This window comes from Chiloscyllium punctatum, chromosome 46, assembly GCF_047496795.1.
Source record: "Chiloscyllium punctatum isolate Juve2018m chromosome 46, sChiPun1.3, whole genome shotgun sequence".
NCBI classification, from domain to species: domain Eukaryota; kingdom Metazoa; phylum Chordata; class Chondrichthyes; order Orectolobiformes; family Hemiscylliidae; genus Chiloscyllium; species Chiloscyllium punctatum.
In genome coordinates this window covers 10968772-11040860 of record NC_092784.1, presented here as the reverse complement: position 1 = coordinate 11040860, position 72089 = coordinate 10968772, and positions in this window count along the sequence as shown.

Here is a 72089-nt window from a genome sequence, read left to right as displayed (position 1 = left end):
GCGATGGAAAAGGACAGTGCTGGTCTACAGTCTTGATCGTATTATCCAGGAACTTTCAAAAGGTGACTGTGGAGTTTATTTACAGGGAAAGGGAAGTCTGCCAATTGAGAATATTTTAAAAGTGAGATAAATTTAGCGATCACCACCAGCATGTGCCTATTTGTGTGCAGGTCAATGCTGACAGCATTCGGAAACACTGGTCTGGTCAAGGAAAAGGGGACACATGTTAGGTATAGCCAGCTGGATCAAGGGAATCCCTGAGGATCACAGGGGCTTGAGGAATACACTTTGGGTAGAAATCAGGAATGTAGAAAGGTACATGAAATAGCCTCAGCAGAGAATCCAAAAGTGATTGTATAAATATATTACAGTAAAAAAGTAACTCGAGACAAAATAGTGTCCCTTAAAGATCAATGAGGCCCTTGGTGTGTGGAACCGTAGGATATGGCTAAGACCTGAAACACATTTTTACTCCAGAACCTACCGTGGACAAAGACCGGGGAACTCAGGGAACAAGAGTAATACGTTATACCATATTTGGAGTTCTCTGCAATTCCAGTATTTCCGCTATAGGAAGGATGTTGTGAAAGTTCAGTGTTCTGAAAAGATTTACAAGATGTTCACAGAGTTTTTGCTGAATAAGCTCGGGTTATTTTCCCTGGACCATCGAAGTCTGAGTGGTGACCTGACAGAGGTTTATATAAACATGCGGGGTATGGATTGGTTAAACATTCAAGTTCTTTTCCCAGGGATTGGAGAGTCCAAAGCTAGAGGGCATAGGTTTAAGTTTAAAACGGAAAAGGTTGAAAAGGGACTGAAGGGACAGCTTTTATATGCACACGGCGATGTGTGTATGGAATGAACTGAGAGAGAAAGTAGCAGATATTGATACTATGACAACATTTCAAAAGGTATCTGGATGGGTATATGAATAATAAGGGTTTAGAGGTACATGGGCCAAATGCTGGTAAATGGGATGGATGTATTTAGATCTTCTGGTCAGCATAGATGGACCGAAGGGTCTGTTTCCATGCTGTTAATCTCTATGACTTGAAAAGAGTGCATGTTATAGATGTGGTGGTGCTGGAGATTTTAAAACACAAAGGTATGGAAAGCCCCAGGACCTGATTAAGTGTATCACAGGACATTGTGGGATGCTAGGGAAGAAATTGCGGAGCCCCACACAAAGATATTTGTACCATTGACAGCCATGTGTGATGTGCTGGAAAAGCTGGAGATTGGCATAATGGGCAGTGAAGGAAGTGTTTTGAGATTACAAAGGGATCTTGTTGAAATGGGTGAATGGGCTGAAAAACTGGAGATGGAAATCAATCTGAATAAATTTGAGGTAATGCATTTGGTGAAACAAACAAAGGTAGAGTTTATACAATTAATGTTACGGCCTCGGATAGTGTTTTAGAGCAAAGGGGCCTCAGGGTTCAGATATATAATTCTTGAAACTTGCATCGCAGGATGGATAAGTCAGTGATTGGCATGCTTGACTATTGCTCAGCACATTGAGTGCAGGATTTGGGACGTCATGTTGAAATTGCGCAGACATTTGTGAGGCTTGTTCTGCAATACTCCATCCAGTTCTCGTCGCATCGTAATGTGGAGTTATTCTTCAGCTGCAGGGGGTTCAGAAGAGATATACCAGGACGTTGCTGGATATGGAAGGCTTGACTTCTGAAAAATGGCTGGATAGCTGAGTCTTTTTTCACTGGAGCCTGGAGGTTGAGACGTAATGTTATAAAAGTTTATTTTTAAAAGTTAGTTATATAGATCGATTTAATGGTAGGATGGGGGAGTCTCAAGAGGAGGGACCACATTTTTAAGGTTAGAAGAGAGAGATGTTAAAATAAAAGACATGGGGGCAAATTGTAACACGACGGTGTTTTGATTGTGGAGTGAACTTCCTGAGGAAGGGTGCATGTGAGTACAGTTACAACGTTTAAAAGACAGAGATACAAAATGAGTCTTTTGCATCAGTTTTTACTGTGTAAAAGGATATGGAAGATATAGTATGTAGGGAAATAGATGGTGACACATTGCAAAATGTTCATATTACAGAGGAGCAAGTGTTGGATGACTTGAAATGCATGAAGATGGGTAAATTCCCAGGACATGATCTGGTGTACCCTCCAACTCTGTGGGAAGCTAGAGAAGTGATTGCTGGGCCTCTTGCTGAGATATTTCTATCATCGATAAGCACAGGTGAGGTGCCGGAAGACTGGAGGTTGGCAAACGTGGTGCCACTGTTTAAGAAGGGTGGTAAGGACAAGCCAGGGAACTATAGGCCAATGAGCCTAACCTCAGTGGTGGGCAAGTTGTTGGATGGAATCCTGAGGGACAGATGTACATTTATTTGGAAAGGCAAGGACTGAATAGGGATAGTCAACATGGCTTTGTGCGTGGGAGATCATGTCTCACAAACGTGATTGAGTTTTTTGAAGAAGTAACAAAGAGGATTGATGAGGGCTGAGCGGCAGATGTGATCTTTTTGGACTTCAGTAAGGCGTTCGACAAGTTTCCCCATGGGAGACTGACTAGCAAAGTTCGATCTCACGGAATACAGGGAGAATTAGCGATTTCGAAACAGAGTGGCTCAAAGGTAGAAGACAGAGGGTGGTGGTGAAGGGTTGCTTATCAGACTGGTGGCCCATGACCAGTAAAGTGTCACAAGGATTGGGCCTAAGAATGGTAAATAGCCAAGGGTAAGTGAGTCCAAAATTCGAGGGTACAAACTGGAGGTGAGAGAGCAAAGATTTAAAAAGGGAGCTGAGGGGCAACATTATCCACAGAGGATGGTGCACAGACAGAACGGACTGCCAGGGGCACATGGGAGAAACAAGAACAATTACATCATGGAAAACACATTTAAGCAGGGACATGGAGAGGAGAAGGTTTGAAGAGCTAAGGGCCAACGCAGGCAAATGAGACTCATTCTGTATGTGAAACATGGGCAGCATTGATGAGTTGAACACTGGTTCTGTTTCTGTGCTGTATCACTCTGCATCCAGCTAAAGAGGATTACAGTACCGAAATAAAGCATGTTGTAGACACTGAAGCAAGTTACAGCGAGAGGGATGTTAGTCAGGAATGCAGTACGTTTCAAATATGTGGAGGGACTATCGGGAAGGGAGGAGGTTGCAGGGACAGGAACTGTTATAGGAGTTAAAAATGACTGAAGACACTGGTGCACAAGCCATGCCATAGGTACAGTGTTGCAGAGTAGTAAGTCTTAGCACAGTGTTGGAGGGAGAACACAGAACAGAAGATCCCCGGCAGCATTCACAATATCTCGTCGGAGGCCTGCTTTCCCCTCTGTTGCCCTGATACTCACGAAGACAGCACATGCTTGGATTGATAACTATGAACTCCCCATGCTGTCTCAGTGCAACGTAAGTTAATATAGACTTGGTGATTGAGCCAGGGGTGTGTCTGTACTGTACTGTGCACCCCCTCCAGCACTGTATCGATGTCATGTCTTGTTAGCGGTGTTAGGAGCCCTCTCATTGCTCTCTTCTCTGTGCACTGAGTGATCTTACCTCACTGAAGGATTTGTAGAAGACTCCACAGCTTCGTGCCCTTTGTCTCTCTGGCTGACAAATCATCTTCAATGAGGTGTTGGACGAGACACCCCGCAATTGGCAAGTCTATTGAGTCAGGAACTTCCTAAGTACCCACACGAGACAGAGAAATAGACAGAATGGAAAATTACACTGATACAGTGAGGGTTATACATGGAGAATGGAAATGAGCCCCACAGATACCTGGAAAATCCCACTCCATTCCTGGCCTATGCTGTTGCATCTCTCCAGACTGGAGAATTCTGTTGGCTCAGGATCAGGAGTAAATGCAAGAGCGGGAGGAGCTGACAGAGGCAGCAATTAGACCCACACAGTGAGGGATACCACATGGAGACAGACTGAGTGATATCACCAGAGTGCTGGAAGACCTCAGGACCACACAGCCATGTTGGAAGAATGGGTTCAGCTTCATGATGCCCTGGTATTAGTTCTCAGGGATGAGCAACCAGTGAGCAGGCGAAGTGATGGTTGAGTGGTATTATTGCCAGAGCATGTATCCAAAAACTCAGCTAATGTTCAAGGGAAGTGAGTTTGATCCCATCATCAAAAAATTTAAAAATAGTAATTAACAATACATAAATAAATATGAAAACATTTCTGATGCACAAAAAACCCAAACACTTGTCCTTTAGGTAAGGATATCTGCTCATCCTCATGTGGTCTGCACGACGTACCCACAGCAAAGTGTTTGCCTCTCAATTACCCTCTAAAATGACCGAGCAAGTTTCTCAGCTCGAAGGCAGCTAGGGCTGGGCAAGAAAGGCTGGTCAGACAGAGACACCCACATCCCATACCTGATTTAAAAAATAATCCATTAGGATGGTCCCACTGGAACCGTACTGGGACCAAGGTCCTGGCCAATCATGTCGATAGGTTTATGGACAGGGCTTGAAACTGACACAGAGGATGCTGGGACAGGGTTCAAGTGAAAGGCGCTTTCCAAATCCAAACGGAAAAGGGGACGTATGGGAGCAGCATGGGAACATGGCTGAAGACAAACAGAAAGGACAGGATGGGACAGAGTTTAACTAAAACTGTACATCAGGGAATCGGTTTGTGACAAGAAATTGTGGGAATGAGTAAATTATTATTTTTTTGGAATGGATAATGCCTCATCAATAAGGTAGATTGATTTGTGACACAGAGATAAAATAGATTTAGACACCAGAGAGACCTGGTTACGGGGCGAAAAAATGTAAGACATAAATATTCAATGGATCACAACCTTCCAGAAACTCAGGCAAAATGGGTAACGCTAACAATAATGGATAACAAAGGCATTACAGAGAAAGCATTTGACATCAGATCATGAAGTAGCGTCAGTCTGAATGTAAATTCTGGCTACTACTTGCCAAGGATACAAGCAGCAGAACAGTTTTAGCCACCGAACTGCATTCCATTGCTTATCCCTGCATTAAACAGGAACTCATTGGAATTTTAAAAATAAATTCTTTGTGATAATTTTGGGAAACTTCAATATTAGCATAATCTGGGACAGTCACACTGATAACAGTGAAATTGGAAGAGGAGTTCAGAGAATTTTTTTCAGTGTTTCTTTGAATAACAAATTGTGCAACTGGCTCGGGACATAACTATCTCAGAGCGATCATTGTGTAATCAAACTGAGTGAATTAATAATATCACCTGGAGATATCCTCTGGGAAATTGTGATAAAGTGCAGTTTAAAGAAATATAAGGTTTAAAGTGAATCACGTTACAACTAGAAACAAAAACAGCTAATTACATGGGTTTGAAATGAGAACTGACCAAGGTAAAGAGGCGAAACACACTGAAATATGTGTCTTTAAATGAACAGTGGTAAACATTTGAATGAATAGTGTAAATCGCTCAACAAAAGAACATTCCATTGAAACAGACAAAACCTCAGCAAGAAATTCCCACCAGTCCCTCACTTATGACAAAATGCAACCATATTCGATTATGAGGCTTATATGATCACCAAAAAGTACTTAAAATCCTGAAGTGAGAGTGTGTTTTAGGACTAAGTGTTAAAGGGATTGCAAAGAGTCTGCCAGCAAGAGGAGAGCAGTGGGAAGGGGAATCATTGTCAGGGTTCGATGACATGATAGGAACAGGGAGAGGTGAAGTGGTGAGAGTGTTACAGAGAGTGGTTAGGGCCTGAACGGTGTTACAAAGCCAGTACGGATTGCTGCAGCTGGAGGGGTTTGCAGAGATAGGGAGGGACATAAGAATTTTTATTAATTCATTCATGGGATGTGGTTGTCACTGCTAATTACCCAGAGGAAGCTTAGAGTCAGCCATATTGCAGTGTGTCCGGAGTCACGTGTAGGCCAGACCAGGTTAGAATGTCAGATGTTCTACACAAAAGGAGGTCAGTGAACCAGATGAGTTCTTCTGACTGATCAACAATGCTTTTCTGGTGGCTTGACCAATGTCTTGTACAGATACAACATGACGTCACAACTCCTACTCTTAATTTTACCATCCCAAACGCCTGCTTCACCAGCCTGTCGACCTATGACACCACTTTCAAGAACTGTGCACCTACATCCCTGGGTCACTGATTGACAACACTACACAGGGCTCGAACATTAACTGTACATGTCCCACCCTGGTTTGTTTCACCAAAATGGCACATTTCACATTTATTTAATTAAACTGCATCTGTTATTCTTCAAAGCCCACTATCCCAGCAGTACTGTTCATCCAGTTGTATCACAGATAACCTTCATCACTGTCCAGTTTACCACCACTTTCAGAGTCACTCAAAAAACTTACTTAACAGGAAACCAACATTCCCATCCAAACCATTTATCCAAATGATAAACAACAGTGGACCCAAAACACCGCTGGTCACATGCCTCCAATAGTATGAAAAACCATATGTCTCCCATAAACCTTGGTCTCCTACCATAAAGCCCAAATTTCTGTCCAGTTGACTAGCTCCTCCTGAATGCCATGTCCTTTTACACTGGCCTGAGCATATTACCCAGTTTATCATATGACACGTAGAACACGGGACAGTACAGAACAAGACCCTTCGGCCATGATGACATGCCAATCTTTTATCCGATCGTAAGATCAAAAACAAAGTGGCAGACAGAGTTTATTTCAGATAAATGCAAATGCTGCATTTTGGGAAAGCAAATCTTAGCAGGACTTATACACAAAATGGTAAGGTCCTACTAGGGAGTGTTGCTGAATAAAGAGACCTTGGAGTGCAGATTCATAGCACCTTGAAAGTGGAGTCCCAGGTCGATAGGATAGCGAAGAAGGCGTTTGGCATGCTTTCGTTTATTGATCAGAGTATTGAGTACAGGAGTTGGGAGGTCATGTTGCGACTGTACAGCACATTGGTTAGGCCACTGTTGGAATACTGCGTGCAGTTTTGGTCTCCTTACTATCGGAAAGATGTTGGGAAATCTGAAAGGGTTCAGAAAGGATTTACAGCAATGGAAACAGATCCTTCAGTCCTACCCGTCCATACCGACCTTATATCCCAACCCAATCGAGTCCCACCTGCCAGCACCCGGCCCATATCCCTCCAAACCCTTCCTATTCATATACCCATTCAATTGCCTCTTAGATGTTGCAAATATACCAGCCAAGGTTGGAGGATTTGAGCTGTTGGTAGAGGCTGAACAGGCTGCGGCTGTTTTCTCTGGAGCGTCTGAGGCTGAGCGGTGACCTCACAGAAGTTTACAAAATTATGAGGGGCATGGATAGGGTAAATAGACAAAGTATTTTCCCGGGGGTTGGGGAGTCCAGAACTAGAGGGCATAAGTTTAGGGTGAGAGGGGAAAGATATAAAAACAATCTAAGGGGCAATTTTTTTCACACAGAGGGTGGTACGTGTATGGTATGAGCTACCAGAGGATGTGGTGGAGGCTGGTATATTTGCAACATTTAAGAGGCATTTGACTGTGTATATGAATAGGAAGGGTTTTGAGGGATATGGGCCGGGTGCTGGCAGGTGGGACCCGATTGGTTTGGGATATAAGTTCGGTTTGGACGGGTAGGACTGAAGGGTCTGTTTCCATTGCTGTACATCTCTATGAATCTAACTTCGATACCCTTCATTTTATTATCATCCATGTGCCTATCCAGAAGTGTATTAAATGCCCCTAATGCATCTAATTTTACTGCCACCGCTGGCAGTGCATTCCACTCAGCCACCATTCTGTATTTAATGAACCTACCTCTGAAACCTCCCCTTAACCATCCGGAAATCACTCAAACATTATACCTCCTTGTAATAGCTATTTATGTCAGGGTAAAAAAATCTTTATCTATTCACTCAACTTTAAGTAAGCTTCCTTCTTCCTCTTGACTAGATGCTAATGTCCATGTGGACAACGTTGACTGCTCTGCCTTCATCTATCTTTGGCCACATCCTCGAAGAGTCAATCCGGTTTTTGAATCATGGTTTTCCACTCACAAAGCCATACTGACCATCTCGAATCAGCCCGTGCCTTTGAAAATATACGTATCTCCTTTCTCTCAGAATCGCCTCCAACAACTTCCCCATCACTGGTCTCATGGGGCTGTAATTTCCTGACATTTCCCTGCAGCCCTTAAGTGATGGAACAGCATTATCCGCCCTCCAGTCTTCCAACAACTCTCTGTGCCCGTTGATAATATAAATATCTCTGTTAGGGACACTGCAATCTCTTCCCTAGCTTCCCACAGTATTCTAGGATTGACCTAATGAGCTACGAAGGATTGATCTACCTTTATTTGTTTTAAGATTCCAGCACTTTCTCTTCTCTGTTGAGGATTCTTTCTTCGACATCACGATTTATTTCCCAAGTTCACGAGCTTCCATGTCTTTCTCCACAGTAAACATTGACAAGACTGTTTTGTCTAATATCTCAGCCATCTCCTCGGGTTCCACACATAGGCGACCTTATTGATAGTTAAGGGGCCCTATTCTCCAACAAGTTACTCCTTAGCACTTACTGAAACTTGCGCATGGGCTTCTGATAATTCAGATACACCATATCCCCTATACCACATCTCCGGAATGACAGTTCCATCATATCTGGTCACTGTCATTCCATCTGCCTTATGGCGAATACAGGTCGTCATTCCTCAGTAGTGCGGAATTGAATGGATAGGTAGAGGTTTCAGAGATAGGGTGTCTTACAGGGGCTGTAGGATGTTCGAGTTAAACAGAGTTACATCTGATCGAGAATGTCAGTGGGACAAAGGAGTTTGGGGATTGGAGGAATTTACAGAGATAGCCGGAGCTGGATTAGATTCTGGAGATAGGGATAGGGATGGATGTAGGGAGAGGCAGGCAGAGTGACAGGCACAGACAGTGGGTGTATCAGGTAGGAGAGTATTGTATATACTGACAGAGGTATGGAAGGTTGTAGTGATGGAAGACATTTACAGATGTAAGGCAGTTTCTAGGTTCTGGAGGCTACATGGATAGGAAGGCAATGCAGAATGCAAAGGTTACTGGGTTGGAGACAGTTGCACAAATGGGGAGGGTTGCACAATCTGAAAGAGGTTACTGTGGTCGGGAGGGGTGTGGGTGGCGGGAACGAGGGTGAAATTTAAAACAATTCAGATCAAAGAATTGGAGAAGGGTAAAGAGATTACAAATTTTTCACAGCGTAGGAAGGGCTATAGGAGATGTAGAAGATTACCTAGGTAGGGACCGATGGAAAGGTTAAAGATAAATGCATTGCCATGGGGAGGGGGTGGTATTGGTAGGAGGAGCTCACAGGGATAGACAGGACTATCGGGTTTATAGGGATAAAGGTATTTATTACCTATTGGGGAAGATTAGGGATCAGGGTGTGAGGCGTTAGAGAACCTGACAGAGACAGAGAGCATTGTGTTGACTAGAGGAGATTCCAAACAGAGGAAGGATTATCGGGACTGGAGGGCATTACAGAGATCACTAATCCAGCATGGGCCAGGATTGATGCTTGGGACCGCCTGTGTTGTCTCAGGGAGGACCAATACAGCAGAGGTGAGAGCAGGACCCTGACAAGATGGTGGGAATAACGCCTAGGATGTTGCTGTTCCTTGCCCAAAACTATATTTGTGTCCCATCTTCCAGGTCCGAATACAGAAGCATATTAGCTCCACCCTGTGCTGTTTACTGTGAGTAACCTTACTGGCTGCAGGATTTACTAAAGGCTCCAGATCTCCCTCTCCATCTTTCTCTGGCTGATCAAGCATCTTCAATGAGCTGATGGATGAGACAGGAGTTAGGAATATCCTGATTACCTGCATGAGACTGAGAAATAGACAGAATGGGAAATTAGACTGATGTGGTGAAGATAACTCATGCAGAGTGGCACAGAGTCCAGCAGAGATCTCGAAAATCCCAGTCTCCATCCCTGGCCTGTGCTGCTGCGTCTCTCTGGAGTGGACAATTCTGTTGACTCAGGAGCTCAGGCCAGCAGTAAGATAAGAAACGCTGACAGATGCAGCAAATAGACCCACGCAGCGAGGGATACGACATGGAGATATAATGAGTGAAATCACCAGAGTGCAGGAAGGTGTCCAAAGACGTGGTTCTGATTCAGTAGGAACTGCTACCCGTATTCAGGGAGGATTCAGCCATTATATTGGGATGGGCTCCACTGGTACGTTGCTGGGACCAATTTCCTTGTCAATCATATGACCAGGATTTTGCAGAGTGCTTTAAACTGGCTTTAAAGAGAGCTAAGGGACAAATATTTCACACAGAGGGTGATACGCGTTTGGAATGAGCTGCCAGAGGACGTGGAGGAGGCTGGTATAATTGCAACTGTTGTAAGGCATCTGAATGGGTATATGAATAAGAAGGGTTTAGAGGGAGATGGGCCAGGTTCTGGTTGGTGCGAATGGATTGGCATGGACAAGTTGGACCGAAGGGTCTGTTTCCATGCTGTACATCTCTATGATTCTCTGACTCTCATTGCCGAAGTTTCAAATCACTGCAGTCAGTCAGTAATTGAGATAGAATTGTATGGTCTTTTGTGGGTTACACATTTCGGGAGGATTGTAGGGACTTGATGATATTGTCTATGCATGTAAGGTTGTCGGGACTGAAGGTGGGAACAGAAATAGAGAGAACCGCAGGGGATTACAGAGATCTGGAGGCTCGTGGTCTCTGGTGGAAGTTCCAAGTGGAGGGATGTTTGTGGAACTGCAAGACCTTGGAGAGATAGGCAGATTTGAATGGGCTGGAGGGTTTTAGAGATGCATGGAGAAATTTAGTGACTGGAGCATACAGGGATGGTGAGGGCTGTAAGAGATGCAATAATTTAGAAGTACTGTAGAAGCTGGAGGTGTTCACATGACAAGGAGGATTGTACGATTGTGGGGAGTTTACAGAAGTCGGGAGGTTGGAGCATTCTCAGTAATTAGTGGTTTGGAGCACTGTCCAGACTGGGGGAGGTTTCAGAATGATGGAGGAGTCGAACAAAAGGAAGCAGTTGCAGAAAAGCGAGGAACATAAACATGTCACTTTGGTGGTGTGCCGCTGAGGGTCATCAGCAGGAGAGTTGTCCTCATTAAAATGTACAGATCTTCATGGAAATGGATAGGGTGGATGCTGAAAGCATGGTTCCTTCCACTTATGGGAGAGAGACAAACAAGCAGACTCTGTTTGACAAAAGTTGAGAAGGGGGAATTGTCTTTTTCTTCCAATGGCCCAAACCTACTTCAGGTTTGTTCCCACACAGCTCAAAGGAATGCAATGCGATAACATTCGTCAGTTAGAATTGCAGGAGATAAAAGACCAGGTTGGAAATGCTGGAGGGAGTGAGAGAGAAGAGAGTTATTCAACAGCTGGAAGGGTTTCCAGGGAGTAGACACTGTCAGGATTAGAGAACATGACACGCTCACTCATGAGAGGGGGATAACGATAAGGCACAAGTTCAAACACAGCAGGAGGAACCCAAGCTCCATGCCTGTCATTTACTCGGGGAGCTGCTCTCACCCAGTCTGGTGCCAAGCCCCACATACAAACAGAGTCCAGATTAGAGTGTAGTCGAGATTAGTCGACATCGGGTAAAACGTCGATTTTCCCGCTCCTCGAATGCTGCCTGACCTGCTGTGCTTTTCCAACACCACTCTAATCGAGACTCTGATCTCAAGCATCTGCAATTCTCACTTTTGCCACATATAATCGGCATGAGGTTTCCCAATTGCTGGTGCTCAGGGCCCAGTGCACTTACCCCTGAACCAGTCGGTGAGGTATTTACACAGTTATACATTCTCCAGAAACCCTGTGTCCTAGCCGACATAAACTAGTAAATTCACACTCTACCAAGCAAAGACAATCTGCACTCAAACTCCCTGGTGATACAACCCTCTGAGTGACAGTCTGCAGAGAACAACAGAATCTACGAATCCTCATTGCATGGGTCAGGGTCAATGACAAAAGTTTCATTCTTTTAAAAATGACAACTCCTCAGTTCCTGCATCTTATAAAACTGCCATTTAAAAATATTAAAGGAAAGAATATTCTAAATAAAGGCTTTGATGAGGTAAGCTCTGGTCAGTCCTGTAGATCTGGATGTTACAAGATGCACGGAGAGTGCTTTCAACCAGAGCAGCGCCAGGTCAGGATCATGCACACAGACCAAATGGGCAAATAGATTCACATCAAACTTCACATCTCCCAGCTTGGCAATCTGAAGCTGTGCTCACCATTCCGGTAAAGATCTATCGAAACAGGACATCAGAGCCTGAAGGCTGGAGGTTGGCTATCGTGTTGTTACTATTTAAGGAAGGCAGTCAGGAAAAGCCAGGAACAATAGACTGGGGAGCCTGACATCGGTTAGGTATGTTGTTGGAGGGAATCGTGAGGGACAGGATGTTCATGTATTTGGAAAGGCAAGGTCTAATCAGAGATAGTCAACATTGCTTTGTGAGTGGGAAATCAAATCTCACAAACTTGATTGAGTTTTTTGAAGAAATAACAAATAAGATTGATGAGGGCAGAGCGGAGGATGTGATCAATATGGACTTCAGTAAGGCGTTAAACAAGATTCCCCATTGGAGACTTATTGCAAGGTTAGATCTCACGGAATATAGGGAGAACTAGTCAATTGGTACAGAACTCGCTCAAAGGTAGAAGACAGAGTGGTGGTGAAGGGTTGGTTTTCAAACTGGAGGCCTGTGACCAGTGGAGTGCCACAAGGATCGGTGCTGGGTCCAATATTTTGCATGGTTTACATAAATGATTTGGATGTGAGCACAAGAGGTATAGTTAGTAAGATTGTAGATGACAACAAAATTGGAGTTGTAGTGGTCAGCGAAAGAGGTTACTGCCGATTACAATGGGTTCTTGATCAGATGGGCCAATGGGCTGAGAAGTGGCAGACGGAGATTAATTCCGATATATGCGAGGTGCTGCATTTTGCGAAAGCAAATCTTTGCTGGACTTATACACTTAATGGTAAGGTTTGACGAAGTGTTGCTGAACATAGAGATATTGGAGTACAGGTTCATAGCTCTTGAAAGCAGAGTCGCAGGTAGGTAGGACAGCGAAGAAGGTAGTTGGTAAGTTTCTTTTATTTGTCAGAGCATTGAGTACAGGAGTTGGGAGGTCATGTTGTTGCTGTACAGGACATTGATTAGGTTACTTTTGGAATACTGTGTGCAATTCTGGTCACCTTCCTATCGGAAGGATGTTGTGAAACTTGAAAGGGTTCAGAACTGATTTACAAAGGATGTTGCCAGGATTGGAGTGTTTGAGCTATAGAGAGAGGTTGAATAGGCTGGGGCTGTTTTCCCTGGTGTATCGAAGTCCGATGGGGTGACCTTATCGAGGTTTATAAAATCATGAGGGGCATGGATAGGATAAATAGACAAAGTCTTCATCTTCGGGAATGGGAGACCAGACCTGGAGGACACAGGTTTATAGCTCTCTCTTCCAACCATAAAAGAGACTTAAGGGGAATGTTTTTCACACAGAGGGTGGTGAGTGTATGCAATGAGCTGGCAGAGGAAGTGGTGGAGGCTGATACAAAAACATCTGGATGGGTATATGAATAGGAAGGATTTGCGAGAATATGGGGCAGATGCTTGTAGATGGGACTAGAGTGGTTTGGGATATCTGGTCGGCATGGACAGGTTGGACAGAAGGATCTGTTTCCATGCTGTACATCTCTTTGACTCTAAGATCGACTGAATGGTCCAATCAAAGATTGGTTCAAACCGTAACATACTTCAAGCTCCACAACCCATTCTTGGTCCCATCCTGCAGGCTCTATGAATCCCGTCTAACCTCCTGCAGGATCCACGTCCGTTCCTACATTAGGACCATCCTCCAGGTTCTGCAGCCCTTCCTACCTCCATAACATGGCCCGGTCTCTACAAATCTTCCTTCCACTGCAATGTTCCCCAGAGAGGCACTGGAGGATGTTGGCATTTACAGAGTTAAAGAGGGATATCAGGACTGGAGGGTTTTGCAGGCGTTACGAATATAGTTACTTGAGGAGGTTTCACAGTTTATGAGTGTTGTAGGGACTGGAGGAAGTTGCAAAACAGGGATGGTTTCAGATTAGAGAATTCTGCAGAAAACACGTCACATGGTTAAAAGCAGGATTCTTAGCAGTATGCACGAACAGAGGTTTCCTGTGACCCTGAAGTTACCACCCAAGGTGAGAGGGTGTTAAGAAAGCGTAAGGTGTGTTGGCTTTCATTAGCAGGTATAGCTGAGACCCTAAACATTTTTTTCCCTCCAGAACTTACTGTGGACAAAGACTGGGGAATTCAGGGAACAAGAGTAATACATTACACCACAATTGGAGTACTCTGCAATTTCCACCACCCTGCTATAGGAAGGATATTGTGAAACTTTAAAAGGCTCAGAAAAGATTCACAAGATTTTGCCAGGGTTGTTGCTGAATAATCTAAGGCTATTTTCCGTGTAGCCTCGGAGACTGAGGGGTAACCTTACAGAAGTTTATATAGACATGAGGTGCATGGATTGGGAAAACATTCAAGTCTTTTCCCAGAGGTTGGGGAGCCCAAAACGAGAGGACATAGTTTTAAGGTTAGAGGGCAAAGGTTTAAAAAGGGACTGAAGGGACAGCTTTTTCACACACATGGTGATGTGTGTATGGAATAAGCTGAGAGAGGAAGTGGTGGAGACTGATACAATTACAATATTTAAAAGGTATCTGGATGGATATATGGATAGTCAGAGTTTAACGGTACATGGGCCAAATGCTGGTAAATAGAAAGTATTTATTTAGATCTTCTAGTCAGCATGAATGAGTTGGACTGAAGGCTCTGTTTCCATGCTGTACACCTCTATTACTTGGAAAGAGTGCATGTTATAGAAGAGGTGGTGCTGGTGGTTTTAAAACACAAAGGAATGGAAAACCCCAGGACCTGATTAAGTGTATCAGGGGACATTGTGGGATGCTAGGGAAGAAATTGTGAAGCTACTAGCAAGGGTATTTGTACCATTGACAGACATGTGTGATGGCCTGGAAGGCAGGACGGTGGCATAGTAGAGAGTGAAGGAGGTTTTCTCAGATTACAAAGGGATCTTGATGAAATGGGTGAATGGGCTGAAAACCTGCAGATGGAATTCAATCTGACTAAATGCGAGATAATGCATTTGGTAAAACAAACAAGGGTAGAGCTTATACAATTAATGTTAGGGCCTCGGTTAGTGTTTTAGAGCAGAGGGACCTCCGGATTCAGGTACATAACTGTTGGAGCTTGCATCACAGGATGGATAAGACAGTGTTGGCATGCCTGACGATTGCTCAATCCATTGAATATAGGATTTGGGACGTGATTATGATATTGTACGGACATTGGTGAGGACTCTTCTGCAATTCTCCGGCCAGTTATGGTCGCGCAGTTATAGGGAGGATATTATTAACCTGAAGGCTGTTCAGAAGATATTTACCCAGACGTTGCTGGATATGAAAGGCTTGAGTTCTGAAAAATGGCTGGATTTGCAGATTTTGTTTTCACTGGCGCCGGGAGATTAACAGGTGATCTTATAGAAGATTAAGAAAAGAAATTGGGATATAGATAGAGTTAATGACAGTTGCCTTTTCCTTCGGATGAGGGAGTCTCAAGTGGATGGGCCACATTTTTCAGGTGAGAGGAGAGAGATGATTAAAAAATGATATAGGGGCAAATTGTTACACAGAGGGTGATTTGGGTGTGGAATAAACTTCCTGAGGTGGATGTCGGTAAAATTACAACGTTTGAAAAACATTTTGTTAATTACATGGATAGGAAAGGGTTGGTGGGATATAGGCCAGCAACAGGCAGCTGGGAAGAGTTTAGTTTGAGATTATGGTTGGTATCAACTGAAGGGTCGGTTTCCATGCTGCACAGCTCTGATACCAATATGGTTTTGATTCATTATTTAAGAAAGGCTGCAATGGAAAGCCAGGGAACTGAAAACAAATTAGCCCAATGTCAGTGGTGGGTTAGTTGTGGAAGTGATTCTGCCAGACAGGAGTTACATTCATTTGTAAAGGCAAGGATTGATGAAAGATAGTCAGTACGGCTTTGTGTGCACCAAGTCAAGTTTCACTAACTTGATTGCTTTTTTTTGAAATGGTGACCATACATTGTCTACACCAACATCAGCAGGGCCTTTGACAGGGTTTAGCATGATATACTGGTTAGTAAGATTAGATCACATGTGATCAGGTAGAGCTTGTCAACTGGATACAATATTGGCTTGACAGCAGGAGACAGAGGGTGGTGGTAGAGAGATGTTGTTCAGACTGGAGGCCTGTGACCAGCGGTGTGCTATATGGATCGGGGCTGGGTCGACTGATGTGCATCATCTACATAAACGATTTGTTTGAGAATATCGGAGTCATTGTTAGTAATTTTGTGGATGATCAAATTATTGGTGTAGTGGGCAGTCAATTCGGTTATCGAAGGGGATCTCCACCAACTGGGCCAGTAGACCAAGGCGTGAAAGATGGATTTTAATTCAGTTAATGATTTTTGGACTAACACGGAATGAAAGATAGAATTTAAAATCAGGTGTTGGATCTTGTTTCGACAAACCAGGGAGGACTAACATAATTAATGGCAGGGCCCTGGGTAGTGTTGTCAAACAGAGACAGACCAAGGTGTACCGTTACATTGTTCTTTGGAAATGGCATCACAGGTGGACAGGGTGGAAAAAGCAGCATTTGGTACACTTGCCGTCATTGGCCAACACTTTGATACATGAGTTGGAGATATTTATAACATTGTCTTCAATATTTTCCTTGGATATAGGAGGCTTATGTCGGGTGACCTTATAAAGGTTAAACAAAAACTTGCAAGGAGTAAGAATGGTGAATAGCCAATGGTAACTGAGAGCAAAACGAGAGGGTATAAAGGTGAGGTGAGAGAGCAAAGATTTAAAGAGGGAGTAGAGGAGCAACATCCACAGAGGGTGGTGCATAGACTGGACGAACTGCCAGGGACACATGGAGAAACAAGAATAATTACAACATGGAAAAGGAATTTAGGCAGGCACATGGAGAGGAGTAGATTTGAAGGGGTATGGGCCAAACACAGGCAAATGCGACTTGTTCAGTTTTGGAAAAATGGTCAGCATTGGTGAGTTGGAATGAAGGTTCTGTTTTCATGCTGCATGACCCTGTAACCAGTTAAAGAGGAGGAGAACACTGAGATAAGGCATGTTGTAGACACTTAAGCAAGCTATAGCGATAGAGATGGTAGTGTGTAATGTGGTACGTTTCAAATATGTGGAGGGCCTATATGGAAAGAAGGAGGTTACAGAGATAGGAACTGTTATAGGAGTTAAAAATTATTGAAGACACTGATCCACACGACGTACAATAGCTACAGTGCTGGAGAGGGAACACAGAACAGAAAGAACTGAGGCAGCATTCCCACCCTCTCCTGGGAGGCCTGCTTTCCCCTCTGTTGTACTGATGCTCACTAAGACAGCTCAGGCCTTGATTGATAACTGTGAACTTTCTATGCTGTCTCAGTACAACTTAAGTTAAAGTGGACGTGGTGATTGATCCAGAAGTGTATCCGTACTGTGCTCCCCCTCCAGCACTGTACCTATGCCATGTCTTGTTAGCTGATGTTTGGATCCCTCTCAATGCTCTCTGCTCTGTGCATTGTGAGTGATCTTACCTCACTGCAGGATTTATTGAAGGCTCCAGATATCCCTGTCCTTTGTCTCTCTGGCTGACCAACCATTTTCAATGTGGTGATGGATGAGACACCCAGCAGCTGTGAAGTCTATTGAGTTTGGACCCTCCTGAGTACCTACAGGAGACAGACAAATAGAGAGAATGGAAAATTACACTGATGTAGTGAAGGTTACACATGTAGAATGACACTGAGTTCCACAGAGATCTGGAAAATCCCAGCCTCCACCTCTGCCCTGTGCTGTTGAGTCTCTCTGGAGTGGAGAATTCTGTTAGCTCAGGATCTGGTGTAGCTGCAAGAGTGAGAGGCACTGACAGACGCAGCAATTAGATCCACACAGGGAGGGATACCACATGGAGAGTCTGAGTGATATCACCAGAGTGCAGGAAGGTGTCAGGATCAAAGAATTGTGTCAGAAGAATAGGTTTAGCTTCATGATGCACTGATATCAGTGCTCAGGGATGAGCAACGTTTGAGCAGGTGAAGTGATGGCCGAGTGGTATTATTGCTAGAACATGTATCCAAAACCACAGCTAATTTTCAGGGGAGACAGGTTTGAATTCCACCGTCTGAAATGGTGGAATTTGAAATAATTAAATTTAAATATTATAATTAATAGTCCATAAATACGTATGAAACCATTTATGATGTATAAAAACCCAAACACTTGTCCTTTCGAGAAGGACATCTGCCCATCCTCGCGTGGTCTGCACGACATCCCCACATCAAAGTGTTTTCCAAATCCAAATAGAAAAGGTGATGCATCGGAACAGCATGGGGATGTGGCTGAAGACAAGCAGAAAGTAACAGGATGGGATTAGGTTTAACTAAAACTCTACATTTGCGAATTGGTTTGTGATAGGAAATTGTGGGAAAGAATACAGAATTTATTTTTTCCGCATAGACAAAGTCTCTTCAAAAAGGTAGGTGGTTTTATGACACAGAGATGTGGTTACAGGGTGAACAAAAGGTGGAACATACATATTCAATCGTTCACAATCTTGTGGAATCTCAGGCAAAATGGATGACGCTAACAATAATGGGTAACAAAGGCATGAGACAGAAAGCCGGGGGGGTGGTCGAGGGGGTTCTTAAAAATGAACGGGCAAACAATGGTCACAATTTATTCTCAGCAGATAATGTTACGGATAAAGCACAAGATATTTGATAATTATAGTTAGTGTAAGAGGATCCCCAACTAAGCAGTGGGACAATCAGCGCATGGAGCCAGAGGAAGTAGTTGAGGTCTTCAATGAATACTTCCCATTTGTATTCACACATGAGAAACACATTGCAGCCTGGGATTTCAGTTGGGATGGTGAGGTTCCGGAACATATTAAGATCAATGAGAAGGAGGCGTCAAATGCATTCACAGGGAAAAAGGTGGGTTAATTCTCAGTAACAATAAAATATATCCCAGGCTGTTATGGGAGGGAAGGGAAGCAGATTTCTGGATCCCTGGCGGATATATTTAATACTTTGCTGCCCACAGGTAAAGTGTCGCATGACTGGAAGATCGCTAATGTGGTTCCTTTGTTCAAGAGCAGCAGGGATATGCCAGGTAATGACAGAGCAGATAGTCTGACAGCATTGGGAGGGAAATTATTGGGAATAATTCTGAGGGACACGATGAATCAAAATTCGAAAGGACAAGAATACATTAGGGATTGCCTGGATGTATTGGTAGAGGACTGTCCTCTGATATTGATGATGTGGTCTACATGGAGTTCACTGAGGTCTTTGACAAGATCCCACCAGGAAGGCTCGTCCAAAAGGGAAGAGCCCATGGGATCCAAGGCAAGTTGTTAAATTGGATCCACAATTGGTGCAGGGTTGTTTTTGTGATTGAAAGCCTTTTTCCAGCGGGTGTACCACAGGGATCTGTGCAGGAACCATTGCTAGTTATTATGTACATTAATATCTCGCATGTGAAAGCAGAAGGAATACTTAGTAGGTTGGCAGATGAAATGAAAGGTGAGAGTGTTGTCCACAGTGAGGGGGATGGTCTCAGGCTGCAGTCTGATATTGATCAGATGATAGACTGAGCAGAGTAATGGCAGATGGAACTTACTTCTGATTACTATGAGGTAATGCACTGTAGGAAGTTTAATAAGCGAACGATATCCATCATGAATGGTAGGTCCTCCTGGAGTACTGAGGAACACAGGGAACGTAGTGGACAAGTCCCTGAATGTCTGAATGTCTGAAGGTAATAGTACGGGTAGACAGGGTGGGAAGGCACCTGACCTGGGAGCAGGAGAGGGACACATATCCTGGTGGGGAGAGTTGCTGGAACTGCTCGAGAGAATTTAAACTCGTATGGCAGGGGTGTGGGACCCCAAACAGTCATAAGACCAGAAAGAAGTTTGAGGCCGGTACAGATGCTCAAGAGACCAATATGAATAGACAAAGCAGGCAAGAACATAGTAGACAATGAGGGAAAATTGATTAATTAAACTGCATTTATTTCAATGCAAAGGGCCGGACAGATAAGGCAGATGAACCAAGAGTATGGATGGGCACATGGGACTGGGATACCATAGGTATTACAGAAACACAGCTGAGGGAGCAACAGGACCAGCAGCTCAAAGTTCCAGGTCACATATGCTACAGGAAGGATAGAACAGGAGGCAAAACAGGAGGAGAGCTGGTGGTTTTGATTGGGGGAAACATTACAGCAGTACCTAGAGGGGGTATTCATGCAGGATCGCCCAGTTAAGCGATATTAGCGGAACTGAGAAATACAAATTGGTCATCAGTTTGCTACGATTATACTACAGCGATAAGCAATGGGAGATAGAGGAGCAAATATGTCAGGAGATCTCAGATACCTGTTAGAATAATAGGGTTGTAACGGTAGGGATTTTAACCTTTCGAAACCAGGACTGGGACTGCCGCAGTGTTAAGCAGTTGGATGGAAGTGATTTGTTAAGTGTGTTTCGGGGAAATCTCCCAGTCATTATGTAAATGGCCCAACTGGAGAATGGGGCTAAACCTGACATCCCCTTGGGAAACAAGGTGGGGAACAGAACTGTGGTGTTAGTGGGGGAGCACTTTGGAAAGTCACCACAATTGCATTAGATTGACAATAGCGATGGAAATCGACAGGCCAGGTCCACAAGTTCAAGTTATTCAAGGGAGCAAGATAGTATTAGACTGGAATTTTTAAAAGTAGATCTGGGGAGGCTATTTGCAGGTAAAGGGAAGTCAGACAAGTAGGAAGATATTAAAATCAAGATAAAAGGACGGTTCAGCGCCAGCATGTTCCTCTTAGTGTGCAGCTCAATGCTGACTGAATTAGGAAATACTGGCGGAGTTTCGAGGCTGTGGTCAAGAAAAAAAGGAGGCACATGTCAGACACAACTGTCTGACTCAAGTGAATCCCTTCAGGAGCATCAAGGCTGTAGAAATAAACTTAGGATGGAAATCTTGAATGCAAAAAGGGGACACGAGATCGCTTTGGCAAAGAAAGTTAAGGAGAATCCAAGAAGATTCTACAAGTGTATTAAGCGCAAAAGAAGACCTTGGGACATTGATTCTTAATGATCAATGAAGCCAATGATGTGTGAAACTACAAGATCCGAAACAAATATTTCGCTTTGAAATGTACTATGGATAAAGTCTGGGGCACTCGTGGAACTAAACAGTGTTTGGACCGACTACTATTGGAATACAGTGTGCAATTCTGGTCTCAATGTCATCGGGAGGATGTTGTGGAACATGAAAGGGTTCAGAAGAAATTACCAAGGATATTGCCAGGGTTGGAGAATTGCCTCCAGGGAAAAGCTGAATAGGCTCGGGCTGTTTTCACTTGAACATGGGAGGCTGAGGAGTTACCTGATAAAGGTTTGTATAATCATGATGGTCATCGACAGGGTCAATAGACAACGTCTTTTCCCCAGGCTGGGGGATTCCAAACCAACAGGGCATAGCTTGTAAGTGCGAGGGAAACCTTTCAAAGGGATCTAACGGACAACTGGTTCCCGCAGAGTGTATGGAATAAGCTGCCAGAGAAAATAGTGGAGACTTATAGAAATACATTTAAAAGGCATGTGGATGGGTGTATGAATAGTAAAGGTTTCGAGGGATATAGTCAAAATTCTGGCAAATGTGACTAGAAACGTCATGCAGGAGTTGGTCCAAAGGGTCTGTTCTCATGCTGTACATCTCTATGACACAATGTCTTGAAATGAGTCTTCATTATAGAAAAGGAGGTGCTTGAGGTTTTAAAACACAAAGGTAGATACATCCCCAGGACCTGATCAAATAGATCTCAGGACATTGTGGGAAGCCGGTGAAGAAATTGTAGGGCCCCTTGCAGAGATATTTGTACCGTCAAGTGCTGTGTGTGATAGGCTGGTAGACTGGAGGGTGGCATTGTGGACAGTGAAGAAGTTTTCCTAAGATTACAAAAGGATCCTGATGAAATGCGTGAATGGCTGAAAAACTGTAGATGGAGTTCAGTCTGAATAAACGTGCGGTAATGCATTTGGTACAACAAACACGGGCAGTCCTTATACAATTAAAGGGAGGACCTTCTGTAGTGTTGTAGAACAGAGGGACATCATGGTTCAGATACGTTTTTCTTTGAAAATTGCAACATGGACAGACAGGTTGCTTAAAAAACGGTGCTTGCCACACTTCTTTCATTGCTCAGTTCTTTGGATATAGGAGTTGGGAAGTCGCATCGAGATTATACAGGCCATTGGTGAGTCCTCTTCTGGAATATTGTGCCCAGTTCTGGTCGCCCACTTATATGAAGGGTATTATTATGCTGGAGAGGGTTCAGAGGAGATTTACTGGGATGTGGCTGGGTATGACATGTTTTAGTGAAAAGGATAGGTTGGAAAGGTTGGTATTTTTTCATTGAAACCTGAATATTTACAGATGACCTTATAGACGTTTATAAAGTAATGAGGGGGATAGACAGAGTTAAGGGGAGTTGTCTTTTACCATGGACAGGGGAGTTTCAAGACAAGGCACCACATTTTTAAGTTTAGAGGAGAGACAATTAAAAAAAGACATGAGGGGCACATTGTTACACAGAGGGTGGGTTGTGTGTGGAATGAACCTCCCAAGAAAGGGGTGAATTTGGGGACAATTACAATGTTTAAAAGACATTTGGATTAGAATAGTAATAGGAAAGGTTTGAAGGGATATGATCCAGGAACAGTCAGGTGGGGCGAGATCAGTATTAGAGTATGGTTAGCGTTAACCAAACAGTGCGGTGTGAGTCTCTATGATTATATTGTTGTGTCATTAATTAAGAAAGGCTGCAAGAGAAAGCCAGGGAACTACAGACCGATGAGCCAGGCATCAGGGTAAATCAGTTTTTGGAGGTCATTCTGAGAAGTAGGATTTACATGCATTTGGAAAGACAAAGACTGATCACGGACAGCCAGCATGGCTTTGTGCGTGGGGAAACATGTCTCACAAACTTGACTGGAGTTTGTTCAAGATGTTACCAAGAAGATAGACGAAGACAGAGCAAAAGACGTTGTTTCTGGCTTCAGCAAACCCTTGGTCAGGGTGTAGCATGATATATTGGTTCGTAAGGATAGATCACAAGGGATCAGGGAGAGCCCAAAAGAAGGGCTCATGCCTGAAACGTCGATTCTCCTGCTCCTTGAATGCTGCCTGACCTGCTCCGCTTTTCCAGCAACACATTTGTAGATCAGGGAGAGCTAGGCAACTGGATACAAAATGGGATGACAGTGGGAGACAGAGGGTGGTGGGAGAGAGTTGTTGTTCAGACTGGAGGCCTCTGATCAACAGTGTGCTGTAAGGATTGGTGCTGGCGCCACTGTTGTGCATAATTTACATAAACAAGTTGAGTGAAAATATATGAGTCCCTGTTAGTATATTTGTGGATACTAAGGTTAGTGGAAGAGAGGGCAGGGAATATAGGTATCGAAGGGGATGTTAATCAACTTGGCCAGTGGGCCAAGGAATGAAAGATGGAGTTGAATTCTGGGACTCAATTCCTCTGCGAATGAAACCTAACTCACCGTATGCCGCCTTAACGGTACTATCCACCTGGATGGCAACTTTCAGGCATCTACGTACATGGACTCCAACATCCCTCTGCACATCCACACTACCAAGAATCTTTCCATTGACCCAGTACTCTGCCTTCCTGTTCTTCTTCCCAAAGTGCATCACTTCACATTTAGCTGCATTGAACTCCATTTGCCTCCTCTCAGCCCAATTATGCAGTTTATCCAAATCCCTCTGCAACCTGTAACATTCTTCCACATTGTCTACTACTCCACCGACTTTAATCTCGTCTGCAAATTTACTAATCCATTCACCTATGCCTGCGTCTAAGTCATTTATAAAAATGAGAAACAGCAGTGGTCCCAAAACAGATCCTTGTGACACGCTGTGCGTAACCGGACTCCAGGCTGAATATTTTCCATCAACCACCACTCCCTGCTTTCTTTCAGAAGCCAGTTTCTAATCCAAACTGCAAATTCACCCTCAATTCTAAGTTCCTGCATATTGTCAAACAGCCTACCGTGTGGAATTTTATCAAAGGCTTTACTGAAGTCCATGTATACCACGTCAACTGCCCTACCCTCATCTACATGCTTGGTCACCTTCTCAAAAAATTCAATCAGGTTTGTGACACACAACCTGCCCCTGATGAAACCATGTTGACTATGTGAAAACACCTTGGTGTTTGCTATTTGATTATAAATCTTATCTCTTATAATCCTTTCCAAAACCTTTCCTACACAGAAGGAAGGCTCACTGGTCGATAATTGCCTGCGTCATCTCTAGTGCCCTTCTTGATCAAGTGCATAACACTTCCAATCCTCCAGTCCTCTTGTACCAAACCTGTAGACAATGACGACTCAGATATCAAAGTCAAAGGCTCTGCTATCTCCTCCCTACCTTCCCAGAGAATCCCCGGATAAATACCATTCAGCCCACGGGAGTTGTCTACTTGCCTGAACCCTACAGTCAATGTTCTGACCAATGAAGGCAAGTATGCCAAATGCTTCTTCACCACCCTTTTTGTCTACAACTATATACCTGCATACCGAGATGTCGTTTTTTTCAGCAACACTCCCCAGGGCGCTACCATTAACTGTATAAGCTAGTTCTAGATTAGATTACTTACAGTGTGGAAACAGGCCCTTCGGCCCAACAAGTCGACACCACCCTCTAAAGAGCAAACCCACCCAGATCCATTCCCCTACATTTATCCCTTCACGTAACACTACGGGCAATTTAGCATGACCAATTCACCTAACCTGCACATCTTTGGACCGTGGGAGGAAACCGGAGCACCTGGATGAAACCCACGCAGACACGGGGAGAATGTGCAAACTCCACACAGATAGTTGCCTGAGGCGGGAATTGAAACCGGGTCTCTGGCAATGTGATGCAGTAGTGTTCACCACTGTGCCACCGTGCCACCCATAGTGACTGGATGGAGAACTTTAAAAACGAGATTTGATAGAGAACTTTAAAAATGAAGGTGCTGAAACTGCATGGAGGGCGAAATATTCTCACTTGTGAGGTTGACCTGAACAGGAAGTTAACAATAATGAATCAAATTAGAAACACAAAACAAAATATTCTTCCCTGGCAAAGGTGACAACGTGGAACAACGTGACATCTAGCATCAGGAATGCTTAAGTTGAATATCATGAATATGTTTAAGGGGAAATAGGATAAGTACCTCATGGAGAAACATTCAGAAGGATGCACTGATGGGATGAGACAAAGTGAGAGTTTACTCCTATGGAGACTAAATACCTGCACTCACCTGTTGGGCCAAAAGGCCCGTTTCTCTGCTGCAAAGTCTCTGTAAAGGTCCTGGTCTCCTGAAGTTCAGAACCATTTAGTCACAAACTAATTTGGAAAAAAAGGGGTCTCACTAGGGTATAAAAGAGAAATACAAGAGGCATCCCTTCATAAGGTTATACAATTAACATCCATTACTGAAGGTATCTCTGCAGAGAGAGCAGTTTAATCTTTGGCGTCTCAGTAGCAGTGGACTAAAGAGTTTTAATTGCGCTTTGGTTTAACTTGAGCTGGCAACATCAACATCTTTACTGAGTTCAGCTTGGGCCTTCACAATGAATCTGTCATAGGACTGAAAGCAACATGGTGAGAAGATGAAATTAAACTTTGAGGTGTAAAGAAATACACATGCCACTACTTTGCTAACTGCCCAAGACAAACCACAAATTCTTTTCTGAGTGAACAAATCTAATTTTAGTGATCTGCAAAATGTGTTAAACACAAAATTAAGAAAGATTAACAGGGACAACAAAAAGCACAGTTGGTTGAATGTCATCAAAAAGCAAGTTTATTTATTCCGGACTTTCCTCTCAAGCCCTTGCACACACCATTCAATATTACAGCAATCCATATATGCAGCATTTAACAAGAAAGAGGCCCCAAAGCTGATTTATTAAAGAAGAGTGAGACATTGGTCAGGAAGAAGGAACTATGCAGTTCTATGCAGTACTGGGGTTACAGTTTTATGCTACTTCTAATATGGGAGGAATGACATTAATTATTAATACTGCAAAGACAATTACATTTTCTGTGTTAACAAAGTGGCTACATAGTCTCGTGTAAACAACTTTCAGGCTCTGCCACTGATTATAACTTTTGCAGTTTCTCAACTCTGCACGTGATACACAACCGCGGGCAGGAAAAGGAATTAGGATCTGAAAATACAGCCTCTCCCAAGAGGGTGAGTGGGAAACTACACTCGACTATAGTATCAAGGTAACATTGAGAAAGATGATAATTCCAACATCTGAACGATGTTGATTAAATGTATCACTGCAGATGTTCGCGAAATATGATATGCAGAATGAATGAGACAGGCAAACTAAAATGGCAGTTTACACCTTGCTTCTTCTGTTTTAATCCAGACTGATGTCATTTCCACATCAATACACCACCTCACATGTGCCATGACAATCAACGATACCAAAGTGCGCTTGAAAGCAATCAACACCACAGGAAAAGCTTTGCTCTCTCGAAGAGAAACATACAAACAAGAAACAGAGGCTGACATTACATTTTGATTCTGGAATCTTCTCGACTGCCTTTCTCTCTGCTATTTAGGTTTGCGCTCCTTGCCTGAAGCAGCCAGAGCCTATTTTTCCATTAGCTAGGTCGCAGCTTCCTCAGCATCGAGCCGCCGCTTCCAGCCCAGCAGCTCCCCTGCATTCTGCTGCTGATGCATCCATTTCTGCTCCCGTTCAGTGAGCAACCTGATGGACATGCAAGCAGTACGGGGCAGAGAGAAAGTAAGTATTAGCAAGCTGCTGATATTCATTTCTAAAATCGGATACTCACCTCTAGCTCAAAATGGATAATTCTTACATTTTAAATTCAACACTGTTTGTGTTATAGTTTCACAACACGAGTTAAAATCAGGGCATGGACTCCTTCTACACTTCACACATCCTTGAATATTACAGCATTACGAACAGGACTGCATGCAAACAAGCTAAGTACAGTTAATTAATACATTCGGAAGGATTTCCTCCAAGTGTGATGATGCAATATTAGTCAAAACCGTCAACTTCAACCTGCAATGTAGCTCTTAAAAAAACTTCAGGCTGACTCAAAGCTCCCCACCCACTGAAATGTGGTAACCAGGCCTGGCCCAGGAATTGGAACTGGGACATTTGTGGACTGTGATCTCAAAGGAAGCAAGCAAACACAATACTGTCAGATTAGTCCTCAAAGATGAGTAGCAAGTTTGAGACAAGGCAGGTGGTATGCCTTCTTGCATTTAGCTTAATTGATATAGGCTAGTTGATGTAGTGCATCTTATGTATTGTATACAGTGCTGCAAATCTGTGCCTTTGAGGAGGAAGTCAATGGGTGGTGTGTCAACCAAGTGGGCTGCTTTGATCAGGATAATGTCAAGCTTTTTCCTGTTATTGGAGCAGTGCTCATCCAAGCACATTCCATTACACTCCCAAAATGTGCCTCTCAGGCTTTGGACAGTTACTCATTGCAGAATATCCATCCGCTGAGCTGCCAGAGTATTTATGTGGCTCATCCAGTTACAATTACAGTTAAGAATTCCTTCAAGAAAATGGTAGATTAACAACCCAATTACAGAAAGAAATACCAACGGTCAACTTGCAAATATACTGAACCCATTGCAAAAAGGGGGATTTATATTTTTTTTTCCTGTGGGAATCTACGAAGGAGCTGCAGAAAAGCATTAGGGTAACAAACTTCATTTTGAATGCAGTTTAAAAGAAAATATAAGAAAGGGGAAATGAAATACCTCTGAAGCAAGATTAAATTTAAATTAGAAATCAACACAGAATTCCTGCCATTGCTAAAATCATTCAAAATGTTCATGAAATTATACAGCATTCCACTAAATGCAGCACTGAGCCCTAAATTATATTTCTTGTCTGTACTTTCAATTTTAAACAAAGATCTAAAATCTGAAAACACTATTAAACTTAACAAATGTGGCTGCATGGAGTTGGAAGTTCTCATGTCCACTGTGACAGTTACATCCCAATTAAGTTTTCACATTCATCAGAATACCTCAAATGCTCACCAAAGACTCATTGCATTCTTAAAGGGGCATTGCTATCGGAAAATTCAAGCTTGCAAATCGAATTTTAGATTTCTTAAAGCTACATTTATCATACCAGTGGATTGCTAACTCTGACAGACGATTTGCGAAAGTCCAACTCAATGTTAAACAAGTCAATCTTTAATAGTATACTGTTAGCACGTGCAGCTCAAGATTGCTGGCGTAACTTCAACTTCGTGTTTTCACAGTAATGCCCGTTTTAAAGTACGTTCCAGATTAATTATAAAGTCTGCAGTATCTTGCCAACCAGCAGCTTGTTGCATCTACGTGAAGCCTCAACTAAGACAAAGGACTGCACATTTCTCAATACAATTCCTTTCCCTTGACACTCCACCGACCCCCACATCATCTACATGCATGTGATGAAACAGAGCATGCTCGATCAGTGAGAAGCAGAGGTTGCACAGTATCTGCCCAGCTGGTTGTAGATGAACAGCTGGAATTCGGGATGCTGGTTGGGAAAACAGACACTGAGAGATCCCCAGTGATGAGACGTAAAGACAGAAAAGAAGCAGTGGACAAGAGACCAGAGTCTGCAAGAAAATGCGCAAAACGAAAAAAGAAGCAGCTGAATATTATCACAAAATTGCTTTATCTTTTAGATACTCCAGATAACCTCACATTTTAAGCAAAAAATCCTTTTTTTTTCCATGCAACAATTTATATCCAACCTCTCTCCACCTTCCGGCCCAACACTACTCCTTCTGTGAAGGTTCATTAACTTCAAATAGCAAAAGAGCTCAGTCAAGGCAACACCAACTCCATTTCTCTATCTGACGTGGATAATAGGAGAATCTCAAGCACTAAATTCCTAATGGTCCAGCCACAGCTTACACACCCTTCTGAAAAAGGGTGAGCATATCTGCAGCATTGGGATACAGAATGAAGAAACATTCCTCGACGGTACACTCACAACAGACAAACAGCAAAGTAAAATGCTGTTTGTCTGTTGACATTTCTTTCTTGGAACAAGGCAAAAGAAATAGAAAAGGGCAAATTAATTCAATTTTCCAAATTCACAGCACTGTGACGTACGATCCCACTTCACACCTAACCTCAAACACACACTAATCAGTTGTGTGAATAAGGACAGAGTACTTCATCTCCAACAAACCAGCATGTTTGGCAAAGAGGGAAAAGTTTAGTCTTTCATCTGTATTACTGAACTTTCCTTAAATGCCCCTGGGATTCTGATCTTTGCTGATCTGGCTGAAGAGACTTGTCACGTTAGACATAAGACTGTAGTTCACTGACAAACAACAGGATTGCCATCTTTCACTCTTTCAATGTTGGAAATGTGGCATTAAACTCACATAGTAAGGTTTGCATAAACATGACTCTCATTTTACAAAACTAAAACAGGGCGTGATTCAAGTGGGAGTTCATGGAATTAAAGGATACCACAACACTTCCAAGTCTGAAAGGATTAAAAACAACAAAGAGTTTGATATAAACCCCAACACAACTCAATGTCAAATGTTTAAAGGATGCAGTAGATCAGTGTTTCTCAAACCTGTTCCCATCGTGACACCATTTTAAGGCTTGTAAATTGTTAAAACCCAGAGTGTCTGGGTGGAGAAGCGTTTGACCATTGCTACCTTGGAGCTTTTGACACTAAAATTTCGGGTTGTGACCTCAAGTAGGGACTCACTCCACATTTTGTAAAGACCTGCAGAAAATTAAACTGAAACCTTCTAATCCACTTGACACAATGTACTTCCCCACCCCTTCATGTAATAAATTAATCTCAAATTTATGTGGAAGTTTTACAGCAATTCATCTCAAGTGTGGTTTCAATTTAAGTTAACCAATCTGATTTAGGCCTTTGGTTCTTTATCTTTCCAAGTGAAGTACAGATCTTCAAATATCATTTGACTATCATAAATTACCAGTTATCAGGTGAGGAAATATAGGTCTGGTTTCAACACTCCATGAAACTATTTTGCAGTGTGGTGTGCAACAATCAATTCAAAAACCATCACTGAATATTTTGGAAATTGATAATTGGGATTTCTAGTCTTGATTTTATAGTACCATTGCACACAAATCATCCTTTAACATTTATTAGGCCAGATACAAGATGAAAACAGGTGTTTCCGGGTTCTAGGCAGGTTCCAGTTATATGCATGTTATTTCAGCAAGGGCTCAACACTGCAGAAATATCACAATGATCCACTCGTTATCTGAAGGTACTTTATTTGAATTAGTGGCACTGAATTTTGCGAAGTATTGGTTAATTATATACTGTCTTGAATGAAATGAATTCCTGATTTGAGATTAACAGGTGAGAAAAAACTGCTGTGGATCTTCTGGACTTTCCTTCGACAAGGTTGTAAATTTATAAGCTAGTTTTTTGGTGAAGCTCTTCAATGCATCTTTAGATCGTGCATACTGCTGTTACTGAGCATTAGGGGTGGAGAGAGTGAGTGCATGCAGACGTGGTGCCAATCAAATTGCTAGCATGTCCTGGATGGTGTCAAGCTTCTTGTGATGTTGGAACTCCACTATTTCAGCCAAGCGGCGAGCATACCATCGCCATTTTGGCCTATGTCTTGGATATGGTGAACAGACTTTGGGGAGTCAAGAGGTGAGTTGCTCGCCACAATATTCCTAGCCTCTGACCTGCTCTTGTAGCCACACTGTGTTTGTGTGATATGTCCTGTTGAGTTTCTGGTCAACAGTTACCCTCAGGGTTTTAATAGAGGGAAATTCAGAGATGGAAATTTATGACAAGGGAGGTTGTTAGATGGTCTCTTATTGCAGATGGTCTTTAACTGAGGTTGGACAAATATTTCTTGCCACAAGCCTGTATATTGATCCGCCTGTATATTGCTGCATTTAAATGGAGTTTTCTTCAGTATCTGAAGAGCTACAAATAGTGATGAACATTCGGGATGTTCAGCAATGAGTGCACATTCTAACCGTATAATGGAGGGAAAGTCATTCATGAAATGGCTGAAGATGAGTGGAACCAGGAGAGTACCCTGAGGAACTCCTGAAGAGGTGTCCTGCAGCTGAAATGACTGACCTCCTATTACCACACCCATCTTTCTACTTCCCAGGTATGACTCCAGATGAGAATTCGCCCCAATACCCAATGATTCCAGTTTTTCTTAGCATCCATACGCCACGAATGCGGCTCTTAAGTCAAGACCTGTTCCCTAATCTTCCGCTCTGGCATTCAGCTCTTTCGTCCATGTTTGAACCAAGGCTGCAATGAGGTCAAGAGATGAGTGGCCCTGGCATAGCCCAACCTCGGCATCGCTGAGCAGGTTATTGCTGAGCGGGTGCTGGTTGTTAGCACTGTTGATGACCCCTTCCATCACTTTCCTGGTGAGCGACAGTAATAGGGCAGCAAATGGTCAGGTTGTATTTGTTCTGCTTGTGTACAAGACATATGTGGGCAATTTTCTATATTGTTAGGTTGATGCCAGAATGTTGTCAGGCCAATAATCTTTGCAGTATCCAGTGCTTCTAACCGTTCATTGGTATCAAGTGGAAGGAATCAAATTCATTAAAGACTGGTATTTACAATGTTGGGGACCGCTGGAGAATGCCAAGATGGATCATCTACACCCGACTGAAGATTTCTGTAATTAGTTCAGCCTTAACTTTTGCACTAATGTGTTGGGCTCTTCCATTATTGACCATAGGGGTACTTGAGAGTCTTCTCCTCCAGCAAGCTTTTTTTCAGAAAAAAAGATTTTCCACCATCATTCAAGCCTGGATGTGACAGGACTACAGAATGTAGATCTAATTCACTGGTTGTGGGATCGCTTAGCTCTGCCTATCACTTGCTGTTTATGTTGTTTGGTACACAAGTATACTCGTTTGATAGCTTCACCAGGTTGGAACTTCACTTTTAGGTCTGCTTGATGCTGCTTTAGGGATGCCCTCCTGCACTCTCCATTGAACCAGGGCTGATCTCCTGATTTGATGCTAATGGTTGAGTGTGTGATATGCCAAACCATGAGACTATAGATTGAGGAGTACAATTCTGCTGCTGCTGATGGCCCGCAGTGCCTCATGGATGCCCAGTCTCAAGTTCCTAAATTGGTTCCAAAGTTTGTCCCATTTAGTATCGTGACCTTTAAGTGCTATTTTTCCTGTAAGAACTGTTCACCTTAAGGGCTGTTATCAATGATGGTGGAGTAACCCAAATTTCTCAATTAACAAAATCAATTCTACAATTATCTATGAAACTGATAGCTAACTTGTAGCATTTTGTTGTGAAGGCAAGAGTCGACAGTGTAATGCTGGAAAAGCACAGCAGGTAAGGTAGCATCCAAGGAGCAGGAGAATCGTGTTTTGGACATAAGCCCTTCATCAGGAATGAGCCATGTAGGTCGGGCGGCTGAGAGATAAATGGGAGGGATTGGAGTTGGTGTAAGGTAGCTGGGAAAGCGATAGGTGGATAAAAGTTGGGGAGAAGGTGATCAGTCAGAGGGGGTGATGGACAGGTCCGGAGGGTGGTACCGAGTTGGAGATTTGGGACTGGGATAATGTGGTGTATGGGGAAATGAGGAAGCTGTTGAAATCTACATTTAGCCCGTGTGGTGGCAGAGTCCCAAGGCAGAATATGAGGCGTTCCTCCTCCAGGCCTCGGGTCGCAACGGTTTGGAGTTGGATGAGGCGCAGGACCTGCATGTCCTTTCTGGATGGGTTGGGGGTGTTGAAGTGTTCCCCACGGGGCAGTGGGGTTGGTGGGTGCAGGTGTCCCAGAGATGTTCTCTGAAATGATTCGCAAGAAGGTGTCCCGTCTATCTGATATAGAGGAGACCACACCGGGTGCAATGGATGCAATAGATGTCGTTGATCGAGACGCAGGTAAATTTCTGATGGATGTGGAAGGATCCCTTGGGGCCTTGGACGGAGGTGAGCGGAGGTCGTGTGGGCGCAGGTTTTGCACTTCCTGCTGTGGCAACTTGGCACCGCCCTCCGGATTTGTCCATCACTCCCCTCTCTGACTGATCACCTTCTCCCTTACTTTCATCGACCTATTGCTTTCCCAGCTACCTTTCAAGGAACTACGAAGCTGAATCTCAAGGTCTCTTTCTTCGGCAACTCTGACCAGGACCTTACCATTGAGACCTGCCTGATCGCCATACCAAAATGCAGTACCTCACATTTATATCAATTAATTAGATTAGAAGAAAAAATCCAGTAGTTTAGCACATCATCCCCGTCTAATTATGCATTAAATATACTAAACCTGAATCAAAACCTTGCTTAAACCACACTTGGATACTGTGTGCAGGCTGATCACCATACAATAAATAGAAAAAGAGAAACCAAAGTAGATACATAGAAAAGATTGACAAGGTGGATCACAGAAATGTGTGGGTTTTCATGTCAGCAAAGGGTCTAAGGTCTACATCTCTCTTTTCTGAAAGGAGGCCAAAAAGGGACATGCTAGAGAGATTTAACAGACTGGATACAGACAGAATCTTTCTTTTCAAATAGAGGAGCATACCTTGAGGTCACAAAGACATCACCAAGAAATCCAAAACGGAGATATGGAAGTTCTGCAGAAGTGGATTTAAAAAATGAAGCACAAAGACTGGTTTAAGGGGAATGTAGACAAGATAAGAGGGATAGAGTAATAGACGGTTAGAGTAGAGATGAGCTAAGGTGACAGGAGACTCGACTGGAGCAGTAAACCATATGTGAACTGATTGGAACAAATCATAGAATCCTTCGTGTTGGAATAGGTCATTTAGCCCATTGAGTCTACAATAACCCTTCGACCAACATTCCACCCAGACTCACTCCCCTCCGCTTTCCCTGTAAGCCTGCATTTCCCATGGCTAATCCACGTAGCTTGCACACCCCTCGGCACTATGAGCAATTTAGTATGGCGAATCACCTAACCTGCACATTTGTGAGCTACGGCAGGAACCCCACGCAGACACGAGGAGAATATGCAAACTCCACACAGACAGGCGCCTGAAGGTGGAATTGAACCTGGGTTCCTGGCACTGTGAGGCATGGTGCCGGTTCTTGGCACTTTGAGACCATTGAGCATGGTGCCGCGTTAATAAGGCCTATTTGCATCCTCTATTGTTTATACAATCTTCTTCATAGGATTAAAAATAACTTACACAATGATGTAAAGCTGATAATTCCACCAGGAAGTACAAATACTGCATCATTTGCATGGACCTCCAGGTTCCCACCACAACCACTAAAAGGCAAAGCAAGCTTGGCACTAGTGAAGATTTTCACATTGCAATTCAATTCTGAGACAGTTATACCAGGGCAATGGGGGTAAATCAAAAAGATGAGGGTAAGAAAAACACTGCACTACTTGGAGAGCAGTCGCAGTGACGTTTTTCTGCTGTGGTCGACCAGAACAAAGGGTCATAATTTTAAAACCAATGCTAAACCATTCAGGACAGGTCTTTCACACATAGAGTTGTGTAAACCACAATATTTCCACTTCCTTACCCCTCCCTGCTTTGGGCCATTCAAAAAAAGTATGCTAGTCTTTAAATAAATTGAAAAGTTCAAACGTGAGACAGATTTGTTTGTTTTTTTTGGGAATGATTACTCAGGGAAACAGACTAAGGCAGTTAGATGTAGATCAATTATAAAAGCATTATTATTACTGGAAAATAAAGTATTATTGCTAAATGCAAACAGATGAGTGGTTCAACAACCTAGTCCCATTCCGATGTACATGATCAAGTGTAAAGATGTTTGGACCCCTTTGTCGGATATGCTGCTAACAGGAAGGAGCCAGATTACGGGGAGTAAAAGAACAGAAGCACATATACATTCAGATGAAAGTTTAATGTCTTGTGCTGTTATTTCTACAGAATGCCGAATACAATGCGATATCTATGAATACAAAGGATAGTATTCTCAGCAGCAGCAGGTATTCCTGCATATACAGGTTTAGGTTGCAGAGATTTGACCTCTACATAAATAAACACGTACACATATTATCAACTTAATAACAGTATTGAGTCTCAAGTTGATGCTTCTCACAAGCAGACAAACCATTCTTATATATTTTCTGTAAAATACTAAAAGAATTTCTATTTTAATGACAATGTAGACGAGAAAATTTGCTGATAACAAGCATGGATTAACAGAACTTTAACAAAATGCTTATGAAGTGTACGGAAATCAAATTAATATGCACAATGTAAGCTCAATCTTCTTTGAACATTTACCCTACTTACATAGAATATTACAGCATAGTACAGGCTCTTTGGCCCTTGATGTTGCGCCGACCTGTGAAAACAATCTAAAGCCCATCTAACCTACATTATTCCATTATCAACCATATGTTTATCCAATGACCACTTAAATGCCCTTAAAGTTGGTGAGTCCACTACTCTTACAGGCAGTGTATTCCATACCCCTTCAACTCCGAGTAAAGAAACTTCCTCTGACATCTGTCCTACATCTATCAACCCTCAATTTAAAGTTCTGTCTCCTCGTGCCAACCATCTCCATCTGAGGAAGAAGGCTCCCTCTGTCCACCCAATCTAAACCTCCAATTTTCTTATATGTCTCAATTAAGTCAACTCTCAACCTTCTTCTCTCCAATGAAAACAGCCTCAAGTCCCTCAGCCTTTCCTCATAAGACCTTCCCTCCATACCAATTTACATCCTAGTAAATCTCCTCTGCACCATTTCGAAAGCGTTCTCATCCTTTCTATAATGCAGTGACCAGAACTGTACCCAATACTCCAAGTGCGGCCGCACGAGGGTTTTCTACCACTGCGACATTACCCCTTGGCTCCGAAATTCAATCCCTCATACACACCCTGTGCCTTCTTAACAACCCTAGCAACCTAGGTAGCAACTTTAAGAGATGTATGCATATACACACATAGATCTCTTTGCTCATCTACATTGCCAAGGATCTTACCATTAGCCCAGAACTCTTTATTCTTGTTGGTCCTTCCTAAGTGAATTACCTCGCACTTATCTGCATTGAACTCTGTTTGCCACCTCTCAGCCCAGCTCTGCAGCTTATCTATATCTCTCTGTAACCTACAACATCTGTCATCAGTCTCCACGACTCCAACGATTTTAATGTCATCTGCAAATGTACTCACCCTTCGATGCCCTTATTTGCGTCATTTATAAAAATGACACACAGCAGTGGACCCAAACCAGATCCTTGCGGTACATCACTCGTTACTGGACGCCAGCATGAAGATTTACCATCAGCCACCAGCCTCTGTCTACTTTCAGCTAGCTAATTACGGATCCAAACCACTAAATCACCCACAATCCCATGCCTTCGTATTTTGTGGAATAGCCTCCTGTGAGTATGCATATCAAATGCCTTACTGAAATCCACAGACACCACATCAACTGCTTTAACCTCATCCATCTGTTTGGTCACTTTCTCAAAATAACTCAATAAAGTTTGTGAGGCATGACCTAACCTTCCCAAAACTGTGTTGACTATTACTCATAAACCTATTTCCTTCTGGATGATTATAATTCCTATCTGATATAACTTTTTCAAACACTTTTCCCACAGCCGAAGTAAGGCTCACTGGTCTATCATTAGCGATAGTCAACATTCGCTATCGTCAGTTTTTCTGGTACTATTCCTTTTGACAATGACGATATAAAGATCAAAGCCAAAGGCTCAGCAATCTCCTCCCGAGCTTGGCAGAGAATCCCACGCTTAATCCCATCCAGCCCAGGGAACTTATATCTTTACACATTCTCCAGAATTGCTAACACATCCTTATGGACCTCAATCCTGTCTCGTCTAGTAGTGTGCTTTGCAGTATTCTCCTCGAAAACAGTGCCTTTTTCCAGTGTGAATGCTGACAAAACAAAAATATTAATTTAGTGCTTCCCTATCTCATCGGACTCCACTCTCAACTTCCCAAAACTATAGTTGATTGGCCCTAATCTTTATCTAGTCATTCTGATATATCTATAGAAAGCTTTATGGTTTAACTTGATCCTATCTGCCAAAGACTTCTCAACTCTCCTCCTCGCTCTTCTTATCTCTCTCTTTAGTCTTTCCTAGTTAACTTGTAACTCTCAAGATTCCGAAGTGAGCTTCACATCCCTCCCTAACATAAGCCTTTTCTTCCGCTTGACAAGAGAATCAAATTCTGTATTAAATCCCAGCTCCCTACACATGGTATAATGGTGCTCTAATTTGCAGACAAACTTGGGTAAATCTGTCCAAGGCGATCACACATTTTAACCATTGCTGAATTAGCAACTAAACTAGAAAGAGAATGATCAGGGTTTAAGAGTTTGAGAAACAGCAAATTCGTTTTAATTTGTTTATAACGTTAATGCACCTACTTGCTTGTCATACTCAATTTGGAGTAAATTCATTTCAACTAGACATTATTTATGCTCACAAAATTAAAAAAGGGTACTTTAAAAGAAAATCTGGAAATAAAGAGTTCGTGTCACTAGAAGTGTCCACAAAGATGTTAAGCAGCCATAAAAGTCAACTAATTCATGGATGTTTTTTGAAGAAGTAAATCTTCTGCCCACGACTAGTCTGGCATATGTGACTACAGTATCATGGCAGCATGGTTGGCATGTACACCATACATACTAAGCAATGACCATCTCTTGCAATTCTTTTGATATTAAGTGGTTTTATCATCACTGATTCCCACACGATTCACACAATAGATTTAAGCATGACCTGAAACCGAACTGGATCATCTATACAACATTATGTCAACAGGAACAGGTCAGAGGCTGAAAATGTTTCACTAAATAACTCACTTTCTGTCTCCCCAGTACATGCCCAAGAAACATAACACCACATAGGATGCAGCAACCTGCTTGATCAGCACCCATTCACCAAAATATATATTCACTCCCTTCACCAATACACTGGAACTCTATGTGCACTGTATGATGTACAGCAGCAACTCACTAAACACCTTCAACAGCATCTTTAAAACCTGCGACCTCTGCCACCTAAAATGACACAGGCAAGTAGATAACATAGTAATACCATTACCTGTAAATTCACTCCAAGCCACACACTGTCCTCACTTGGGAATTTATCGTTCCTTCACTGCTATAGGATCACAATTCCAAGTACTTCTTTCCGATCAGCATTGTGATTGTACCTGTTACAGGTGAATGGCAGATGTTTGAAGAAATGGCTCACTATAAATTTCCCAAGTGCAATTAAGAAGGGACAACGACACTGGTCTTGCAAGCAGTACTGACATCCTTTGAAAAAAAATGTATAAAGCCTGATCCGTGGGTTATGACGACAGTCTTGCATCAGTCTTCGACAGAACCCTGAGCTCCAAACCTAACAGTACGTGAGAGTTGATATGTTGATATTTACGCAGCAGACTGCAGTGGCTCAAGGCAGCTCACCACCGTTAAGATTTCGAGAACAAGGGAAAGGTAGCAAATAACGACATTACCGGAAACATCCAATTTGAAAGAACGAACTTAAAAATCTGAAGAAAAAATTGACTTAATTCTTCTCAATCCACAACAGTGATAAGGGGAAAGATTATGTGAATACCTAGATTCTGGAAAAAAGCCCCACTGCAATGAGAAAAGACAACGATTTTTCTCCCTTCTCTGGGAAGGATTACTGGAAGAATCTGCACATTCCAACATCACATTTTTGAAAGGCTACTAAGCTTAACATCACTGCATATGTCAGCTCCTGACTTTTTTCTGGTGCTCCAACCAGGCCAGCTCTGTTTTGTTCTTTGCCTTCAAGGCTTGTCCTCGCAGTGTGAGGAGTGACACCTGGTGCTGTGCACGCGGCTCCTCCTCCACCATGCACTCTTGCACCATCTCCATGGTGAATTTAGAGAAACTGTCTTGTCCCCCCGAGAAGGGCATGCTCAAATAATACTGGGCAGTGAAAGACAGGAAGACAAACAGGACAGAGTGAAGTGAGCTGCTTCCCCTGACACAAGTAAAACTTGCTCTGTAATCCACAAAGAGACCGGACTGAGTGCAGACAACAGCAACACTTAAAAGTAGTTGGAGTATCATCAGACATGCTAATCATGTTGCATCAGAAAGAATCCCATCAAACTATCCCAATATTTATCAGGATGAGTAAATGTGGGCTGTTTCATTTCATATTCTGTGAAACAGATTAAGACCGACGAAGTCCCTCATACTAATAATTTTCTGGTCAGGACTCCAGTGACTAATTTGCTGCCAAGTTCTTACAAATAACCAAAACCACAACAGGAGTTGCACTTGCAGAGAATAAGGGTGCCATGGTAGCATCAACATCAGAACAATAGGAGGTTATTTAGCTTCTTGAGCCTATTCCACCATTCACCCAAATCATGGTAATCTTCATCATCATGATAAATCCCTGCCGTTGTTCCATAATCCTTCAGCAGTTATATTCAAAATCTACCAACCTTAGATTTAAAAATTGCAAATGATTTCCAATCTATCGCTCTTTGTGTAACTTTATCAAACTTTATCCATTTCTGTGTATAAAAGTGTTCCCCGATATCACACCTAATGTTCTGACTCTAACACTTTATCTGTTTAATCTTTCTACTTATGGTAAGCCTTGGAATCCAAGTATCACTTCAGTAAATCTACACTGTACTTCCACTCAGAGTGATTCTCTTCTTAAGCCATGGTGCTCAACCCTGACATCTGGGTCTCACTAGGTTCTGATTTGCTGAAGCCTGACTTCTAATACTTTGGTATCTAGTCTTCTGTCGAGATCAATGTCAAAATTCCACCGTCCCCTTGAACACTTTTCTGAACCTGTTTGCGACAATCCCATCAAGTTTCTTTGGAATCCATTCTCTCTCAATTTTCACAATCAAGCAATATCCTATTTGGATCCAACCTATCACTTGCTGACACAAACTCATCTGTCATTATTTTTTCATGTACTTAATCTATCAAGATTGCTCTCTAATACTATGCTTCCGTCTACCTGCACTTGAAATCGCTGTCATCTGTAGAGTGGCCCCAAATTTTGAATGTCACTTTCCTGTCATTATGAACAGTGAATAGATAGGGCTCCAACACTGATCCGTGCAGGATATCACTAACCATATCCTTCCAATTGGAATATCTCTTATTATCTGCACAAATGTCTCTTATTCAAATCAAATTCCTCCGCAAACGCCCCCGAACTTTTGCAGCTTATTACAACCTTTTATGGACGGTAGAAAGATGTAAATTAATAGGCATGCTTCGCCGTCAAATTTAGCTTTACCTGATTGAGTGAGCATGGAATCCCAGTAAATATTAATCTTTGTCTTCACTACATGGTAACTCGATCACAAAGATTAACAATGTGAAATATTTATTCTTCTTCAATATTTATAATTAACATTGTTACCAAGTGGTACTCGCTTTGTTTTCAAAAACACAGGCTCCGCCCAACTGTTGGCTCACACTCCTTACACCATATGGTCCTCGTCCTCTCCATCCGAATCTCATGGCAAGATACCTCGACCATGGAGAGGAGCAACTATTACAAGTACGGCGATCCCATTAATTGACTCCACCACTCGCCCGAATCCATAGGAGAAGCCGATTGGTCCTACACATTCTCATCTGAATCATCCTGCTGGCTTTGTTTCTTCCCCATATTAAAGTGGTGATAGCTCTCTGATGGCCGAAGGGAATGGAAGGATTTCGCTTCAATCTCATCCTTAGTCATTGACTCATCGAAAATACTGAAGTACTCAGTGGCAACAGAAGCAGAGTCTGGAGAGATAATAAATGATTGACATTGTTGTTTGTTATTTTCTATTGCTCACTGAAAGCTTTAGAACTTGAACTTGAAGTTAAGGGCTGAGCTGGAATACTTGGATTAATTATCTGCTCAAGGAGCAGAGTTGGGTTACAATTATTGATTCAACCCAACTTTGATATTGAATCACATATTCTTTATGTTTCCTTATTCACAACCACAGATCCAAAGGAAACGCAAGAAAGTTAGATTGAATAGCTTAAACACATGGCGGAATAAAGGAATCTGGAAATAAACCAGTTCAAGACATGTGCCCATTTGACCCACATATACTTTGGGTAGTGAAGGAGAGGTAACGTAGCAATAGATTTGTTTGATTCAATTCACCTAACTGAAGAGACACATTTCCGCGTTTAAGTCATGAGATCGGTGGATGTGCAAAACATCATTGCTGGTTAAAGAATTCACCTTTCTTACCAGGTAATGTAGGACATTGTCTCTGCGGATCGAGTCATTGGCCACTGTTTGAAGCATCCCTTCACTAGAGCAATTTCCCGTTGTGTGTCCAGAGGTTTTGCTTTTCTCCAAGAGGGTAAGGGTGAGCTGTCTTGTTTACTGCTGCCGCTGCTGCTACTATAGAAATGTTGCAGCTCAACACAGATGCATAGATTCAGGACACAATAACAGGTTCTCAGTATTTGTGATTTACACAGGCCTCTTCTCAACGTAAACCCATCAACATATTTGTCTTCGATTTCTTGTATTCCCAGATCCTCCTTGAATTCAACTGTTATTTGCTTCAATTATTCCTAAGGAAGTAACTTCTACATTCAAACCCCTTTTTGGTAAAGACTTTGTCGCCCTCTGCAAATTCCCTATTAGATTTAATAGTGATTACAATTATATCCAAAGCTCCAGTAAATAGTGTCATTCACAAGCAGAAACATCTTTTCTATGCCTATCCTATCAAACCCCTACGTAACTGGACCATGTCACTCTTTTTCAATGAGACAATACTGTCCAATCTTACTTGATGAATTCAAATTCAGTTTTGATATAATTCCAGTTACTATTCTTTATCTTCCCTACTGCCTCTACATCCATATTACAATATGAATTTCAGAACTGTTTGCAGTGCTCCAAAGGTGATCTGTCCATGGTTCTACACAAATCTGACACATTTTCATTCTGATGCCCCAGAAATAAACCTATGATCTGCTTTTCTATCTAACCTCACAAACCGGTGCCATTTACTGTTAGTGACTCATTCCTATCTCCAGATCCCCCTGCCCTATTGAAGAACATATTTCCAATGAGGAAGTGGTCTCTTTATTGTTTTGACCACAGTGTACTACCTCACACATGGGTGCAGGTTAATCTTCCACAGCTTTAACTGCAATATTCCCTTAGCCAAATCTTCCCAACAGTAATTCTTCCTAAAAACAAAACTCCAATATATTAACGTACTTAATCTCGTCAACTACTTCTTATTTGAAAAGCACTAACTGTCCAGCTCAATTTTGAAGAAACATCCTCTGCCACAGTTATTAAAATGGCACAAGCTGAACTACAACCACTATTTCCTTTCATATTCATTGGAGCCCAAGAATGAGAGAGGTGGTATCATTGAGGTCTATAAAATGGTCAAGGGATTTACCAAGTAGATGCAGAGAAGATGGTTCAATCTAAAATGTGGAGTCATAGTTTACAATAAAGGGGAAGCAGGAGGAATTACTTCTTCCTGAGAGTGGTGAACCTGTGGAATTCACTACCTCAGAACAATGTGGATTCTGGGACATGAAGTAAATTGAAATAGGAGACACACAGGTTTTTAAGTAGTAATGGGTTGAAGAGTTAAGGAGACCTAGAAGGAAAGTTGTGTTCAGGCCACGATGAGATTAGCCATGGCTCTATCAAATGGCAGAGCAGGTACAAGGGGCTGGATTAATAATCCTGCTTATTTCAAAAGGAGGAAGTAAGAGGAATGGACTAATACATGGTATTCGAAAGACTATGGTGAGAGGCTATTTGATTTGGTGAAGTGAGCCTCATTATCTATATAGTAGTGTCAGCAGACCAGCTGGGTCCAGCACAGAGTAAAGACTGTGATGTCTCCGTTGCAGCATCTTTCTCCACTTGTCCATTTCTAGCCTCTACCTTATTCCCTATTCCCTAGCTTGAAGCTTGAAGCTCCTTCACCAAACACCTTGCAGCCTCTTTCTCGAAACCCACCATCTCTGAATTCCCCACGATCAACATATTGGGGTTTTACTATTGACTAGCAATTGAAGTGGACTAGCCATAAAACTATGGTAAGTAAACCACCCCCCGAATCTCTGAAACCTGTCCACAATGTACAAGACAACACAGCATTGCAATACAATATTCGCTGCTTGGCTAGGTTTAGGTTCAGCTCTAAGAACACTCAAGAAGCTTTACAGCATCAGGAAAAAGCAGACTGCTTGATTGGCTCACACATTCACTCCCTCCTCCACTGATACGCAGTGCAGCACTAAGTACAAACTACAACATACATTACATAAATTCATAACACTTCAATAGCATCTTCCAAACCTATGACCAATACCAACTAAAAGGAAAAGGGAAGCATATTCATGGGGACACTACCCCCTGCAGGTTCCTTTCCAAGCCACTTCCATCTGGTGTCGAAAATCTGTCAGCAGTCCTGAAGTGTCATTGAGTCAAAATTCTGGAGCTCCCTCGCAATAGCACTACCAATAGGCCTACAACTCATACGGACCGCAGTGATTCAAAAAGGGTGCTCACAACCACTTTCTCAAGTGAATTAGAATGATGTAATAAATCTTCGCAGAGCGAGTGACACTCACATTCCATAAATTAATTAATTCCTTAACGCCTCCTGCTTCCTTCCAAAACACCCCCCACCATAGACAGCTGCGCTGTGCAAACACAAGGACTTGAGCAGCATGTGGTAACCCACAAGGAGGCCCAAGCTACATTCAGGAATATCTTGAGGCCCTGAGCCCTACTCAGAAAGGGGTAGTCCTGAACGAACAAGAATTGACACACCGTAGTCAAGAATGAAACTATCAGTTGCCAACTATTCCACAAAGCAATTGGTTGGGACACGAGATGAACGGCCAGAGGAAGTGGTAGATGCAAGTACAGTTACAACACTTAAAAGCCATTTGGAGAGGTACATGAATAGGAACGGTTGATGAATATGGGCCAAATACTGGCAAACTGCACTTGCATATTTTGGGAAATATGGTTGGCATGGATGAGTTGGACCGAAAGGTTCGTTTCCATGTTGTATGACTATGATTCTATTCTTTTCAGCCACAGTGGCATTTTGCAATTATCCTACACTATGGTGTAATTGAATAAGTCAATGGATGCTAGTGACACCAGAGCCAAAGTACTCTGTATGTTAATGTTGTGTAGTAGCTGCAATTTAGTGATTATTTAATAAACAAAATAATGAAGAAATATATAAGGAATTTGCTGCAGATGTTGGAATCTGTACTGCAAACAACAAATGCTGGAGCTGACACCAGGTCAGGCAGCATCCATGGAGAACAAGCAAGCCAACGGTGAGTCCCGATGACTCGATCAGAGCCCTGATGAAGAGTCCTCTGGACTCAAACTGTTAGCTTGCTCTCTCCATCCATTTTTTTTAACAGAGGCTCATGGGATGAGGGTGTCATTGGCACGCCAGCATTCATTGCCCATCCCTAATTGCCCAATGGGCAGTTCAGAGTCAAGCTCATTGCTGTATATCTGGAGTCACTTGCAGGACAGACTAGGTAAAGATGGTAGATTCTCATCTCAAGCATGTAGGTGAATCAGATGGGTTTTCTGAAACTCGATAAAGGATTCCTGGTCAGGAGATTCTTAATTCCAAATATTCACTAAACTCAAATTACAACATTTCTTGTGATACAATTCGAACCTGGTTCTACAGAACGCTACTTGGATATTTGGAGAAATAGTCGAGCAATAACATCACTCGGCCATCGACTCCCCACTGCGATCTTCAGTATTGGTTGTGTTCAGTACTCAAGAAATATGTTATGCATTAATTTTGTACTCTGTAACAGCATTCACAGAGAACACAAGAAGCCCACCTCCAGTCATGGTGTTTGACTCTGGATAACTCAGGCAGACTGGCTCATAAAGCAGAGTTATGCATTTTAATATCTGGCAGTTTCTCTGCAGATCCGGCTGGTGTTGGGCTGCTCTCATTCCTTTTGCATGAAACAAAGAAAGAAAAGGCGGTCGATACTCCCCATTAAGGCTCTAAATTAAATTGCGCCGCAGCCATATTAATTTATATGAATCCAAAAATTTTTCAGTGAAAGACCTTTCAGCAACCTCACCACCTCCTAACTTAGTTCAATGGGAAATTGGATCAATTCTGCACCACCTACTGTCCCAGTGGAAAAGGCCACTGGTTTAACCCTTGAACAGACTTATCAGCTAATCTGCGTTTTCAATCTTGCTCTTTGACAGATTGCAACGGTTTTGCACAAGGGGGCATGCAGACAGGACAAACTTCAATTACATTCAACAGAAGAAAAAGCAATTCAGTTTAAATGAGAAATATTAATTGAGATCAGGTCTCAGGTGAGGATACAAAACCGTCAAGTTTGGAATTTCCAGAGACCATCAAGACTGTCCATTCAATTACTCAAGTTTGTCTCATATTGCTTTCGTAGTCAACCTATTTCGATGCATTATGACACCTCTAGAGCAGATGGGACTGATCCAGGCCTTCCGGCTTAAAGTTGGAGTAACTACCACGGCATCACAAGAGGACTGTGCATTATGCTGAGTAACTGGTGGGTTAATTTGCCCAATTAGCTTCCTAATCCGGAAGATGCTGTTATCATCCTAAAGCTGGGAAATAAGCAAGGTATTATTGGGAGCAAACATGTTATAACCAATGCGTCTGACAAGGGACAAAATATCTCCCATCTGTTTTTTTTTGTTCATCATTCGATAGCTTGAAATTTTTAAACCTTCTGGTCTACCATCACATTTGCAGTTTTGTCCATCTTTTCTTTCAATTTGATGTCACTCCTAATTCCCTCAGCTATGCACCGCTGTTCGTCGTGCATTTCTTTTACAAGTCAATATATATTGCTGAGAATCATAAAATAACTGAATACATTCTTCTGCTTTAACACTCTAACTATAGTCCCATTCGAGTTTAGCTAACTACTACCTTATCCCCTTGTGACTGCCTTTAAGTTTAGATTCTAATTGAAAGACCAAATTCCTCACCCCAAAGCCAAATTCTATGAATAAAATTTGAACGTTCCAGTCCCGTGTTTGCAGTAAACGGGGAATCGCCTCAGTGTGGCTGCAGGCCTGAGTGAGCGCCGCCATCTTTATTCGGAGCAACGACTCACTGGACACGTGCAGAGCCACCATCTTTGTAGGAGGTAAGGTGCAGCCAGGCGCATGTGCAACCTTTCTCTGGTACAGAGTCATTGTGATCACAGCAGCTCAAACTGCTCTGCTTCACCTCTGGGCTCCCTCATGACCACTTTGTCAACATCTAGCTTCCTCAGTCTCGAATTATGGGTGTATTTTTGGTCAGTTTAGTACGTACTATTACTTTTATAGACCCTTTGTAAATTAGGTTTTCACTGCGGCACAGCCCCGAACATGTACTGCTCCATTATCAGATTATTTTTTCTAGAATATCTTTGACAGTCAATAATTCCTTTTTTCCCAAGGTGTATTTTCCTTCTATTTCTGACTATCAAATTCTGCACCATTTTTATTCCCTCTAATCCATTTTGTACTCCCGAAAACATCAATTGTGGTTCTCCTACTACAGATACCAGTGATCAATGCCAAAGCCCTGTTGCCTGTGGAGAGGGTGATGTTTGACTTACTTGTAAAGACGGAGTTTGCGTGGTGAAGGTGCTCCCACAATGTGGTTGGGTAAGAGACATTACAGAGTAGTTTTTTTTATTATCATGCTTATAACTTTACAAAAATATCATTGAGAACTTTATATATAAGCCCAAAGATGGAAATATTGGGCCAGGTGACCAAAAGCATTGCCAAAAAGCAGGTGTTGATGGATGTCTTAAAGGTGGAACGCAGACCTGTGACGTTCTGTCTGCAAATTCCAGACCATGTTGCCTTAGCAACTGTAGAATCAGCCACATAGTTGAAGTAATGAATTAACAAATCGTTGAGAGTCTCGAAGAAAATGGGTTATCGAGGCCTCAAAGGATGGTGTGGTGGAGGGAACCAGGAATTAAATCAAGTTGAGTTTTTAAAATTGTTGTTGCAAATGAATAGGAGCCTTTTGACGGATGAACATGTTTGTGGAGAAGTGAGCACGTGTGCGACAGAGTTTTAGATTTTTCTTGAGAATACAGGGAAGTTGAAGTTGGGAGGCTGGCCAGGCGTGTGTTTGGATAATTATGTCTGGAGATAACACAAGGTGGATGAGAGTTTTAAGTATATGAGCTGAGATGAGTGTGGAATAAGCTCGAAATAGTGGTCTAGGAGTGGGACTGGGCTGTCCCCCTCACCTCGCCTCTGGGATGCAGCTGTTTGTCAGGTTGTGAATCAAGGAGTGCCGCTCAGCTGGCTGTTGCTGAGCAGCGGCTGATTGATAGCCCTGTTAATTACATCTTCCGTCATTTTACTGCTGATCAAGTGTGGACTGATAGAGGGAAATTGGCTGGGTTGGATTTGCCCTGTGTTTTTGTGGCATAGTGGGTGGCACGTTCTGGAGCACAAGCCATCAGTCTTCTTCCCAGAATGTCAGTAAGGACCCATAGCCTTTACACTACTTAACCATTTCTTGATATTATTCGAACGAAATCGAACTGGCTTAAAGCTCACATCTGTGACGTTAGGAACCACTGGAAAAGGCTGAGGTGGATCTTCCCACTTTGAATCTGACTGACAAGTGCTGCAAATCATGCCATCTTATCTTTTGCATGGATGTGTGAGACCCCTCCATCAGCAAGGGTGGGGATAGCTGTAGTGCTTCCTGCAACGAGTTGTTTAATTGTCCATTACCATTCACAGCTGGGTATGGCAGAACTGCAGACCTCTGATCTGATCCATTGATTGTGGGATCGTTTAGCTCTATCACTTCCTGCTGATGCTGTTTGATATGCAGATGGTCTTGTTTGGTAGCTTCACCAGGTTGGCACTTCATGTTTAGGTCTGCCTGGTGCTGCTCATGGCATGCCCTCCGTTCCTGACCATTGTGATGGGTGACTGTGGGATTTACAAACCCATGAGATTACAGATTGTGCTGGAGTACAGTTCTGCTGCTGTTGATGCCTTACAGTGCCTTAGAGATACCCAGTTTGAGATCCTACATCTGTCCCATTTAGCACGGTAATAGTACCACACAACACAATGGAGGGTTTCTTCAACTTTAAGGCGAAGCTTTGTCTCCAAAAGGAATGTGTGGTGGTCACTCTTACCTATACTGTCATGGACAGATGTATCTGCAGCTGGTCAATTCATAACAATGAGATCAAGTATGTTTTTTCCTCTTGTTGGTTCCCATACCACCCGCTGCAGACTCAGCTCAGTCAGTAATTCTGTTGCAGAGCTAGTCTCGATTGTGGACATTGAAATTCTGTACCCAGAGTACGTTTGACACCATTTTACTGCCTCAGTGCTTCCTCCAAACGTTGTTCAACATGAAGGAGAACTGATTCATCAGCCGAGATAAGGCGGTACGTGGTAATCAGCAGGAGTCATGAGACTCCCAGGGCAAATCCTCCCTTTCTGTACACCACTGTCTGGTCTGTCCTGCCGGTGGGACAGGACATATCCAGAGATTTTAGAAGAAATTGAAGACTGCAGATGCTGGAGATCAGAGTCAAGAATGTGATGCTGGAAAAGCACAGCAGGTCAGGCTGAAGAAAGACTTCGGCTCGAAACATCGATTCTGCTGCGACTCAGATGCTGCCTGACCTGTTGTGCTTTTCCATCACCACAGTCTCGATACCTAGGGATGGTGATTGTGGTATCTAGTCATTGTGTCTGGTCAACTTACCTCAATGCCAACGGTGTTTTCACAGCAGAGAGTGGTGCGAGCTGGGCGGAAATGAAGTTGGAGCGCAGAGCTGGTCGGGAAGGTAAGTGGTTTATATTTGAGTGGGTGTGTTCTAGTCCCCAGGCCCTACAAAGTAGGGCCTCCCTCCCTTCCTCCTCCTCTAACCTAACTTTAATGTGCGCAAGTAAGCTACTCAGTGTTCTTGTTTTGGATACTAAGCGAAGAGTACTGGCAGCGAAGGCATCGAAATGTTCCTACTGCAAGATGTTTGAGTTAGAGGTGACCACCGATGCTCCTGCCGACTTCATCTGCAGGAAATGCAGCCAGCTCCAGCTCCTCACAGACCTCGTTAGGGAAATGCAATTGGATGAACTGAGGATTATTCGAGAGGCTGAGAGGGTGATAGATAGAAGCTACAGGGACATAGTTACGCCAGAGAACAGAGGTAGCTGGGTAACAGTTAGAGGTGGGAAGGAGAGGAAGCAGGCAGTGCAGGGATCCCCTGTGGTCGTTCCCCTCAACAATAAGTTTACCGCTTTGGATACTGTTGGGGGGGAGGCCTAGCAGGGGTAAGCTGCAGTGACTGGGTCTCTGGAACGAGGTCCGGCTCTGAGGCTCAGGAGGGAAAGGGGGAGAGAAGGACAGCGCTAGTTATTGGAGACTCTATAGTTAGAGGGACGGACAGGCGGTTCTGTGGACATGGGCGAGACTCTCGGATGGTTTGTTGCCTCCTGGGTGCCAGGATCCGAGACGTCTCGGACCATGTCTTCAGGATCCTGAAGAGGGAGGGTGTGCACCCAGAACTCGTGGTGCACGGAGGCACCAACGACAAAGGTAGGAAGAGGGGTGAGGAGGTCATTTAGGACCTCAGGGAGTTAGGCTGGAAGCTAAAATCTAGGATGGACAGAGTAGTCATCTCTGGGTTGTTTCCGGTGCCACCTGACAGTGAGGTAAAGAATAGGGAGAGAGTGCAGTTCAACACGCGGCTGCAAGGATGGTGTAGGAGGGAGGGCTAAAGGTATTTGCACAATTGGACTGCATTCTGGGGAAGGTGGGACCTGTACAAGCAGGACAGGTTGCACGTGAACCAGAAGAGCACCAATATGCTGGGAGGTAGGTTTGCTAGCACTCTTCGGGGTGGGGGGGGGGGGTTAAACTAATTTGTCAGGGGGATGGGATCCTGGCTTATAATCCAGCAAGTAGGCTAGCTGTTTGTCAGGATGTCCAAGAATGTAGGGAGGCTGTGGAGAAGGTAGCACTGACAGGGAATACTTGCAGACTCAGAGATTCGTTCAAGTGTGTATACTTCAACGCAAGGAGTAACAGAAATAATGTGGATGAACTTAAGGCGTGGATCGGTACCTGGGACTATGATGTTGTGGCCATCAGAGAAACGTGGATAGAAGAGGGACAAGAAAGTTTGTTGGAGGTTTCAGGTTACAGATGTTTCAGTAAGATTAGGGAGGGTGGTAAAAAAGGAGGGTGGTGGCGTTGCTAATTAGAAATGGTATGACGGTTGCAGAAAGGCATTTCGAGGGGGATCTGCCTTTGGAGGTAGTATGGGCTGAAGTCAGAAATAGGAAAGGAGCAGTCACCTTGTTGGGTGTTTACTATAGGCCCCCCAATAGCAGCCGAGATGTGGAGAAACAGATTGGGAAACAAATTTTGGAAAGGGGCAGAAGCCACAGGGTGGTAGTCATGGGCGATTTCAACTTGCCAAATATTGATTGGAAGCTTTTTAGATCAAGTAGATTGGATGGGGTGGTGTTTGTACAGTGTGTCCAGGATGCTTTTCTAACTCAGTATGTAGATTGTCCGACAAGAGGGGAGGCCATATTGGATTTGGTACTTGGCAACAAACCTGGACAAGTGATGGGCTTGTTCGTGGGTGAGCATTTAGTTGGTGGTGACCACAATTCTGTGACTTTCACCTTGGTTATGGATAGAGATAGGTGCGTGCAACAGGGTAGGTTTTGCAACTGGGGGAAGGGTAAATACGATGCTGTAAGACAGGATCTGAAGAGCATAAGTTAGGAGCATAGGCTGTCAGGAAAGGATGTCGTGGAAATGTTGAACTTTTTCAAGGAACAGATACGACGTGTCCTTGATATGCATGTCCCTGTCAGGCAGGAAAGAGATGGTCGTGTGAGGGAACTTTGGTTGACGAGGGAGGTTGAATGTCTTGTAAAAAGGAAGAAGGAGGCTTACATAAGGTTGAGGACACAAGGTTAAACAGAGCGTTGGGTGGATACAGGATAGCCAGAAGGGAGCTGAAGAAAGGGATTAAGAGAACTAAGAGAGTGCATGAAAATTCTTTGGCGGGTAGGATCAAGGATAACCCCAAGGCCTTTTATGCGTATGTGAGAAACATGAGAATGACGAGAACGAGGGAAGTCCGATCAAGGGCAGTAGTGGGAGACTGTGTATTGAGTCGGAAGATATAGGAGAGGTCTTCAATGTACTTTTCTTCAGTATTTACAAACGAGAGGGACGGTATTGTTGGAGAGGAGAGTGTGAAACGGACTGGCAAGCTAGAAGAGATACTTGTTAGTAAGGAAGATGTGTTGGGCATTTTGAACAACTTGAGGATAGACAAGTCCCCCGGGCCTGACGGGATATATCCTAGGATTATGTGGGAAGCAAGAGAGGAAATTGCAGAGCCGTTGACAATGATCTTTTCGTCTTCACTGTCAAGGTGGGTGGTACCAGGGGACTGGAGAGTAGCGAATGTTTTGCCCCTGTTCAACAAAGGGAATAAGGATAACCCCGGGAATTACAGGCAAGTTAGTCTTACTTCGGTGGTAGTCAAAGTCATGGAAAGGGTACAGAGGGATAGGTTTTATGAGTATCTGGAAAGACACTGCTTGATTAGGGACAGCCAGCATGGATTTGTGAAGGGTAGGTCTTGCCTTACAAGTCTTATTGATTTCTTTGAGTTGGTGACCAAGCATGTGGATGAGGGAAAAGCAGTGGATGTAGTGTACATGGATTTTAGTAACGCATTTACTAAAATCCCCATGGTAGGCTTATGCGGAACGTCAAGAGGTATTGGATAAAGGGAAATTTGGACAGTTGAATAGAAAACTGGCTAACCGGTCGAAATCAGAGAATGGTGGTAGCTGGGAAATATTCAGCCTGGAGCCCAGGGACAAGTGGAGTTCCGCAGGGGTCAGTTCTGGGTCCTCTGCTGTTTGTAATTTTTATTAATTACTTGGAAGACGGAATCAAAGGGTGGGTCGTAAATTTGCAGATGATACGAAGATTGGTGGGGTTGTGGATAGTGAGGAGGGCTGTTGTCAGCTGTAAAAGACTTAGATATGACGCAGAGCTGGGCTGATGAGTGGCAGATGGAGTTCAACCCTGTCAAGTGTGAGGTTGTCCATTTTGGAAGGACAAATAAGAATGTGGAATATAGGGTTAACGGTAGGGTTCTTAGTAAGGTGGATGAGCAGAGGGTTCTTGGGGTCTAAGTTCATAGATCTTTGAAAGTTGCCACTCAGGTGGATAGAACTTGTAAGAAGGCCTATGTGTATTAGCGTTCATTAGCAGAGGGATTGAATTCAAGAGTCGTGAATTGATGTTGCAGCTGTACAGGACTTTGGTTAGGCCACATTTGGAGTACTGTGTGCAGTTCTGGTCGCCTCACTTAAGGAAAGATGTATAAGCTTTGGAGAGGTGCAGAGAAGATTTACCAGGATGTTGCCTGGAATGGAGAATAGGTCATACGAGGATAGGTTGAGAGTGCTAGTCCATTTATCATTGGAACGGCGAAAGATGAGGGGTGACTTGATAGAGGTTTATAAGATGATCAGAGGAATAGATAGAGTAGACAGTCAGAAACATTTTCTCCGGGTACAAAAGAGTGTTACAAGGGGACATAAGTTTAACGTCAAGGGTGGAAACTATGGGGGGATGTCAGGAGTAGGTTCTTTACCCAGAGAGTGGTGGGGGCATGGAATGAGCTGCCTGTGGGAGTGGCAGAGTCAGAATCATTGGCGACCTTTAAGCGGCAATTGGATAAGTACATGGATGGGGGTGCTTAAGCTAGGACAAATGTTCGGCACAACATCGTGGGCCGAAGGGCCTTTTCTATGTTGTCTGCAAGGGATGATTCTGTGAGTAAGACTATGTCACGCTGTTCTTTGACTAGTCTGAAGGACAGATCTCCACACTTTGGTACCAAATATTCACATGTTAGTGAGGAGGATGTTGCAACGTCGAGAGGGCTGATTCTGCAGTTGTAATTTCTGGTGGTTGTTAGATGCCAAGTGGCCCATGCAGTTTCATTCCTGTGTTGAGACTTTGCAGTGATTAGTTCAGTAAGTAGCTGGCTGGGCCGCTGTCAGGTTGGCATGATGTTTTTCGCCATTGACAATGGTTCCATGGAGATCAGGAGATTACTAATTCGTTATTTTTTTCTTGAATTCAGATTCCACCATCTGCCAAGATGGGAATCGAACCAAGACTTCCGTCATTTGTTTTAATATTTGGGATAAAAGCTAAATACGACAGGCTTGTTCACTCATTTTAAATATCACTAACCCTGGTTTTGTTTCTTTGTAAACACTATCCATCAGCCTGTCTCTTCCATCCTTCCCTCCAACAACAACAGTGTGGAGTATATGGAGTTTCTCTGTCACTAAGACTGAAATAATCCGATCTGCTTCATCTGCTGTTTTTCTCCCTCCCACTAGCCCACCGAGCCAAACTGCCGCATGGGGTGTTCCTGTTTTTTGTCCTCAACTTACGTCCTTCTCCAGTCTCTTGTCAAGCCTTATCAGAGCTCATCTTGTCAATTTACCCAAAGCTCGCTAAACTACAAACTTTCCAACTCTGCCTTCTCCTCCTCCTCTTCAGTCTACCTCAGCGATTCACAGATATCGTTCCTTGTTCTGTCTGTCTGTCTTTTCTGGTTATGTCCTTCTCTCCCAATCTGGGAAAAGCTAACATTTGACGTCACGGTTGTTGGAAAATTCTGCCCCATCTCCACTCTCCCATTCCTTTCTGAATTCCTTGTATTTGGTGTCCCTCCAGGATCTATCCTTGGCCCTTTCTGTTTCTCACCTACAAACTGCCAGGTGGTGACATTGTGCAAAAGCACCATGTTGGGTTTCACATGTACACTGGCAATGCCCAGCTCTCCCTCCCCATCATCCCTCTCCATTACTCCACTGTTACTCAGTTGTCAAACTGCTTACCACACTCCCACTACTGGATTGGCTGCAATTTCCTCCAATGAAACATTGCAATGGTTAAACGCATTGCCTTCAGTTGCTCTTACAAATTGTTTTTTTCTTGTGGCTGAGCCTATCCCTCCCACTGGGAACTTCTGAGGCAGAACTACACTCTTCACAATACTACTGTTATATCTGACCCCAAGGTGATCTTCTGATCAAACATCTACACAATCACAAACACCAGGAATTCCAATCTCTTAAACGTTGCTTGTCTCCTCCTCACCCCTGCTCCATTGCTACTGAAACCCCTTACCCGCGTCTGTGTCGCCTTAAACTTGACGAATATGAAGCAGAACCCTTGATCCCGCGACTGACCCAGAATCTGGTTCCAGACTCCCATCCCAGTATTTACACTCAGACACATCCGCTCAGTATTTCTCCTGTCAAACCCTTAAGAATCCCATATGTTTCTATGAAATCACCTCTCATTCTCGAAACTCCAGTGAGCAGAGTCCCAACCTGTTCAGCTTTTATTTAAAAGATAATCTCTCCAAACCAGGTTCATCCCAGTGAATCTTCTCTGAAATTCCTCCAATAAAGTGACACATTTCCTTATCTAAAGGGACGAAAACTGTTCACATTACTCCAGATATGGTGGTCTCGCCAGCACTTCATAAAGTTGCTCTCAGGTATATATTCCGAACTCTCATACTGAAAACCCTTGAAACGACTCATTTCATTCCCCTTCCTGATGACCTGCTGTGTCTGTGTGCTAGCTTTCTGTGTTTCCTGCACAATGACCCCCAGGTCCCTTTGTGGTGCAGCTTTCTACAGTTTCCACCATTTAAATAGTACTCTGTTCCTTTATTATCTCCTCCAATATGACGAACCTCACAATTTCCCAAGTTACACACCATCTGGCAACTTGTTCACACATGCTCCTGTGTATCTCTCTCTCTTTTCATAATCCTCTTAGACGTTTACAGTTATCCCTTTACTTGGGGATTCCCCGTCCCATTCTTCGAAACATTTACTGGGAACACTGGGCAGTGGGAAGCAAGCAAAGTTGCTATCTTTTTATGGATACTCTTTGGAGTGACTGGGAGGATCTTACTACCCATTGGTCAGAATGGAGACAACGTTCCCATCGTTAGGCATTAGCCTTTCACACCCATGTTTTATTGATAAGGCAGAGCGGCAGCACGCATTGAAAGAAAAGGAAGTAATTCCTGTAACCCATATCTCACTGACGCTTGGATCATTTTCTCCAATGTGTCAAAGAACTGCTGTGTTCAGTCACATGAGATCCCAAGGTGGAATCTTCTAGAAATCCACAGATTCCCTCCTGAGTTGACTGCTGATATCCTCAAAGGGTAATATTTATGATAATCCTGGGCTATGAGGATGGGATGATGTGAGTTTCTAATTTGAACTGACAGTGCCTGATTTTACAAACTTGTGTTACGGAATATTACAGGTGCGCATTCAGATGGTAATCTCAGTAATTGTTCTGCCAAACTCTGATCGCATGACTCAATTCATCAGGACCTGGATATTCGCATTGTGCATGAGTATTGTGTTCCAGATCAATTCCATTTGCTGCTCCAAAGTTCTCCTTTGAATCATCCCATTCTATCAATAGATCTCCCCAAATCATTAATGTGTCCTGTAATCCTTATATGATAAGCTGATGGGTGTAAGCTTTATTATTCGAATGTGTAATATTTGTAAACCCCTCTGTCACAGCGCACCCTCAATTTCTTTTGCTACAGGGAGAACAAGGTACCAGGGTTAATGATGTCTCAGAGAGGGAGCAGAATACTCTGAAAAGGGAGAATAACCCTTTGAGGGGAGACAATTATACAATGGTATCAATGACATAGTAATAGAAGAATTCACGTTATTGGATCATTGGAATCTCTTGTGGGGTATAATTGACTTGCATCAAAAGGATGGATTGTACCTGCACTGGAAGGGAAGAGTTGCTAGTGCTATTCTGGAGGCATTAAACAAGTGAACGAATGGGGTTAAACCCAGAGAGAGAGAGTGAGGAAAGAGCTAAGTCTGAGGCTGGTACAGTTCAGACATCAGACAGTAAAGGAAGGCAAGGCATGGCAGAGAACGAGGGAGAATTAAGCAGTTACCCTGCATTTACTTCAATACAGGGGGTCCGATAGGTCAGGCAGATGAGCTCAGGGCACAGTTTAGAACATGATACAGGACATTATGGCAATTACAGAGGCATGACTTAGGGATGGTTAGGACGAGCAGCTCAATGTTCCAGGGTATAGATGCTATAGCAAAGATAGAAAGGGGGCAACAGAGAGAGGTAAGCGGTGGTTTTGATTAGGGATAACATTACGGCTGGGATTCAGGAGGATATTCCTGGGAGTACATCCAGGCAAGTTATACAGGGGGAATTAAAAATAAGGGAGGGATGATCTCCTTATTGGGTTTGTACTATTGCCCCCACCACCCCCGTTTCCCAATAGTCAGCGCGGAATTGAGAAGCAAATTTACGAACAGATCATTTATCTCTAAGAATAGTATGAGTTTATACAAAACTTGACCTTTTTATATTCATTCACAGGATGAGGGTGTCACTGGCTGGGACCAAAGGGCAGTTAAGAGTCAATCACTTTGCTGTGGGTCTGAAATCACACGGAGGCCAGACCATATAAGGATGGCAGATTCATTCCCTGAAGGATATTATTGAATATGATTTTTTTTCACAATAATCAACAATGGATTCATGGTCTTTAATAGATTCTTAATTCCAAATTTTTATTGTATTCACATTCAACCATCTGTCGAAGCAGGATTCAAACCCAGGCCCCAGAACGTTATCTGGGTGTCTGGAATATCCATCTAGCAATAATATCACTAGGCCATTTGGCAGGGTGAGTGACTGAGGTATCCATGGGGCAGCACATCAGCACCAAAAATCCCATGGTCTTTGCGGAAGATAGAAATGGCTGGAGAGGGAAATATATCACTGGTGTGGGGTCTGACTGCAGGTTGCAGAAATGGCAGAAGTAAATGCAATGTATCTGGTGATAATTGGGTTGGCAAGTGACGACCGGGGGATTGTATTCCTCTTGTGGTTGGAGGGGTCGTTCAAAAAGCGAAGGTGCAGGAAGTGAAGAATATATGTTGAAGGGCATTGTTGATCACGTGGGAGGGAAATGCGGTCCTTTAAATAGGAAAACTTTCTGGGATATCCTGGAGTGGAATTGCTTCTCCTGGGAGCAGATATGGCAGAGGCGGAGGAATTGAGAGTACAGTATCACGTTTTTTTCAGGAATTTACTCGAGGGTAATCAGGAGAGCAAAAATGGGACGTAAATAACTCTAGGAAATTGATTAAGGAGAATCCAAAGAGATTCTACAAATGCTTGAAGGATCAAAGAATACCCAGACTGAGAATAGGACCCCTTAAAGATCAACAAAGCCATTTATGGAACAACAGGACGTGGGAGAAATACTATGTTATTCTGTTCTAGAGAGTTTGGAGAAATAAATAGTGATAACTTGAAAAGTGTCCATATTACAGTGGAGGTAGTACTGGGTGTCTTAAAACGTAGCAAGGTGGATAGATCCCTGGACCTGATCAGGTGTATCTTACAAATTTGAGAAAATCTGGGGTAGTGATGGCATTGCCCGTCATCGTGTGTTACATGGGAGGTGCTGGAAGACGCTGTTATTTTAAAAAAGCTGGTAAGGAAAGGCCAGGGAACAAGAGAACAGTCAGCCTGAAGTCAGTGGTAGGCAAATTGTTGGAAGGGATTCTGAGAGATAGGATTTACCTGTATTTGGAAAGACAAGAAATGATTAGGGATAGTCAACATGGCTTTATGTGTTGGAAATTCTCTCTCTCTAACTTGATTGAGTTCTTTTGAAGTCATGGCAAATATGATTGATGAAGGCAGACGATGGACGTTGTCCATATGGACATTCAACGATGTTGCACAGAGCAGACTGGTTAGCAAGGTTAGATAACATGGAATGTTGGGAGAACCAGCCATTTGGATAGAAAACTGGCTTGAAGGTAGGAGACACAGAGTGGCGATGGAGAGTTGCTTTGTGGACTGGAAGCTTGTGAGTAGCAGTGTGCGGCAGAAAAGGATATTGGGCCCTTAAATAAATGACTTGGATGCGAATATATGAGATATGCTCAGTAGGTTTACAGAAGACACCAAAATTAGAGGAATAGTGGACAGTGAAGATGGTTAGTTCAGAATACAACAGGATTTTGATCAGATGTCCCATTGGAGCGAGGAGTGGCAGACTGAGTTCAATTGAGACAAATGTAAGCTGTTGGACTTTGGAAAGGCAAATCAGGGCAGGACCTATGCACTTAATGGTAAAGTCCTTGGGAATGTTGCTGAACATAGAGACCATGGAGTGCACGTTCATTGTTCCTTGCAATTAGATTCGCCAGTAGGCAAACTAGTAAAGGTGGTGTTTGGTATGCTTATATATATTGGTCAATGCATTGAATACAGAAGCTAGGACGTCAAATTGTGGCTGGACAGGACATTGATTAAGCCATTTCATGAGTTCTGTTTAAAGTTCGCAATTCCCTTATCTGGAAAGGATGTTATGAATCTTGAAAGAGTTCAGACAAGTTTACAAAGATTTTGCCAGGGTTGAAGGATTTGGGCTACAGGGAGAGGCTGAATAGGCTGGGGTTAATTTCTCTAGAGAGTCAAAGACTGAGTGCTGACTTTATGGAGGTTGATAAAATCAGAAGGGGCATGGATAATATGAACAGCCAGGGTCTTTTCCCCTCAGGTTAGGTGGGTTCAAATCAAGATCGCATGGGCTAAAGTTGAGAGGGCAAAGATTTAAAAGGAATCTAAGGGGCAAAGTATTCAAGCTGTGTGCCGTGTATGAGTGGAATGAGCTGCCAGAGTAAGTAGTGGAAGCTGATACAATTACAAAATTTGAAAGGCATCCGATTGGGTGCATGAATACAAAGGGTTTCCAATGAAATGAACAAATAGCAGGCAAATGGGGATTCATTTGTTGAGGATTCCTAGTTGTCATGGACAAATCGGACCAACGGTCTGTTTTTGTGCTGTACATCTCTATGACACTAATAAATGAAAATTAGATGTGTTGCCCTTTTGTGGAGAGCTAGCAGAAGCACAGGTAATTGTCCTTGGAGCTGAGAAGGTTAAGCTGTGATTTTGACTAGGTGCAGATTTGTTTCGAGGATATTTAATTTGCAGAGAAAGGGGAATTATTAACAATGTCACAATTTTAGTAAATATTTTCAGGTAATTGGGAAATAATATGTTAATATATGAACATTATTTTATTCACTAAGTTCTGAGCAGCTGGACAGACTCAACAGTTATTCATAAACAGATTTGGAATTTTACTTTTTCAGGGAAGATTTGGGGGGATTTCGGCAAATGGGAAGGGAATTGGGACATATTTGCAGCATCTCCAGAGGGAGAGAGTACAGCCTCAATGGGCTGAACAGCCCCCAGCACCTGAGTTCTGTGATACTGCCCAATTGATTGTAAATGTTGAAGCTCATCCCAGGGAGAGACAGGGAGGTTACCACGACTCACCTCACAATGGGCCTCGGATGATTGATGTCATCACAGGCCAATAAGGGGCAGAGGGCAGTACTGGAGGACCAGGTTGTACCAGTTTGTCCTCCAACCAATCTGAGTGAATGAGGGTATCCTCAAGGCTGGAACTAAAGAAAGGCACATACCGCAGAGATTTGAGAAACTGGAGGACATAAGATAGGGAGCGTTTTGTGGCTGGTGAGGAATTCTATAAATAAGGAGGAGTTGTGAGGCTTTATCAGGTGAGAGTGATCGGGAGAGTTGAGGATGTAAGAATTTAGAGTTAGTGGGAATGAGAATGATAATGTTATACAGCAAGGAAACCGGCCCTGTGTTCCAACCAGTCCATGCTGACCATAATTCCAAACTGAAGTAATCATACCTGCCTCCACGTGGTCCACATCCATCCAAATATTTCCTATTTATGTACTTAACTGAATGTCTTTTAAATATTGTAATTGTATTCACTGCTACCACTTCCTCTGGAAGTTCATTCCACACGTGTAATTTTTGTTTTAAAACCCTAATGTCTTTTCTCAAATCTTTCTCATTTCTTCTCAAAATGAATGCACTCGAGTTTTGAATCCCCCTCTCTCCCGGCCATTCACCTTCTCTGCACTCTTTCTGATTTTATAACCCTCTAATAAGGTCACCCATCAACCTCATGCACTCCAGTGAAAAAATTCCCAGCCTATAGAGCCTCCCCTAGCCAGCCAATCCCTGCATTCATGGCAACATACTGGTATCTCTCTTCTGATCCTGCTCCAATTTAACAATATCCTTCCAATAACGACACTACCAGAACTGGACAGAGTATTCCAGAAGAGGCCTCCCCAACATCCTGTACAACGTCAACATAACGTCCCAGCTCCTGTACTCAAAGATGGGAACAATGGTGGTAAGTGTGCTAAGCACCTTCTTAACAACCCTGTCTACATGGAACACAAACTTCAAAGACGTGAAGCCCTCGGTCTCTTTTTTCCATATCAGTTCTCAGGTCCCTACATTTATTAAGTGTAAGGCTAGCCCTCGTTTGTGTTGTGGGGATGTTATATTTTGCATTTATTTCAATCCAAGAAGTTGTCGAATATAAAGGCAGTAGGAGTACAATTAAGAGGGAAATCAGGCGGCAGAAAGGACAATTTCTGGATCATTGTGATCTCTTCTTGAGTAGAGTTGACATGCATAAGAAGGATGGATTGTACCTGAATTGGAAGGTGTCTCATATCTAGGCAGGGAGACTTGCTAGTGATACTCTGGATGCATTAAACCAGAGCGGGAAATCAGGAGGCTAAAAGGGGATGTGAGATAGCTTTGTCGAATAGGGTTAAGGATAATCCAATGGGCTTTTATAAATACATTAAGAATAAAAGGCTAACTAGCGAGAAAATAGAGACCTTCAAACATTAGCAAGGCAGCCACTGTGCGGAGCTGCAGACGATGGGCAAGATAGGGAAACAAGTATTTTCAATCAGTGTTTACTACGAATAAGTACATGAGAGATATACAATGTGAGGAAGTAAATGGCGGCATCTTGAAAAATGTCCATTTATGAGAGGAGGAAGAGGTGCTGGATGAGTGGCTAAGGAGCTGGTGCAGGGGAAAATGATTCACATTTTTGGATCATTGTGGTCTCCTCTGGAGTACAGTTGACCTGCATAAGAAGGATGGATTGTACCTGATTTGGAAGGCGTCGAATATCGAGGCAGGGAGACTTTCTAGTGATGCTTGGGATACATTAAACAAGTGAGGGAGTGGGTGTAAACCAAGTAGGTAGTGGGAAAAGAGGTATTTCTGAGGCTGGTTACACTTCAGAAGTCCAATAGTCAAGGCAGGCAAGGGCAAGGCACAGAACGAGGTTGAACTGAGCAGTTACACAGCACTTACTTCAATGCAAGAGGCCTGACAGGGAAGGCAGATGCGCTCAGGGTATGGTTTTGAACATGGTACTGGCATATTACATCAATTGCAGAGGCATGACACAGGGATAGATACGATTAGCAGCTTAATGTTCAAGGGTATAAATGCTAAAGCAAGGATAGAAAGGGGGCAGCAGAGCAGGGGGAGAAGTGGTTTTGATTAGGGATAACGTTTCGGCTGGGCTTCAGGAGGATAATCCTGGGAGTACATCCAGGCAACTTATACAGGGGGAACTGCGAAATAAGAAAGTGATGATCTCCTTATTGGGATTGCTCTATTGAAACCCTCCTCCCCCCTTGCCCAATAGTCAGCGGGGAAATGAGAAGCAATCTTACGAAAGATCACTTATCTGGAAGAATAGTATGGTTGTACACAATACTTGACCTTTTTTAGTCATTCACAGGATGAGGGTGTCACTGGCTGGGAACAAGGGGCATTACCACAAAGGGCAAATCAACCACATTGCTGTAGGTCTGGAGTCACATGGAGACCAAACCAGGTAAGGATGGCAGATTCCTTCCCTGAAGCATATTAGTGAATCTGATGGGGTTTTTTTCGCAACAATCAACAATTGATTCATGGTCTTTAAAAGATTCTTAAATCAAAATTTTTATTGAATTCATATTCTACTGCTTGTCATGACGGCATCCAAACCCTGGGCCCCAGAACGTCATCTGGGTGTCTAGATTATCCATCTAGTGACAGTATCACTAGGCCATTGCGCAGAGTGAGTGACTGAGGTATCAGTGGGGCAGCACGTCAGCACCAAAAATCCCATCGTCTCTGCGGAACATAGAAAGGGCTGGCCTGACTCTAGGTAGCGGACATAGCAGAGGTTAATGCCCTGTATCTGGAAATTAGTGGGTGGCTAGTGAGGACTGGAGAATTATATTCATATTGTGGTTGGAGGTGTGTGGGAAAGGCGGAGGTACGGGAAGTGGAGGATATGCGTTAAGGGCATTATTGATCAAGTGGGAGGGAAATGTGGTCCTTTTAATAGGAACCGTTTCTGGGCTGTCCTGGAGTGGAATTGCTTCTCCTGGGAGCAGATATGGCAGAAGCAGAGGAATTGAGAGGAGATCATCACGATTTTACAGGGGTATACTCGAGGGTAATCAGTAGAGCAAAAATGGGACATGAAATACCTCTAGAAAATGGTTTAAGGAGAATCCAAAGAGATTCTATGAATAAATCAGGGATAAAAGAATAACTAGGCAGAGAATCGGACCCCTTAAAGATCAACAAGCCATCTATGGAACAACAGGAGTTGGGTAAGATACTGTACTATTCTGTTCTAGAGAGTTTGGAGAAATACATAGTGATAACTTGAAAAGCGTCCATAATACAGAGGAGGTGGTACTGGATGTCTTAAAAAGTATCAAGGTGGATAAATCCCTGGGACCTGATCAGGTGTATCCCAGAAATTTGTGGAAAGCTAGGAAAGTGATGGCAGTGCCCCTCGCTGAAATATTTACATCATCGTTTGTGCCAGGTCAGGTGCTTGAAGAGTTGTGCCATTATTTTAAAAAGGTGGCAAGGAAAGCCCAGGGAACAAGAGAACAGACGCCAGTGGCAGGCAAGTTGTTGGAAGGGATTCTGAGAGATAGGATTTACCTGTATTTGGAAAGGAGCAAGTGAAGACTGCAGATGCTGGAGATCAGAGCTAAAAATGTGTTGATGGAAAAGCGTAGCAGGTCAGACAGCGTCCAAGGAACAGGAGAATCGACGTTTCGGGCATAAGACCTTTTTCAGGAATGAGGAAAGTGTGTCCAGCAGGCTAAGATAAAAGGTAGGGAGGAGAGACTTCGGGAGGGGCGTTGGGAATGCGATAGGTGGAGGGAGGTCAAGGTGAGGGTGATACGCCAGAGTGGGGTGGGGGCGGAGAGGTCAGGAAGATGATTGCAGGTTAGGACGCGGGCGCTGAGTTCGAGGGATTTGACTGAGACAAGGTGGGGGGAGGGGAAATGAGGAAACTGGAGAAATCTGAGTTCATCCCTTGTGGTTGGAGGGTTCCCAGGCGGAAGATGAGGCGCATGACCTCCAACCTCCAACCTCCAACCATCGTGTTGCCATGGTCTGGCGATGGAGGAGTCCAAGGACCTGCACGTCCTTGGTGGAGAGGGAGGGGGAGTTGAAGTTTTGGGCTTCGGGGTGGTTGGGTTGATTGGCCCGGGTGTCCCAGAGGTGTTCTCTGAAACGTTTGCAAGTAGTCGGCCTGTCTCCCCAATTTCAATGAGGCCACATCGGGTGCAGCGGATGCAATAGATGATGTGTGTGGAAGTGCAGTTGAATTTGTGGCGGATATGGTAATCTCCCTTTGGGCCTTGAAGGGAAGTAAGGGGGGAAGTGTGGGCGCAAGTTTTGCATTTCTTGCGGTTGCTGGAAAAGGTACTAGGAGTGGAGGTTGGGTTGGTGGGGCGTGTGGACCTGACGAGGGCGTCACGGAGGGAGTGGTCTTTTCGCAACGCTGATAGGGGAGGGGAGGGAAATATGTCCCTGGTGGTGGGGTCCGTTAGGAGGTAGCGGAAATGATGGCGGATGATACGCTGGACATGGAGGTTGGTGGGGTGGTAGGTGAGGAGCAGTGGGGTTCTGTCCTGGTGGCGGTTGAAGGGGCAGGGCTCAAGGGCGGAGGAGCGGGAAGTGGAAGAGATGCGGTGGAGGGCATCGTCGACTACGTCTGGGGGGAAATTGCGGTCCTTGAAGAAGGAGGCCATCTGGGTGGTACGGTTTTGGAACTGGTCCTCCTGGGAGCAGATGCGGCGGAGACTAAGGAATTGGGAATATAGGATGCCGTTTTCACACGGGGTAGGGTGGGAGGAGGTGTAGTCTAGGTAGCTGTGGGAGTCGGTCGGTTTATAATAAATGTCCGTGTCGATTCGGTCATCCAATATAGAAATGGAAAGGTCTAGGAAGGGGAGGGAGGAGTCTGAGATGGTCCAGGTGAATTTGAGGTCGGGGTGGAAAGTGTTGGTAAAGTGGTTCATCCACTGTTGATGAACTGTTCAACCTCCTCGTGGGAGCACGAGGCAGCGCCAATACAGTCATCGATGTAGCGGAGGAAAAGGTGGGGAGTGAGGCCAGTGTAGCTGCGGAAGATGGACTGTTCCACATATCCTCTGAAGAGGCAGGCATATCTGGGGCCCATGCGAGTGCTCATGGCTACTCCTTTGGTTTGGAGGAAGTGGGAGGATTGGAAAGAAAAGTTGTTCAGGGTGAAGACCAGTTCAGTCAGTTGAAGGAGGGTGTCGGTGGAAGGGTACTGGTTGGTACAGCGGGAAAGGAAGAAGCAGAGGACTTTAAGTCCTTCATGATCGGGGATGGAGGTGTACAGGGACTGGATGTCCATGGTTAAGATAAGGCGTTGGGGACCGGGGAAGCGAAAATCATGGAGGAGGTGGAGGGCGTGGGTGGTGTCCCAAACGTAGGTGGGGAATTCTTGGACTAAGGGCGACAGGACCGTGTTGCGGTGTGCAGAGATGAGTTCAGTGGAGCAGGAGCAGGCTGAGACAATGGGTCGGCCGATGCAGTCAGGTTTGTGGATTTTGGGCAGGAGGTAGAAACGGTGCGGGGTTGTGGGACTATGAGGTTGGAGGCGGTGGATGTGAGATCCCCAGAGGTGATGAGGTTCTGGATGGTCTGGGCGACGATGGTTTGGTGGTGGGAGGTGGGGTCATGATCAAGTGGGCAGTAGGAGGAGGTGTCTGCGAGATGGCATTTAGCCTCAGCGATGTAAAGGTCGATGCACAAAACTACTACCACGCCTCCCTTGTCTGCTGGTTTGATAGTGAGGTTGGGGTTGGAACGGAGGGAGTGGAGGGCGGCACTTTCCGAGGGTGAGAAGTTGGAGTGGGTGAGAGGGGTGGAGAAGTTGACGTGGTTAATGTCGCAGCGGCAGTTGGCTATGAAGAGATTGAGGGCGGGTAAGAGGCCAGCACGGGGTGTCCAGGTGGATGGGGTGTGTTGGAGGCGGGAGAAAGGGTCGTCAGAGGGTGGGCGACAATCTTGGTTGGAGAAGTCGGCGCGGAGGCGAAGGCGGCAGAAGAATTGTTTGATGTCACGCTGCGTGTTGAACTCGTTAATCTGAGAGCGTAGGGGAATGAAGGTGAGGCCTCTGCTGAGGACTGATCTTTCACCCTCAGAGAGGGGTAGATCTGGAGATATGGCGAAAACACGGCAGGGCTGGGAGCTAGGACCTGCTGTGGGGTTGGAACTGGGTGCGGGGGCGGGGACGGAGATGTGTCTGGGGGCGGAGTTGGGCGTGGTGACGGAGAATGGCGTTGGGGCAGGGGTAGACGTGATGGAAATTCTGGAGAAGGCCTCATGCCTGAAACGTCGATTCTCCTGCTCCTTGGATGCTGCCTGACCTGCTGCGCGTTTCCAGCAACACATTTTCATCTCTTTAAATAAATGACTTGTATGCGAATATAGGAGATATGGTCAGTAGGTTGAGGCGATTAATGTCGCGACGGCAGTGAAGCAGGTTAGTTCAGAATACAACAGGATCTTGATCAGATGGGCAAATGGAGCGAGGAATGGCAGAATGAGTTCAATTGAGACATATGTAAGCTGTTGGAGTTTGGAAAGGCAAATCAGGGCAGGATTTATTCACTTCATGGTAAAGACCTTGGGAGTATTGCTGAACATAGAGACCATGGAGTGCAGGTTCATTGTTCCTTGAAATTAGAGTTGCAGGCAGGCAGACTCGTGAAGGTGGGATTTGGTATGCCTATAGTTTTTGCTCAATGCATTGAATATGAAGGTGGGACATCAAATTGTGGCTGGACAGGACATATCCAAGCCATTTCAAGAATTCTGTTTTACGTTCGAAATTCCCTGTTCTTTGAAGGATGTTGTGAAACTTGAAAGAGTTCAGACAAGATTGACAAACAGTTTGCCCTGGTTGGAGGATTTGGCCAAAAGGGAGAGGCTGAATAGGCTGGGGTTAATTTCTCTGGAGAGTCAAAGACTGAGCGGTGACTTTATGGAGATTAATTAATCATGAGGGGCATGGATAAGGTGAACAGCCGGAATCTTTCCCCCCAGGTCAGTTGGGTCCAATACAGATCACATGGGCTTCAGTAAAGAGGGCAAATATTTAAAAGGGATCTAAGGGGCAAAGTTTTCGAGCTGTGTGTGGTGTATGTGTGGAATGCGCTGCCAGATGAAGTCGTGGAAGCTGATACAATTACAACATTTGAAAGGCATCCAATTGGGTAAATGAATGTGAAGGGTTTCGAACGATGTGGAATAATAGCTGGAAAATTCGGCTCCATTAGTTTCGGATTCCTTGTTGGCATGGACAAATTGGACCAAAGGTCTGTTTCTGTGCTGTACATCTCTATGACACGAATAAATTAAAATAAGGTGTGCTTGTATTTAGTGGAGCGCTAGCAGAAACACAGATAATTTTCCTTGGAGCTGAGAAGGTTTAGCTGTGATTTTGACCAGGTGCAGATATTTAATTTGCAGAGAGAGAGGAATTATTAACAATGTCACAATTTTAAAGCCTATTTTCAGGTAATTGGCAAATAATGTGTCAATATGTGAACATTATTTTATTCAGTAAGTTCTAAGTATCTGGAACAGTCTGAATGGCAACTGGACAGACTCATAGATATTCATAAGCAGATCTGGAATTTTACTTTTTAAGGGAAGATTTGGGGAGGTTTCGGCAAATGGGAAGGGAATCGGGATAGATTTGCAGCATCTCCAGAGGGAGAGAGTACAGCCCCAATGGGCTGAATAGCCCCCTGCCCCTGTGCTCTGTGATACTGCCACATTGACTGTGAATGTTCAAGCTCATACCAGGACAGAGAGAGTGAGGTTATCACCACTCACCTCACAATGGGCCTTGGATGATTGATGTCAGCACAGGCCAATAGGAGGCAGAGGGCACTACTGGAGGACCAGGCCGTACCAGCTTGTCCTCCAAACAATCTAAGTGAATGAGGGCATCCTCAAGGCTGGAACTAAAGAAAGGCACATATCACAGAGATTTGAGAAACTGGAGGATATAAGATACGGAGCGTTCTGTGGCTGGTGAGGAATTATATAAATACGAAAGAGTTGTGAGGCTTGATCAGTGATTGAGAGAGTTGAGGATGTAGGAATTTAGAGTTAGTGGGAATTAGAATGATAATGTTATACAGCAAGGAAACAGGCCTTGTCGTCCAACCAGTCCATGCTAACCATAATTGTAAACTGAACTAATCATACCTGCCTCCACTTGGTCCACATCCATCCAAATATTTCGTATTTATGTACTTATCTGAATGGCTTTCAAATATTGTAATTGTATTCCCTGTTACCACTTCCTCTGGAAGTACATTCCATACGTGTAATTTTTTTTTAAAACCCGGATGTCTTTTCTCAAATCTTTCTCATTTCTTCTCAAAATGAATACACTCGAGTTTTGAATCCCCCTCTCTCCCGACCATTCACCTTCTCTGCACTCTTTCTGATTTTATAACCCTCTAATAAGGTCACCCGTCAACCTCATGCACTCCAGTGAAACAATTCCCAGCCTATCGAGCCTCCCCTATCCAGCCAATCCCTCCATTCATGGCAACATGCTGGTAACTCTCTTCTGATCCTGCTCCAATTTAATAATATCCTTCCTATAACAGCACTACAACAACTGGACAGAGTATTCCACAATAGGCCTCGCCAAGATCCTATACAACCTCAACATAACGTCCCAGCTCCTGTACTCAAAGGTGTGAACAATGGAGGTAAGTGTGCTAAGCACCTTCTTAACCACCCTGTCTACATGTAACACTAACTTCAAAGACGTGAAGCCCTCGGTCTCTTTGTTCCATATCACTTCTCAAGGCCCTATTTCTATTGAATGTAAGGCCTACCCTCGTTTGTTTTTTCTGGATATTATATTTTGCATTTATTCCAATCCAAAAGTTGTCGAATATAAAGGCAGTAGGAGTATAATTAAGAGGGAAATCGGGAGGCAAAAAAGGAACGTGAGATAGCTTTGGCAAGTAGGGTTAAGGATAATCCGAAGGGGCTTTTATAAATACATGAAGAATAAAAGGCTAACTAGGGAGAAAATAGAGACTCTCTAAGATCAGCAAGGCAGCTATTGAGTGGAGCGGCAGACGATGGGCGATATAGGCAAACAAGTAGTTTGCATCTGTGTTTACTGTGAAGAAGTACATGGGCAACATAGAATGTAGGGAAATAAATGGTGATATCTTGAAAAATGTCCATATTACAGAGGAGGTGGTGCTGGATGAGAGGCTAAGGATTCGCATATTTTTTATCATTATGATCTCCTCTTGAGTAGTGTTGACCTGCCTAAGAAGAATGGATTGTACCTGAATTGGAAGGTGTTTAATATCTATGCAGGGAGACTTGCTAGTGATACTCAGGACGCAGTCGGCTGAACAGGTAACCTTCTTCGTGTTCTTGTTTTGGAGACTAAGTGTAGAGTTATGGCAGCGAAAGCAGTGTAATGTTCCTCCTACAGGATGTTTGAGGTAGGGGTGACCATCGATGCTCCTGCCGACTTCATCTGCAGCAAGTGCAGCCAGCTCCAGCTCCTCACAGAACGTGCTAGAGAACTGGAGCTCGAGTTGGATGAACTGAGAATTATTCGAGAGGCTGAGAGGGTGATAGATAGAAGCTACAGGGACATAGTTACGGCAGAGAACAGAGGTAGTTGGGTAACAGTGAGAGGTGGGAAGGGTAGGAAGCAGGCAGTGCAGGAATCCCCTGTGGTCGTTCCCCTCAACAATCCGTATACTGCTTTGGATACTGTTGTGGGGGAAGGCCGAGCAGGAGTAAGCTGCAGTAACTGGGTCTCTGGCACGAGGTTCAGCTCTGAGGCTCAGAAGGGAAAGGGGGAGAGGAGGAGAGCGATAGTTATTGGAGACTCTATAGTTACAGGGGGAGACAGGAAGTTCTGTGGACATGAGCGAGACTCTCGGTTGGTTTGTGGCGTCCCGGGTGCCAGGGTCCGAGACGTCACGGACCGTGTCTTCAAGGTGTGCAGCCAGACTGGCACCAACGACATAGGTAGGAAGAGGGGTGGGGAGGTCATTCAGGAGCACAGGGAGTTATGCTGGAAGCTAAAAGCTAGGATGGACAGAGTCGTCATCTCTGGGTTGTTGCCGGTGCCACGTGACAGTGAGGCAAGGAATAGGGAAAGAGTGCAGTTGAACACGTGGCTGCAAGGATGATGTAGGAGGGAGGGCTAAAGGTATTTGGACAATTGGACTGCATTCTTGGGAAAGTGGGACCTGTACAAGCAGGACGGACTGCACCTGAACCAGAAGGGCACCAATATCCTGGGAAGTAGGTTTGCTGGCACTCTTCGGGGGGAGGGGGGGTGCGTTAAACTAATTTGGCAGGGGGATGGGATCCGGACTTGTAGTCCAGCAAGTAGGTTAGCTGTTTTTCAGGATGCCCAAGAATGTGGGGAGGCTGTGGAGAAGGTCGGACTGACAGGGAATACTTGCGTACACAGAGACAGGTTCAAGTGTGTATACTTCACGACAAGGAGTATCAGAAATAAGGTGGATGAACTTAAGGCGTGGATTGGTACTTAGGACTACAATGTTGTGGCCATCATGGAAACGTGGATAGAAGAGGGACAGGAATAGTTGTTAGAGTTTCCTGGTTACAGATGTTTCAGTAAGATTAGGGAGCGTAGTAAAAAAGGAGGGGGTGTGGCGTTGCTGATTAGAAATGATATGGCTGCAGAAAGGCAGTTCGGGGGGATCTGCCTTTGGAGGTAGTATGGGCTGAAGTCAGAAATAAGAAAAGAGCAGTCACGTTGTTCGGTGTTTACGATAGACCCCCAATAGCAGCAGAAATGTGGAGAAACAGATTGAGAACCAGATTTTGGAAAGGTGCAGAAGTCATGGGCGATTTCAACTTCCCAAATATTGATTGGAAGCTCTTTAGATCAAGTAGATTGGACTGGGCGGTGTTTGTGCAGTTTGTCCAGGAAGCTTTTCCAACTCAGTATGTAGATTTTCCAACCAGAGGTTAGGCTATATTGGATTTGACACTTGGTAATGAACCGGGACAGGTTAGTGGGTGAGCATTTTGGTGATGGTGAACAAAATTCTGTGACTTTCACCTTGGTTATGGAGAGAGATAGGTGCGTGCAACAGGGTAGGTTTTACAATTGGGCGAAGGGTAAGTACGATGCTGCAAGACAGGATCTGAGGAGCATAAGTTGGGAGCATAGGCTGTCGGGGAAGGATGTCGTTTAAATGTGGAACTTTTTCAAGGATCAGATACGTCGTGTCCTTGATATGTATGTACCTGTCAAGCAGGAAAGAAATGGTCGTGTGAGGGAACCTTGGTTGACGATGGAGTTTGAATGTCTAGTAAAGAGGAAGAAGGAGGCTTACATAAGGTTGAGGAAACAAGGTTCAGACAGAGAGTTGGAGGGCTAGAGCTTAGCCAGAAGGGAGCTGAAGAAAGGGATTAGGAGACCTAAGAGAGGACATGAAAATTCTTTGGCTGATAGGATCAAGGATAACCCCAAGGCCTTTAATGCGTATGTGAGAAACATGAGAATGACGAGAACGAGTGTAGGTCCGATCAAGGACAGTAGTGGGAGACTGTTTTGTGAGTTGGAAGAGATAGGAGAGGTCTTGAATGAGTACTTTTCTTCAGTATTTGCAAATGTGAGGGACCGTATTGTTGAGGAGGCAAGTGTGAAACAGACTGGCAAGCTAGAAGAGATCCTTGTTAGGAAGGATGATGTGTTGGGCATTTTGAACAACTTGACGATAGACAAGTCCTCCGGGCCTGACGGGATATATCCTAGGATTATGTGGGAAGAAATAGAGGAAATTGCAGAGCCGTTGGCAATCGTCTTTTCGTCTTCACTGTCAACGGGGGTCGTACCAGGGGACTGGAGATTGGCGAATGTTGTGCCCTTGTTCAAAAAAGGGAATAGGGATAACCCCGGGAATTACAGGCCAGTTAGTCTTACTTCGGTGGTAGGCAAAGTACTGGAAAGGGTACTGAGGGATAGGATTTATGAGTATCTGGAAAGACACTGGTTGATTAGGGACAGCCAGCACGGATTTGTGAGGGGTACGACTTGCCTTACAAGTCTTATTGAATTCTTTGCGGAGGTGACCAAGCATGTGGATGAGGGTAGAGCAGTGCATGTTGCGTACATGAATTTGAGTAAGGCATTTGATAAGGTTCCCCATGGTCGGCTTATGCGGAAATTCAGGAGGCATGGGATAGTGGGAAATTTGGCTAGTTGGATAGAGAACTGGCTAACCGGTCGAAGTCAGAGAGTGGTGCTAGATGGTAAATATTCAGCCTGGAGTCCAGTTACAAGTGGAGTTCCGTAGGGGTCAGTTCTGGGTCCTCTGCTGTTTGTAATTTTTATTAATGACTTGGAAGCGGGAGTCGAAGGGT